The sequence below is a fragment of the Tyto alba genome, unplaced genomic scaffold (genome assembly GCF_018691265.1).
Source record: "Tyto alba isolate M040663 unplaced genomic scaffold, T.alba_DEE_v4.0 Super-Scaffold_2, whole genome shotgun sequence".
Lineage (NCBI taxonomy): Eukaryota > Metazoa > Chordata > Aves > Strigiformes > Tytonidae > Tyto > Tyto alba.
The window spans coordinates 51,673,719-51,745,176 of NW_024881282.1; the positions used below are offsets into that span (position 1 = coordinate 51,673,719).

General features: G+C 40.2%; 3 protein-coding genes across 7 annotated transcripts in view; all 3 read left to right on the plus strand.

The window, feature by feature from the left end:
• Positions 1 to 11,533: 11,533 nt before the first annotated feature.
• MDM1 (Mdm1 nuclear protein) lies at positions 11,534 to 41,586 on the plus strand. Of its 5 annotated transcripts, none has more exons than XM_032999907.2 (16): positions 11,535 to 11,612; positions 15,199 to 15,666; positions 16,637 to 16,742; positions 19,026 to 19,387; positions 19,826 to 19,960; positions 22,032 to 22,187; positions 24,253 to 24,386; positions 26,544 to 26,643; positions 31,262 to 31,300; positions 31,671 to 31,846; positions 33,220 to 33,495; positions 35,248 to 35,390; positions 35,513 to 35,643; positions 36,572 to 36,830; positions 37,947 to 38,015; positions 40,287 to 41,586. In XM_032999907.2, exons 2-16 carry the CDS (start codon positions 15,511 to 15,513, stop codon positions 40,391 to 40,393), a joined length of 2,349 nt encoding a protein of 782 aa, XP_032855798.2. In that variant the 5' UTR covers positions 11,535 to 11,612; positions 15,199 to 15,510; the 3' UTR covers positions 40,394 to 41,586. The 5 variants fall into 5 exon arrangements, with proteins under 5 accessions (XP_032855800.2, XP_032855798.2, XP_032855799.2 ...); XM_032999908.2 differs by having other exon boundaries at positions 22,032 to 22,175; XM_032999909.2 differs by lacking the exon at positions 31,262 to 31,300 and having other exon boundaries at positions 11,534 to 11,612.
• Positions 41,587 to 52,588: 11,002 nt separating this feature from the next.
• On the plus strand, positions 52,589 to 55,453 carry IL22 (interleukin 22). The gene is made up of 6 exons (XM_009966367.3): positions 52,589 to 52,631; positions 52,711 to 52,968; positions 53,776 to 53,841; positions 53,939 to 54,082; positions 54,310 to 54,375; positions 54,790 to 55,453. The coding sequence occupies exons 2-6, from the start codon at positions 52,765 to 52,767 to the stop codon at positions 54,901 to 54,903; spliced, it is 594 nt and encodes a 197-aa protein (XP_009964669.2). The 5' UTR covers positions 52,589 to 52,631; positions 52,711 to 52,764; the 3' UTR covers positions 54,904 to 55,453.
• Positions 55,454 to 69,968: 14,515 nt separating this feature from the next.
• Positions 69,969 to 71,458, plus strand: part of IL26 (interleukin 26) — a 6,441-nt gene continuing 4,951 nt past the window's right edge. Inside the window, exons 1-2 of the mRNA XM_042792022.1 lie at positions 69,969 to 70,139; positions 70,513 to 70,569. Of these exons, the coding sequence (XP_042647956.1) occupies positions 69,969 to 70,139; positions 70,513 to 70,569 (228 nt within the window). The remainder of the gene's footprint in view (positions 70,140 to 70,512; positions 70,570 to 71,458) is intronic.

Here is a 71,458-nt window from a genome sequence, read left to right on the forward strand (position 1 = left end):
CTGTGCAGTGACGGTCCCACACCAGCAAACCCCAAGCTTCAGTACTGGAGGGGACGTCTGGTGGAAACGAGCCTGTTTCTGTTACAAAATATGGGTTGACATGTATGCTTTTTGAGGGGGTGGAGAAATGGCCTATCCAAAACCACCATTCAAATGCAGCGTGGTGCCACCTAATACTTTTATGTAATACATCAGCAAGATAGTATAGTTTGAAAGGAGTATCTGTGACTTTAAAGACCCATTCCGCTCTTAGGAATGAAGGCAAATGCCTTATTTTTTTGGAAAGGTTACCCTTAATGAGCCTGTGGGGAAGCTATTTCTGAGAGGGGCATATTTGAGTGCAGTGCTATTATTCCTGACAAATTAGTCATATTGCATCATCAACACAAAACAATGAAACTGAAAAGCCAGGGCCCTAATTTGCTCTCACGCATACTGGTCTAACTCCACTGGGCCTGATTTTCTGGCACATCTGAGATGGGAAGAGATGTCTCAGAAAAGCCAGTTATAGCCCAAAGGCTGCTCCGCTCTCCCGAGGAGCGAGTGTCCCACTGGACTGGATGGCAGCTGGGGACGGAATGGGCTGGGAGCACGGCGGGCTCGGCCACCTCCCTCCCCACCTTTCCTCTTCCCGTGCACCGAGGGGTACGTGGCAGCTCGGTGCTGGCCGGGAGCTCCCCAGGGAGAGGGCAGCCAGCTCAGGAGACAGGCTGTTTTCCATCTCCCTTTGTGCTACTATGCTGATGCAAAGCAGGGAAGCAAATATTGAATCAGACGGAATCACTCCCCTTTCCTGGCACAGAAGAGTTGCAGAAACCCATCATTTCTTATGCCTGTTGAAAAGTAAGAAAGAAATCAGTATATTTTGGTAGAGTTTGGAAAAAGATGCCTTTCTACTCTCTTCAAATAATTCGATGGTTTGTGTCCTGATTGACCTTTGCAGTATTAACATTTTTAAAACATATTTTTAAATTAAAATGGGCTGGAACAAATTTCCATTCACGGTCCTGGATTGAGCCAGAGTTCACAAGTGGGTTTCTTTCGCAACCCAAATCAAAACATTGAAGACTAAATACACACACTTTGATTCAAACTGTGCTCTCAGTGAGGTTTCCAACAAAACACTACATTTGACAAAGTGTGGAGCTACTTCAGATTTCCAGGCAGAGAATTAAGATCAAAATCTGCCCTTGACATTTGAGTCTCCCTCCAGTTTAGATCAGGAGTTTTGATTCTGATCCATGTTTAAGACTAGAATTTCATTCTGCTATCAAAAAAACCCTCTCCTGTGCTCTTATTAGCATCTTTGCAACTTTATGCTTGTGTATAAACTGTAAAAAAGTAAAACTCATAACTCAAATAGCAGAAACGTGATCTACTAAGCATCATCATCTGAGCAGTTCTCTCCCCCTTCCCCATGTGCCAGCTTGTTCTCAAGTATTAAATCACATCGTGAAGGCTGCCCTACAAAAAAGTACCAGAGGAAAGTGGCTGTAGTACACTAGGGCCAGTTTCATCTTTACGTGTGTATTTGTAACCGTGGTGGATGAGGCGAGAAAGCTACGTGGGCAGGGAAGTAATTGGAAGTAATCATATAACAGACTTACATAAGCGAAACAATGCATACAAGTACTCTTCAGAGATTAAAGATATTTGGGTTGGGAGAGGAGCTTTAACTGGAGTTGACCTTGTAAAACATGCTCATTTATGTTCAGGCTTATAATCATGGGTGGGCTGGCTGATCTACTTAAAAATGCCTGGTTCACATTAACCACCCAGTTTTTAGAGACAGTTTTTAGACGTTTGGTGGCATCTCATAGAACAAATGACTCCATTTGAATATTGATCCAGCATGCTAGCAGTTAATGGAAACGAGTGCTGATGTTTTGTGCAGTACCTCAGACAGCACTATCATGCAGTGTTTTTACATAAGAAAACACTTTCCTTCAGGAAAATAAAATACTAATAATCCAAATGCTGCTACTAGGACAACAGATTTCCAGTTGCTGATCTCTAGATATATTTTCAGAAGGAACAGATGCTAGAGAAAAAGATCTAATAAGCCAGGAGATTGTCCAAGGAAGATTTGGTCAAAATTAGTTCCTTTGATTGTAACACAGATCCAAATGTAATAGGCCCAGCACTAACAAATAAGCTGTTTTGCTCAGGAAAGCTAGGCAGAACAGAAATGCTCTATCTTTTTGCACTTTGTGTGGGGGCATGCGAAGGGCTGGGCTGGAAAGGGGCAAACCAGATTTTTATGAAGAAGTCCAGGGCTGCGCTTTTTGGGATCTAACTGCAGCGAGTGCCTCTCTCTGGCTTTCTTTTGGCCTCATGAGATAGCACACACTGACTGTCTGTGAAATAGCCCAAACTCCAGTCTCTCTTTAGAAAGTAAGAACGTGAATACTGGGTATTTTGAATTTGTGGAGTTTTGACCATACGTTGCTGATGCGAGCCGGTAGTCTCATTCTGGTTTTTTTTTTTTTGGCAAATACAGAGTCCCAATAATTTACTCTATGCCTTTGCAGGTACTGTTTCAAGGTTTGCTCCCTGGGCTGTTCCCCTGCATCGGCTGGGCCCCTGTAACTGCCATGAGGCCGCTGCCTCACACGGGCCAGGTGCTGCCCATGGGAGTTATACTGAGACCAAGCTCTGGCTCCACAAAGAGGGGAAAAGGATGGTGAAGCATCCCTGCCTGAGCAGAAGGCCCGCTTCAAACAAAGACACTCAAGCAAGCTCCTGACCCTGTGCAATTTCCAAGCTCCAGGGCTTCGGTGTGTTTCTAAGTTCTGTCCACAATAAATCTGTAGCTAAATTGCATATAATTGACAAGTGCAAGTAAAATGCAGTCCTTCTTAGGCAAGGGACTTACAGTGTGAGAATTCACATACATGCTTTAGAAATGTTTGAGAATTGCTGACTGAAACTTGTGCTGATGAAAAATCGGTTTTTGGCAAAATGAGTATTTTCTCAGAAACAGTTTGCTTTCCTCTATGTTATACAAAAAAGAACATTTCCCCCTTTTTTCAACTCATTGCCCAAAACTGAGAACAAACTTTGTGCCAAAAATCAAGTTTCCTGTAAGGAAACTCTTTCTTACCCTTGCACGCAGTTTCTGACTGGCTTCATGTGTATAACCTCCATAGTGTCTGGGTGTAGCACTACGCTTCCAGGAAACCGAACCAAATTCGCATCTGACACGAATGACTCAGGAACTTACATAAGAGTAATGCATTCAAACATGTTGTCGGTATAAGAAATGGGAATTATTAAAAGTATTTTTAAAGAAACAGTCTCTGATCTTTTGCTTCCTGCAACCTCAGACTCCCTTAAAATCCTTTGACATGCCTCAATTTTTTTCAGCCAATCTTCTATTGCTAACCTCTGCACAGGCTTTCAAAGTGGATGCTGTCCAGAAATCCTATTACAATAAATTTACTGTATTAAAAAAATCTGAGGAGGAAATAAGATATGGTCATATAATCAAGTCTGACTGTTCACCATTGCCAGCCTTTCATCCAGCCCTTTGTTTATTGTCATCTTATCCTGCTCTTAATCTCATTTAAAACATAGGTGCTTTAGTACAAGGACCTTCCATTTTTTTGAGTGCCTTCTGCATATACGATACCGCATTTAAAGCACATGCTTTCTCTCTTTAAAGTGCTTTCCACATCTATGATGCTGTAGAAATAAAAAATTGTTACAAAATCTTAACCAAGAATTGTAAGCCTAACCAGAACATATGAACATATTTCTGTAGCTCTTAGTCTCTTTTGTTATAAACAGGGAGGCCAGCTTTCCTGTATTTTAAGAGAGATTGATTGTCATATTTATCTAAAAATGATGCTTAAAGTAATGGATTAGATATTAGCAAATCTGAATACAAAATCAGTGGTATGTTAGAGTGCATACCAGTAAAGTAATCTTGAGGATCACTTGCTTTAACTGGGGGCATTTTAGGATCTCTAATACATACTTGGAGAGCTATCCAAGGCTTTCAGATTGACATCCCGCTCAGAGTACACCATGAGAGGAGCTCTCCCCAGACCTGCAGTGTGGTGTCAGTGCTGGCCTGGAGGCGAAGCTGTGCTGAGACACTTCAATTTACAACCTTGAGGACTAAAAGCAAGGTTGCACTGAGTGAGCAAAGGGAATGGGACAGCCATGGCAGCCAGCTAGCCTAATTTTTATGATGTAGTCCTAACTATCCACATCACTGTAGCTCCAAGTGGGATGAAAAAAAGTGTGTGCTTTAAATACTTGGCTGCAGAAATACAAAACCCCCAACTTAGTAGTAGCAATGAATTTTCATTTTTCCAGGGGGAAGAAGGCAACACAGCGACTCTGTTCCAAACACATCCTCCTTCCCATTATCTAGAAGACTGTTGTGCAAACCAGAAAGAAGTGAGCTTTCCAGATGAGTCCTGTGCTAATGGCTAGTGTGGTGGTGGTGGTGGCAGTCTTTTAGCTGTTCAGCAAAGCATTCGATGTTTCAGCATTTTTTCAGACATATTTTCTGCCGCATCAGGTTCGTGCCACCTAGTGGTCTTAGTCCCACGGCGCCGAGTCCCATCGTCAAAGCAGACAGGGGTTCTCACATTTCTTCACGAAAAGCAACAATAATCTGAGCATAAACATAAAGCACAATGCTCTATGTTATCAGGTGGTACCCTGGATGCTCCAGTAAGTTTGATTGTTCGCCTCCAAGCTGCACATCAACCCCTACAAGACTGCAGATGATATCCCGGACCTCGGTGAAAGAAAATGCCAAAGGCAAGTGTTAACATCGGTAAATTTGCCTGCCCACTCCAGCTGGCCTCTGCCTGGGTCTTGAAGCCAGAGGCAATGCAGTAATAAAACAGAGGAATAGAGAAGTGCTTCACTCAGGCAGTTCTCACTCACTGCCACTTCTTCATCTGCCCAAGTCATCAGACAGTTGTCAACAGTCCATGTATTGCCTGGATGCCCTGACAGATATATCTGAAAAAATAAATGTTTCTAAATAGATTTATCTAACTGATCTTGTATTTCACTTTGATTGATGATTATTTTCTAAACTTAACTTGGCTTAACAACCAGATGTCACCAAACCTGCAGTAAATTTTAAATTAAAGTTCCTCCATTTGTCTTTGTTCAATGAAATTTTCAGCCTTGCTTAGCAAAGTACTTTTGAAGATTTGTCATCTTTTTGGTTGGACAATTTAATTCAGGAAGGAAATAAAAAAGACATCTATCCACATTGCAGCACTGGAGTTGTACCAGGAATGAATCTAGACCAGCAGATTTATTGACCGAAACACAAGAGAAGAAATTGTTGACTTCAGTCTTTCTGCACTGAGCAAGCCACAGAAGAGACTGCAGTTTTAATGAAGCGATTGCTGTGGAAAATTTCTAGTATTGTGCATTAGCGTACAGTTTAATGGATTCAGGCCAATACTGAAAAGAAAGTCAGCACTCAAGTCTTCAGAGAAACAAATCATCATGCCATAAAATCTTCATTGTCCCCATTCAGAGATCAAAGATTCAATTTGCCCTGGTGAGGAGGTAGGAAGCAACCCGAAACCCTGAGCTGCTTCACAAGTCACTCCCCAGGAGCAGAGAAAAATGTGGTGCTTCTGCCACTCTTTTCTGGAAACTACTAGGAGATTTGCTTTAAATTAATAACTGGGATTCCCCATGAGTTCCTCTGACAGATGCTGTTGATAAAAGCTCTTGTTAATAAGTAACCTTTACTCCAGCACCTCAGTAGCTGGTCCTGCTCTCTGCATGATATGTGGTCCCTGGTCTCATTTTCTGCCATGCATCCTTCTGCCTGCAAGCCTTCTGCCATCAGGATTAGCTGAAGTGCCCAGGAAGCAAACACAACTTCTGAGTCTAACAGAAGTGATATTATGCCAATAAAGGCTTTTAGGCATTTTATCAGTGCTTCTTAAATAATCCAATTCAAAACACAACAAGAAGTACGTCTGAGAGATGAGCCATGGTTCTCAGTGAATGTAGAAAATGGATTAGAAAAACATCATTTGTTGAGGATTACATATTTTATAGGCAGAAGAAATGTGAGAAGTATGTCTTTTTAAGCTGTATTAATACTATCCATTCAGTGTTCAGTGAGAGTCAGGGGTGGAGCAAGTGCAGATGTAAAAAGATTGGGAAGAAAATCACTTGGAAGAGCTGCTGCATTAGAGCTACAATTTAAAATTAAAGTCAGGACAGATGCAGCATATTATGACAGAAACCAACGTAACATCTTTAACAGCAAATTGCTTATTTGAGGATGATTATGTCTGGGAGGAAGCAGAAAAAAAATAATCAAACATTAACTCTCAAATAATTTTTCTAAGCCTGAAAATGCAACAGCTTCACAGAGACTGCCAGCATGACTTACACTTAAATGAGAGACCCAAAATGGAGAGAAAATAAAAAATACCCGTTTTCTCAAGTAAGACCAATACACCAACTGTGATAATGCAATCAAGCTGGATTACCTTCTTGGATCCTGTTGCTACTGTTCAATTAACATGTCAAATGATTTTCAAACTTCCTTCTGATGTGATTTCTACAAAGTCTAATTTCCAATAAGACTAGAGCAGACCGAGACTCTGCTGTTTCTTTTATTTTTCTCCCCAACAAAAAAGTAAAGTTTTCGGAAAATCTGAAGCTTTGCAGTGGGAAAATTTACATTTCTTTTCACCAGGTGATTGCACACGAAATATTCAACTTCCACTTATTTCCACGTACTGTTGTATCCACCAGACAAAATACTCCATGGGAGGTTAATGCCACACTGGAGGCTACATATGGATACATAGCTAAGTATTTACTGCTGTTCAGCAACGTTCTGTCCTGGACACTTCTCTCCAAATATAAGGTGGGATATAGTTTTCTGCTTTCTTTGGTGGCCCCAACAGTTTTGGAAAAGAGTGTTAATTAGTCACAAATAGCCTGCATTTACCATGCTGCTACACTGGAGACTGTGCAGTCAGGGAGGGAGGTATTCACACATATAAAAATAATTGAGGATCAGTGGGATACTCTGAAAACATTAACTCTGCTTTTTCATATGTGCAAATCCAAACATTAATGAAAACTTCCAGCATCAGTCAGCCAAAAGAATGAGGGTTTTTAAAATGCATTTCTATTTTAAAATTGATATTTAATAATCTACCTACTACTCACACAGCTTCTTTCCTGCAACTTCTACATCTTGATGGGGATGAAGAACTGCTTTGTTCTGCTCAGAGCATTTTGACTTGGTTATGCTACCAGATGTGGTGGAACACCTGCCTGAACTAACCTTTAAAAACAGTTAGGTAACACCATCATTGGTTTTAACTCACTATGATATCGCTCTTCACATTAATGCTTTCACCATCCCCTGTCTTAAGAACAGGACAGCTCTTCCTCCTCTTGAAGTCATCAGGAACGTTGTTCCTTACTCCAGCGGGACTTTCTGGACATGACATTTATAACTTTATCTCTTCACTGGATGTTGTAGTTGAGGGCTGGATTTTGACAGCTCGCTCTAACTGATGATGGTGACACCTAGCACACCTGCAGGTGGGGAGGTATATGCGTTGATCACAAAACCTTTTGCTGACATTCCAGATTTCGGATGAATCCCATGAATGGCATCAAGTCACTGCTCACATGGGCTAAGTTTAAGACACTGACTAGAACATAAAAGGTTGTAATGCACAAAGCTTTTTAGATCTCTTAGCAGAGATGATCAGTCAATGACCCTATGTCTAGATCTGGCCTGCAAAGCTGTTAATCTGGTCTGTGGAAAGAAAAGAGATACCTTCAGCAGATTGTACCTCTGAGGTCGTGTCACTGATTTTGGTGGGAGCTACTTATGAGAAGGAAATTGCAGGATTTTGTTCCAGGTACTGTCATGGAAAGAAAAACCCTAATGAAATTATCTTTGGAAGTATACTACTGCGAGTCAGGTATTTTTAAATTAAACCAACGTATCATATTTAATTGCATATATTTTCTAAAAGCTGTTAAGTACTAAAGGCTCTGGTTTATCTGAAACTGAAAAGACATCCAAGACTAAATTGATTGAAACATGACTTTTGGGAACTGAGACTGATCAGCTGCAGTAAGGACCAGATTGCTGACTGGGTGGCACTTTCCTTTCCAACAATATTGGGAACTTTAGATTTTGTTACAGATTGAAAGAAAATACTAGAGAGCACTGTGTTTGTGCAGACCAGCTGTAAACACAGAAAGGCCTACTGTGCCCATTTTGTAAAGGCCCTGAGCATCCCTCCACCGGGGGGTCTGGCTGCCAGGGCTTGGGGCCAATGCAGAGTCAGTGCAGCCAAGGGAGAGTACCCCCGGCAGTGCCACAGGGAGGCTGCAGCTGGGACCCCCCCCTTGTCCCCCGGGAGCTGCTTCCAGCCGAGGCCACAGTGCTCAGTTGCTACTTGAGTGACTGTTCCCACCGTGCCACTGCCCAGACTCAGCCCGTCCCCATGCGGTGATTTTCCTTTAGCTGGGAAAGCACGGAGTCAAGATCAACCGCAGAAGTCTTGCGTTTGGCAAATCCCACTTAGTGAGTCCACAAAGACCAAGAGGGACCCCCGGGTCTCCCCCTGGGATCACCAGGGGTAGGGCCAGGCTCTGCCTGTAGCTCCACACCTGCCTCCCCTGCAGCCAACCCAAAGGCTAATGCTATCTTCTGCCAGAGATGGATGAGGCCTCCCAGGAACACCTTCAGCTTGCTCAGTTTCTCTGGTGGGCATTGACTGGAGGAAATAACTTTCTCGAGAAACTTGAGATACGTGTGTCACAAAGATGTCATATCTGCCTTAGAAAGGACATCAGGATTTTTGCCAACTGCTGTTCACACAAAACTCTATTAGAATGGTGCCCCGGGGGGGCTGCAGATGGGGAAGGAGGTAGGAAACAGCTGTGCTGGTAAATATTAGATTTCTTTGTGCTCATACGTATGCCAGACAGGAGACAGGCTGAGACAATTAAGAAACTTCAGTTTTATAAGGACATGCTGACAAGACCATTAAGATTTGATTTGTGTGGCACTGGATCACCTACCAGTCCAAATGGATGGAGCAGGAGCACATGATAGCACTTCTGGTGAATTATCCAGAGTACGCAGTTTGGTATTTATACTGGCTTCATATTGTCTGGGTGGAACTGGCAATATCTAGTCTGGCATAAAGCTGGCGTGGTACGGACAGAATATACTCATACCAATATGAACCAGAACATTTTTTTAGCACATTCAAATCACATGCCCGAGGCACTTTGTACCATAAGGCTGCAGTGCTTTGGTGCAGTATTCAGTGCCATAAAATATTCTTGTGTGTTGCCTAACATAATTCTAACTGAAAAGCTGAGCTGCAATAACCAAAGGCTTACACAGAGTGTTCAGAAGCTCTGGTCCTTGTGAACAGCCAGAACCATGTGTCAGAACCAGGTTCACAGTCAAACAGATTCCTTGCAACACCCAAATACCGCTAGGAGATGTATTAATATCAACTTCTGCGTGTACCTAGTGCAGTCAAATGTGAGGAGAACAAGGAGCTATTCAGGCTGGCAGTAGTCCAGGACTACGAGATCCTGCCTACGTGCAGATTTGTGTTGGGCTATCTACTGAGGGCAGCTAGAGCAGGGCTCATCCAGGTTTGCTTATTATATTTACTGGCACTCTGAGGGGAGACAGGTTTCTAAATTTGGGTTTCATAAACTTTTAAAGCCAGGTACCACCACCAGCAGGGACACTGGTGGCAGCAGTGGTGGTGGCCACTGCTAGTGACAGCAGGTCCTGTACCTGGCTGCAAAGTATATATACTTGAGGAGAATGCATGAACACAATTTGGAACGTCTTCTACGCTATTCTAATCAATGCCTTCAAATCACGTTATTAGAAGGCACTGGAGCTAGTCAAGTAATTGTGTGCTTCAAATCTCATTTTCCTACATATGATGTAGCTGGCACAGTACTATCTAACAATTTTTGCAGTTTGTGGATAAATGTAGGTTTGTATATGTAACTGCTGGAGCATTATTCTTAATCCTGTGGGCTGGCAGGGGTCAGGAGGGAAGAGGCATCCATTGAGAAAGTCTGAAGAATCAAAGTCTGGTCTGTGTTTAGTTACAGCTACATGATCAAGCTGTACCAGTGAAGGCTTGCCATCTGCTGATATTTTGTTTAACAAAAAGTGAAAACAAGAACAAGGACATTTGCATTGCAGTTACTGGAGGGTTAATGGATAAAATGGCAGACAAAAAAGTTGATATGACTCAGGATCTTGAGAACTGCTGCCACTTCATAAAAATAATTCTGTGCATCTCTGTGACAGAAAACCATCACCATAAGCTGCTGCGGCAACCCAAGATATGCCTACTACAGAGCAATATGCAACTTCTTCTCCAGATGCCACCAGTAAGGAAGAGGGATAACAAGCCACCTATCTGAAGCCAGACACCCCTGGTATCTACAGCGAATGAGTTCCTGATAATGAGGGGGAATATATGATTTATCCAAGTGCCACTAGTGGCTTTTCCTGCAGCTGGGTGCTGAAGTTGTTTCTGCCTTTATCATATTGCCCCCTTCCCAATCCATTCTCAACGCTGTTATAGCTACTGGTACAGTGTATTTCAAGCTGCTAATAATGACTCCTTCAATATTTGTACTATAAAACACAGTGGGTTTACATACATTTTTTTTCAGAACATGACTCTATTGCATTATCATATTTTTTATAGAGAACAGATAAAATACAGATATCAGCACAAATGACAGACACTGTGACAAACTGCACTGATAGATCATAACTACCAGAGCAAGAACAATTTTTAGATGGTCCTTTACCACAGTGTTGCCAAATTGTCCTGGTTTGGGTTGGAATAGAGTTAATGTTTCTTTTTGGTAACCAGAATAGTGCTGTGTTTTGGATTCAGCATTGGGTTTGGTATGAGAAGAATGCTGACAGCACACTGATGTTTTCAGCTGCTGCTGAGATTTCAAGGACTCTCCAACTCCCTGTGTCCTGCCCGTGCGCAAGTGCACAAGAAGCAGGGAGGGAGCATGGCCAGAGCACCAGACCCAAACTGGCCAATGAAATATTCCATATCATGTAATGTCATGCTCACTGTATAGAGGAGGGGTGATCGGGAAGGGGCTCTCTCTCTCTCTCACTTCTGGGATTGTGATTGCGAGATCTTGGCATTTCGGGATCACTAGCCCGGAACAGGCTGTGTTCTGGTCAGCTGGTGGTGAGCAATTGCATTGTGCATTGCCCGTTTATATTTTCTATTACTGTCACTGTTTTCATTTTATTATCATTATTAAACTGTTTCTATCTCAACCTGCAAGTCTCCCTTTACCCCTCCAATTCCCTCCCCCATTCCCAGATGGGGGGAGGGTGGGTGAGTGGCTGCGGGGTGATTGGCTGCAGACAAGGCTCAAACCACGACACAGATGAACTGTGTTGATGTAGACATAGAAAACCTAAACTTGAACATTTTTGCTTTGTCCTACAGGGCTGTTGAAATGGACTTCTGTCTGTCCACCTCCTGAAGGATACTGTCAGGAGCGCCAGGGAAGAAGGAGAGCTGCTCACATTTGGACTCCAAAAGGTAAAGGACAATCTCCTTCAGACAGTGTGGCTAATTCCCACTCCCTTAATGAGCCTTCCTTTCTAAATGGCTGAGTCAGCATCACGACATGTGATTTCTTACTGATGTATGTATATGGCACCAATAGTGTGAGAGCAGATTATTGTTACAGATGGTATACAAAGCAAAGTAAGAAGTGAAAAGAAAAATGACAAAAGTTTAATTTAACAGAAAGTTCAGCATGTCTCTTACAAAATCTTCTCTAACTCCATCATAGAGAGTTTTGGCTGACTAGCAGATGGCCCTCTACAGTGACTGTTAGCCTCTTCGCCTTCCTTTTTAAAGTTGAACTGCATTACCTTGCCAACACAGCTGATCCCGCCAACCCGAGCCGTGAGACACCCCAGGCCAAGCTCATGTTTCCATTGTTACGGTGCAGTTCCCAATGCATCAGACCATCCTGGGATTACACATATCCTGCCAACAGGAGTCACTCCCCGAGGGGTTGTCATAACAGATTATTTATGCCAGCACTGCACAATTTTGCTACTGCAGTGTGTAAATCTTACGCACCTTTAAAAACAGAGCAGAGATTACTTCTACCTTATGAGCAGTCAGGTAGACTGGTAATGACTGAGCCTGCAGAGCTGCATAAATATCACAAAGTAACACCCTGTGCTTCCTACAGAAACAGAGATCACTATTGTTTATAGCTACAAGTTGGGTGTACGCTTCTCTGCTAAAGGATGAGCAGCTGTGGTTTCACTGTGCTCTCCAGGTGAACATCAGATCAAAACTACATCAAAATGACACATCCTCTCCTACTTGCCTTTTTTATTCTAATGTAAGAAATTAAGTTGGCTGCTGTTGTCCTTGCATCAGCTACACACATTTGAGATACTTTGTTCTGTTTCTGAACCTGAATTCTACACTTTTTAAAAAATAGCTTGTGCTTTTATAATGAAAATAAGCTCATGATTAGCAGATACCAGAATCTCTTATTATTCTCACTTTAGAGAGGGAGGAATGACAGGAAGGCTAAGGATGCTGATTTCAAAAGTGGTCTGATCTGAGACATTTTGGAGTTTCAAGATCATCCTGGGCTGCCACGAAGGCCAACAGCCCTTGGCTATAGGAAGTTCTGCTATATGTGTCTGGCTTTGGGCGAGGAAAAGATTAAGTTCTCAAAGGCAGCAGTCACTTTTGACAACGTTTTGCCCTAAGAGACAGCACAAAACTCACAAAAAAGCGGATGGTGGACTGAAAGTTGGACCCGTCTATCCACATTTCATATTCATTTTGTGACCCTTTCTACAGTTAGAGAAATGAATGACACAGGCATCTCTGCAATTCAGAATGAAGGTGTATCAGAGAGACAGACTAGTTTATAACAGGTACAGATTTTGCCAAGCTCAGGAACCACTATTGAAACACGAAGCCAGAACATCTTCAAATCCAGACCTTGTAAGCAACAAAATGCTGCCCTTTAACGACTGCTGGGTCAGTTCTGTCACTTGAAAAAGGGATTGAAATGAGTATTAAAATTACAAAAGTTTTAATACTGCAGTTTCAAAATGAGTTGTAAAATAAGCTGGGACAAGTTTGCACAAGAAACATTTGCTATAAAGAGTAAAACCGTGGGACTTGAGCCAGGCCAGCTGTGCTACTGCTCCTCCTTTGCTCCTGTACCAGTAGGTGCCAGAGGCTACAGACTCTGGAGGTAGAAAACACGTTTCACTGCTCTCATTTGATTCCCTCAGGCTGACACACGGAGTGGAGTTGACAGGCTCCACAGCAAGCTGTGTCTAGCCTTCTTTGGCTGGAGGGAGGATTGCTGACACATTGCGCTTTGAGTTTTGGCAGGAGAGACCATAAATGTTAAAGCAAAAGAAAAGAGACTTTAGGTTACCAACTCTTTAAGGCAGGGTTGTCTGTGGTATACAAGTTTACAAGCATCGTGAGAAACGGGTCATAAAAAGGTCCCCATCTAGTTAGATGTAATAGTTAGCTTTGCACAGGCTGATGTTCAAGTGAAAGGTGCTCAGGGAAAATCTAACTTAATCAAGCACTTGAAGTCAGGACTCAAGAGGGCTGGGGTCAAGAGACAGAGAAGGTCAAAGATAAGGGTCAGGATATGCAAGAAGATGTAGTGAAGCTAACAGGCAAACAATGTGAAAAGAAAAATATACGGGTCACAAATTATCCATTTGAAATTATACACGTAAAAAATTAAAAGAATTTTCATATGTGGTTCAGCAAGAGAAACCACATATGTTGATTCATTTTAAGAACAGCAACAAGAAGATCTAAATCTGGAGTAAGCATCAGCAAGGCAAAATAAAATACTTACATTTGCTTTATACGAAATAAAGGAGGAAGATGCTCACCCTCTCAAGTGTTACAGAAATGTGAAGTGACTTGAACTCAAAACTATTTAAATGTGTTATGCAGCAACACAAGCTTTAAATGCTTGTTTTTTTAAACAACGGGATCCAATAAATAATACAGACCAGTTACCGAGGGATGCACATTTACATCAGTCCCAGATAGTTTATCTTCTAGAAAACTGGAAACAATCTTTTCCTTCTTTTCAAGAATTTGTGAACGCACTGTAACTTTTTTCCACAGATGGATCAATTTTTATGATTTCATTATTTATTCAGCACTCATATGAAAATATTGTTGCCAGCCTCAGCATTTTCGCATTCTTACATCATATTACCTTGAATAACTGTGTTCGGTAATGTGTATACATTGAAGTAGCCAGTATACATCAGCAGTGATAAAGAGCATGAGGTAAAGATCCTAGTAGCTCAGTGGTTGACATATTTACTGAAGTGCTTTATCCACATCAGCTATTCCTATCTCTTCGCTATAAGCAGATTTAAAATGCAATTTAAATCAATCACTGCATATAGAAGAATGTGAATTCATTGTTGCAGGATAATTTATTTTGCTTTATCTTCAAAAATAGGAAAGATGTTGTTAAGAAATATAATACCCTCCATTTCAAGTTGGTGTGGTGTCATGTTATGTTTCTGCATTAAAGAATCTAACCCATCTCTGAATCCAGACAGCCCCAAGCCATCTATAAATGCATTATTATAGTTTGGTTAATTGAAAAACACCCTAAAAACATACTGAAATTATGTTTGGCTTGGTTTCCATACATATCAAAGAGAAAAGATTCCTGGTAAACCTGGAATCTGTATTTTGAACAAGGAGTTTGCCAGCTGGCTTTTCACATTCTGTTACAAGTTTGCGCATTACTTTAGAAAACGTACTGCGCTAGACCTGATTGAACATTATGAAATAAACCACTGTAATAACAATTTTTTTTGGTGGACCTAGCAGTTTCAAGTGTGATCTGCAAGCAAATTATAACAAAACTGCCTTGATCTTGAAATTCATTAATAAAATGTGTGAAACTTGCAACAGCTATCAATGCAGCACATTTCTTCCTCTTCCGCGCCCCCCCCCCCCCCCCCCCCCCCCCGGTTTCCATTGCTGAAATAATTTTACTTTGCTTGCAAGCCTTTCATTACAGATTAGTGCTCTCTCTTGCCTCACATTGACAGTAAAAAATTGTTGCTCACCTTTTGTACAGGGTTGGACTGGACCCAAACTCCGCTTAAGTCAGTGGGACTGGCATTGAATCATTCCTCCCGTGTCTGGCAGGATGCTCCGCAGACACAGAGGTGGCAAAGCCCTGGCCCAAGAAGCTTACGCTGCACCAGAGGCATCAGCGACCAGCAGCAGGCCATGTTAAGAAGGAAGACAGGGATGGTCAGCAGCCATGGGCAGAGAGACTGAAAACAGATCGCTGAAGCCATTTTGTTTAGTGTATCTATCTTAACCGCTTTTTTTTTTTACCACCCTCTGAATTCTTTTTGGTTTAATACAGTCAAAGAGAGTCGGGATGGAGATTAGCAGTAGGAAGGTCGTCAAAAAAGTGAGGCCCGATGGAAGATCCGAAAATGGTGGTGGATTGGGACCTCCTGACCGTGCTGCGAGGTCGGGTGAGGTGGCAATGGAGGCCCGGCAGCTGGCACGCCATTGTCAAGGCTCCAGAAGCGTAAGGGAATTTACTTCTCCTTTCTCTAAACGCGATTTTTGCACCAGCGTAATGGCGTGAGCGTGGGCGCGTGATTTTCTGTAACCGGGCCTTGCCCTTGCGCTGCGTGGGCACTGAGGGCACCGAGGGCCGGCCCCCCCTCCCGAGCCCCCGATACGCGGTACTGGCGATATGGCGCCGTTACCGTGCCACGGCGAGGGGAAACAGCTTTTCGGGCGGAGAACGCGGCGGCCGCACCCGGCCAACATGCCGCGCCCGCCCCCCCCCCCCCTCCGGAGGGCAAGGCCGTGAGCGGGGAGGGGGGGGAAAAGCGGCGGTGGCGGAGCCCGGGCCACCGCGCAGGCGCCCGGCGGCGCTCGGCGAGGCGGGCCGGCGGCGGGCCCTGCCGGGGGGACGGTGGCGTTGAGGGCCGCGGCCCGGCTCAGCCCGCGCTCCGCCATGCCCGTGCGCTTCACGGTGAGGCGGCGTGGGGCTGCCCGGGCGGGGTGGGGGTGCGGGGTGCGGGGGTGCGCGCCGCCGAGGGCCGGGCGGGGCCCCCGGGCCTGGGGGGCGGCGGGCCCCGAGGGCCCCGAAGCCGGCCGGAGGAGGGGGTGCAGCCGTTTTTAGGGTGTCGCGGGCGAAGCGGGAAAGGGGAGACCCTTGTCCTGAGGTGCGCTGGCTAATAAAGGCAGAAAGAATTCAGTCGTGTGGGTGACAAAGGGTTCAGGCTGCATTTGTTCCTGAAATGTTATTAAAGATACTGAGAAGTTTTTGCATACGTTTTGGTGCATGAAATTACTCGCTGCTGTTTCCGGCAATCCTGAGAGCAGTTAAGTAGTTTTTGCTCTTCGGTGGGGTTGGGTTGGGAAGACGCAGAGCGACCTGCCAGCTTAGCTGAATCCTGCAGAGGCCTTGTTGGTGTTTTTGCCCATGGAGATGCGTTGCCAACACAAGCGGTGAAGCTCAACAGGCACCTCTCTCTTTGCTGCAGGGGCTGAGTGAATATAAGAGAAACTTCAAATGGAAAACCCCAGAGTTTTGTAGCCCATCCCAACAGCAGAAATCGTTGTGGGCAGGACTTCGGTCGGATCAGTTTGGTAAGTGCCCCCGAAAGCTGCCCCTTTGATTGCAAACCCCGGCGCTGTCCAGGCCAGCTCCGGTAAGGATGCAGTAGGCCTAAAGAGGTTTGCTGTGATTGCATGCATGGCCACAGTGAACTGGTAGTGTTTGCAGTTTGTGCACTTCATACAGTTAGAAATACATTTTTGCTCATCGCTTAGAATATGTTTTTGAATGCCATATTCTTTCTCTCTACACTGAAACTTTCTTTTGATGTTAGTGCTGTTTCTATAAAACCTGAAAAATACGTGGTTTCTGACATGCAGCATAAACTGGGTCCCGAATATGAAGCACAGATGCAGTGTTAGCCCATACAGGGAGTGTAGAAGGAGGCATTGGGTAACCCGTGGTGCATGGAAACAGTAAGTACAATTCATAAGGGGAGACTAACTTGAGGTAGAGTTTGATACAAAGTAAAATTGTTATGAAGACTAACAGGGACAGCAAACTGGAAAAAAAAAAGATGAACATTAAATGAAAAAGATTGTGATGCTATTATCTAGGAGTTAGGGGTTGTAGACATTATCATAGCAAGAAAATATGGAATTGGGAAGTAGAAGGCAAAGGAAATAGCATCTGGGTTGAAAGGCCCATGGGGAGTTGAGGGATAGGAGTAAGCTAAAGAGTGATGACAACTGCAGTGCTTTGAAAAGGAGCAGTAAAAAACAGGAATTATTGTAGTGGCACAAGACAGATTAACAAAATTGTGCAATTCAGTGCAACCGCAGTATGTAGTCTGTGTCATTAGAGTCCAATATGTCCATTCCTACAATATGATAAGTGTTCTAAATTACAGCCTGGTAATTAAGAACAGACCACGGGCAGTAGCGTTTGTTTTTTGTTGATATGCTAGACATTTTAATTAATCATTTAATCTTGCTAAAGATTATGCTTTATATATATATTACTGCTTTCTTCCATTACTGCAAAATATATATTTCTTTAAGCTTGCTTTCCCTAGCACATTGCTCTGTGTATGGGTACCTGTATTGAAGAGTATAACTTCCACAAATTCTGAAACATCTGAACATCCAAACACATTAACTTTACGAGACTTGCAATAAAGTAATGAGTTAGTAATACAGCAGGTTCTCCTCCTACTGATGTTGTAGCTATGTTTTTGTCCATGATTGGTGTAGTTTTCCTATGTATTTGTGTTAATTTTCACTTCCACCTCTTTTCTGGCCGTTTAACTATCTATGTCTTCAAATGTCTCTCTTGACACCTCACGGGACTTGCAGATTGTAACTCATAATTCACTTACGTTTCTTCCTGGTAAAACACATAGTTGGCAGTTTTAAGGATGACTTGGAACATCACTACAAAAAGTTAACAGCTGCAGGTGCTCTGAAGTTGTTCCTGCTACTTTTCCAGTGTTTTTCCATTGGAATTATTTCCTACCACCTGTATGTGTAGTCGGACATCCAGACACTGTGTATACCTACCTTTCACCATAGCTTGTTCTCTCTTTCTGTGTTGCTTTTTCATGAGATAGGAGTTTATCCTAGAAAGTGTTTCTTTCAGCCAGTTAGGGACCTTCACTTATTTTTCTGTCGCAGTTGAACACTTTGCAGTTGGATTATGATTTTCCTCTTTAAATGAGTTCAGTCATTCAATCCTCTTCTTAAAATGGTGGGATAATTTTATTTTAATCTGCCATTCTTTAACTCGATGCCTGGTTTTGTTACAGAGTCTTCTTACAATTTTGGAAACGTTTTTGTGTTCTTGCTGTAAAAAATCACCAGCTATCCGAGGTGGTTTTAAATCACAGTTGTATTAGATGGATAAGGATCTGTCACTGTCCTGTCTCAGTCGGTGAGAACCTGTTCAGCAAGGTGTATTGTGCATGTGTAATGAGAAGTGTTTGTGGCATACTTTATCATGGCAAGTTGGTTATGTTGTATCCATGTTAACCACGTTCTTTTCACTGGCTGTGTTAATTTTGTTGTTGTTTAACTCCCAGAATCAATCTGCAAAAGATTGTCCTGTGGCCATATTTGCTTTATAAGGTTTTATCCAACATAGTCCTGGAGCACCATGTTCCCATCTCTCTTTAGTGGAAAGGAAAGGCAGTCACAGATAAGAAAGAAGACAGAATTTCACAGTCGTGCCCCTAATTCCTAGGCTGACATTGTTCAAAGATAACTAAAATAGTTATTTCTAATAATAATTTGAATGATAAACTTTCACTTTATTCCTTGGAATAGAATGATCTTACGTCTTCAGTAGCATGTTTTTGTTAAGCCTAATATGTCTTACAGGAATCACCAGAGAACCAAACTTCATTTCCAAGAGAAGAGTACCTCACCATGATCCGCAAATTTCAAAGTCCTTTGAATGGACAGCAGACTGTGATTTGAATGACCCACTTGAAAGTGAAGCTCCTAGGACTGCAGAGTTGCACACAGACCACAACAACAATGATGTGAATCAGGAAGAAATTGAAACACCAGAAGGACCCAGACTTCCCCCACAAGTTCAGTCACATTCAGCAGATTCTCCAGGTGAAACAGTTCTTGCCCTTGCAGAAAACAACATGAAGAGATTGCCTTCTGCAGCTCCACCAAATCAAAATGAAGCATTTTCATCTCCGAAAAAGGAATTGCAAAAAATGAGTAATGGGGTAAGGGAAGCTTTTTTTTTTTTTTTAATTGACCATTATAAAAATTTCTAATCTGATACTTACAGTAAATTAATGCACATACACCAGCCTCCATTGTCTTACCCCTCTCCTTAGTTCTGTATGTTGATATTGTGTTGTAGCTTCTGCACTGGGAAAACAGTACTTTTGAGACCAGATTTTGGTTCCACTTAGGTCAATCAAAATTTGCCCTTCACGTGCCATCACTATCGATTTCAGTTTAACAAGGATTTAGCCAATAATATATATACTTTTTGGGGTTGTTTGCTATAATGAGAAAATGTACTTTGCATTCATTTAATTCATACAGCCAAACCCCAAACCACTGGTTTGAAAGTGTGCATTGAAAGATATTTGACTTGCAAAACGTTGTAGGAAAAGGAACAATCAGTGTTATTTATTTCTTTTTTATGTTGTCAGCTTCAGAGAGTCCTTCAGAGGAAAGCAGGCATAAATATTTCACGTTTAAATACATTCCCCAGAAGTTCTGAATATCAAAGCCAATTTGTTTGGAAGAGTCCTCGTGAAAGGTCACCAATACTTGCAGCTGAACAGGTAACTTTAAAGAATCCAAAAAGTAAATGAATACTTTCTTTTATGCATCAGCAAAGTTGCTTACCTTCCAAGATTTCTTTTCTTCCTCTTTTGGCAGGGGACCAACAAACTTGAATGTTCTTACATGATTTTTTTTTTATTTTATCTCTCAATATACAAAAGTGCAGTACAATTAGATTTGTTTCCCTATGATTCTTTATTGTAGTCAGGTCTAATTACTCATTCTCCTAATCCCTGGTTGTATTCTGTCCTTTTTAACAGGACCATTTTCTTCTGTTTACGTTAGTTTACTGTAGGAGCTCTAAGATCCTACTCAATGTTACCCTTCATTTTTATTATTTTTATATTATCCAGTATATAGCTAATCAACAGAGGAATGTTCAGGTGTTCTGTGTTGTAACAACGTGTCTTGCCACTGAAATCATTCAGGTTTCACTATTTATTCTCATGGTGTTTTATGGGTTACCACAGTTTCTTTGTCTCCATCTCTGTGCACATACACTTCTAAGACCTAAAGCGCATCTCTAGTGTTTTTTATTTTGTGAGAACCACTTCTATTTACAAGTGGAGACTTCTGATTTTAAGATACTCTTGTGGCATTTTAATACATCTTACGAAGATTGGAAATGCTGCTATTTCTAATCAGACCACAAAGAGTAACTCTGATTGTGAGACTGCTTTGTATTTTCAATTCACTGTTACTGAGATCAGCAAGTAGGAGACTCCATCCATCTTTTGGCATTTTACAGTATAAAATAGGCAATTCTGCTTTTATTTTGACTTCTGTTTCTTCACTAGAAGCATATACATTAATGAGATTACTACAGATACGTGCTCCGTTTTTACCCACAGGTAGCAGATTTGTTCAGTAACAGCTTTCAGAGGCAATAAATGTTGATAACTAGGTTCAATCACTATCCTGTCTTTTTCTGTTGAAATGCCAGGAAAGTAAACTTACTGTGAGATGTCTGTTTCCCAGCAGTCTCTTATCCAAGGAGAACTCACTGAAACGCATGACAATAGTATAGAAGCCAAAGGATCATCTGAGGAAGAGGCAGGTCCCAGAAAGTCACCTTATGGAAAATTTCATACAGAATTCCATTTGATTCTATTAGAAATCAGTTTGATAATTCATTATTGATGCTTGTGAGCATTGTGCTATTTCAGAAGAAAGACTCTGAAATCCGAAATAGCAAACTTTTCCCCAGTTTATACAGAATAAGAATCCTTAAGTCTGTAGGCATTGTAAATCCTTAGATAAATAGAACTTGGAGAAAAACTAATTATGTATAATTGTTTGCACGTTCTAAACTCAAGATTTTAATTTCATGGTAAAAATTATACATATTAACAAACTGATATTCTTTTGATTCCTATTGATATGATGGACTATATACCTGAATACTGAGTAATGACAGTACATTTCCCATGAAGAGATTCTGTGAAAATATCAAAGTTATCCAAGTTAGGTTATAAGCCAGACCTAAAGCCTCATAGCAAAGCTGGGGAAAATGCATGCTTGTGGCATATGGCATGTTCTTTTAATTCAGCGCCCCACGAGCAGATGATACCTGACCATGTAGTGAGCAAATTTTGTACCTTGGTTTATAATACAGTATTGTTTGGAAAATAGTGGATAGCTCAAATTACACAAGCCCTAAGCATCCAATTCTAAAACACAGAACAGTTGTCTGTTACTTATGGACTGGACATGTACTGAGGACTCAGAGAGGTTTTAGGGCATATGTTTTAGAAAAAATGATCCTACATACACCTCTGAAGGTGAACTGTCTTCCCAAATAACCAAAACCTCTGTTAGTGAACTTCAGTAAGAATAGCATTTGGCCACAGGTTTAACTGTCTTAACTCAGTCAATTTTAAATGTATTTTTATCAGATTAAATGTCTCTTCAGTTTGTCCTAGAAGTTAATTAGTCCGCACATGCTGTATTTGTACACATGGCTGTCTCTCTACTCGAGTGAGTGTTTTTGCATGAATTGGTTAACTGATTTTGAAAATTTAGTCTTAAAGTAAGCAAATCACGCTCTTTTTTGTTTTCTTTCCCCCCAAGGTTATTTGCAGCACAGGTAAATCCATACCTCCGTTTAAATCTCCAGCAATTACTTCTGAAACTGCACATGAGAGAAATTTCAAAGGGTCTCATCCTGTTAAGGGCCTGCACGAGACAGGTGGTTCAGAAGAGAAAGAATTTCCGGTTTGTGAACAAGTAAATATTTCCCTAAAAGAAAGACATCAGTATACTTCTGTAATTTTGATTATTCTTTTCTATAATGTGGGGGTTGGTTTATTTTGAAATTCTTAAGTTACTCTTAAGTTTAGAGCTGTTGCTAATGACACTGGACTCAGTAGTGGCTTTGCTATAGAAGACCGAAAATAACACTATTTGCTCTTAGGGGTTTCTGTAGTGGGTTCTGTAGTTTCTGTGGTGGATTTGCTCAGTTCACAGTGTCATTTTAAGTGTGTTTATCCTGTCACCTTGACTTATTAATTTTCAAGTGGGTTCTTCCTTTTTGTGTTTTTTTTTTTTTAAATTGAAACTGTGTTTTTAGTCATTAGGATAGTTTCTGAAATCTAATTTGATTTATACTCTCATTGGTACCAGTGTAGTCTCTTGGTATGCAGGAGGGCTGGATGAGAGGTCTGTAACTTTTTTCATCTCATAAATCAGATATAGTGTGAATTAAAAAAATATGTTGATGTACGGAATATGCCACAGTTGGAACTGATTTTCACTCAACAGTTGTAATTTGAAGAAACATGGAGGGTTACAATTTATTTGCCTTTGCCTTGCTAAGTTGAAAGGTAAGTAATTATATTTAGCACAGGGCTGTAACGGGACATTGTGTAGCCTACCTAGGCTCTGTTACTCAGTTCAAAACATTAAAATGTCTTTTATGAAAGTAATTCAGCTGTCTGAGGCCTTGCATTTCCTTGTGTTGCTATTGGCCTGGCTAACCAACTGGACTTTTAGGAAACATGTCTATGGCCATTGTACCAGATACATATAATGAAAAGGAATTGTTTCAGATTGATACCTTGTAAAAATAGGTGAGAACAATTTAGACTGCATGACAGCTAGCCTGTTTTGCAAGGTGGACATATGAATGTCTGGTTTTATAGCAAGCTGTCAAGTGTAGTGTTGTCTAAATCCCTGCAGGCTAGCTAACCATCCTTCAGGTAGAAGGACTACATATGAGTATCTTCAGTACCCATCTCTGTTCCTTAATAAAAACAGAAAGAGCCATTGTCAGACATGTTCACTAGTACGGTTACTGAGCAAAATGCATACTTAACGTGGAGTGCTTGTGGCTCAGTTTAAGCTGTTGGTGCTTTGAGGTTCTTAAAGATGATTGCTGGCTTGGAGGCTTTATAATTGAAAACTCAGACCTGCCCAGTGCTTTAAATCTCATTCGGGAGTGGGGAGTTTTATGTCCTCTTTTGCCTCTTCTAGCAGATGTGAAGAAAGCTTGAAAGGCATGAGGCTTTCAGGAAGCTTTTCTTTGTTTTTAATATTGGAAATCCAGGTTATGTTTTCCGTAGAGCTAGTAAAGTGGAGGAAGAGAAAGGAATGTTCATGAAAATGTCTAAACCACTTTTTGGTTATACTGGTATCTCTTCTCTGATGAGTATCTTTGAAAGGTTTTGGGAGATTTTGGTGGGCATTATTTTTTTGCTTTCCTTTATTTTCTTTACTTGAATCTGAACAATATCTGTGAAAATCTCTAGCAGAATCAGAAATCATGCATGAGATTGCTGAGAGGATAAAATAAGCAATAAAAAAAAAACTTTGATGTGAAAACTGAACAAGTCAACATGACCGTTTATAAACCAGAATGGTAGCAAATAAAAAATTTGCCTTTTGGCTTATTATAAATTGGTTTATCTTGCTTGACTATAAAGCTAAGAGTTTTAATTTTTTTTTATTTATTACAAATTCCAGAAATATACATGCTAAGTCTTACATAACTCAGGTTAGAATGCACAGGTATTGTATTATTTTATTTCTGTGTTGCACATTAAATTCATTTTGTAAAGCGTAAAAAATGGATCATCTGACTAACTGAATGTTGCACTCAGAATCTTAGCTTTGGCACTTTGCTAGTTTATTTTTCTATTAACAAAGGAATGTAATATTCTTGTTTGTATTAAATATGCAAAGTAGTTACCACTAAAATAAAATTAACTTTCTGCAAAAGCTTGATGTCAAAAGGAATATGAGGGTTTTCAGATTGTTAGCTAATATGGTATTTTTAAAATTATCTTTGCCTTAGAGTAAGAGGGAAGAACCGTTTCAAAAGCCAGGAGAAGATGCAGCAAAACAAGGGAAATCAGAACAGAAACATCCTAAACAAAAAAATAAGCAACATATCAGTCCAAAGCCCCTCTCTTTACATACAAGTCGTGGGTATGTATAAAATAGGAAAACCTAGCCTAGTGAATAGGTGTACAGCAGCCTAGTATTTAGAATTAGTGGACGATGGACCTTTAACCATGCCATTCTACAGTTGCAGGGGCAAATGCCCCCTTGCAGCGCTGGACTGAGCTGCCTGTGGGTACATCTAAGCCTTAGTTGACATCTAAGTGTTAACTTCCATCCCCTTCTCTGGGCAGCGGAAGTGGAAGCTTTGTAACCACGCTTGTTCAGTTGAACCTTCTGGTGCAATAATAGTATTATTAATAAATTTAACATGAAGGCAGTTAAATTGGTGCAGTGCTGCTACTAAACTTTCAGTGAGTGCTTTGGATGTTCTAGTCACTTCTCAAACTTCTCTGTTGTGCTTGTTCCATGCCTTAAAACTGTGATGATTGTACTTGGTGTCTGCTTTTTCTAGTCTGTACCACCTTCTGTCCCAAAGTAGCAAAAACAAACAGACGAGGTAAAGGGAAATAGATTTGTCCCATTTAGGGTAATCTGACAAGCGTGGATATAAAATGAAATTGTATGCTACTGAGGGCTTTCGAGGTATCTTTTTCTTCTGCCATATGCCTACATTGCAGGAACTGAACTCATGTTTTCCATTTTTTACACATCTGAGATACGTCAAGAGGAATAGAAGTCGAGAATGGATGTAGGTTTTAGAATGCATAAATTAATCCATCTCCGCTTTGTGCTTAATGTACGTCCCAGTGATTGCTTTCATTCACATGACTTTCTGGCAGTATTAAGGCATTAGATTGAAGATGGGAGAGGTGACTTACCTAGGTCTGAATGCTGTTGGATATTGGGAGATAATTGCAAAACGATCACCCAAAATGCCATGAAATAAAATTGCTTTATTAAAAAATGAGTGGATATAGTGTAGTTAAAACCTTTAACTCTTTGGTTTTCATAGCTCTTTGATATAGTACGTTGTAGTCAGTTTTGCAGTGAGTAGTGTGTAAAATGCATGATCATTTTCTCTGACTTTTTTCATTTAAGAACAAATTTCTGCTTCTTATTCCTTCAGTGTGGTAGCACAAGGCAAAGGTTTCCAAAACAGTCACTGGGCAAATAACTGTCAAAATGTGCAAGTTCTCAGTATGCACAGGCCTGTCACTTTGTGTGCAACCTGCAATGCATGGCCTGCTTTTACAGCAGTGATGTGTTTTTTGAGCCAATCCATTAGTTTTGCAACCAAAACTGGAGGAATTCTGTCAGTTTCAAAGAAAGGGACATATGGAAAGAAATTTTGAATATAAAGGGATTTTTTTGCCTTGGTATTTTTCTTTTTACAAAGTGCATTTTATTCTCTGACTTACAGCTTTTATGATCTGTTTCTGAAGAAGGACTGAAAAAGAGGGCTTTTTCACTGATGCTGAATATATGAAAATGAAGTTAGTAATGTTCTGAAGCAAGACTAAAAACAAAAACCTCTTTAGATTTAAGCTAATAAATCCATGGTTCAGTGCTTAAGGACTTGAAGTACTTACTGATTATTGCCTGCCTTAGGTTAGATGTTAATTTTTCTGCATATGTATGTGTGTGGCAGAAGGGAAGATAAATCCATCTTTTCAAGTACTGAGGTCTTTTGAAGATCAAAGCTAGTGGGACACAGTTAGATGAATTATATTGACCGTTGTTCTGTTAGTCGGATGTTTCTAGCTGCAACAATTCACCCCACCCATATGCAGAGTGCCTTTAGAATGGAGTTGGTAGAAGGAAATGTCTCAGACACGTTGGTGCCAAATCAGGCATTTTCACTTAAATGCACCTTCATCTGTGACTTAAACGAAGATGCTCCACTTTGCATTGAAGTAATTGAGGCGTATGTGCGTATTATGTTCTGCTGATTTGGCTGTCAGAACAAAAGCTGCTGGCAAAACAGATGTGAGGAAAAACCAACAGCAGTAACTACTTGAAGAGCGACCAGCTGTGAATGAGGTTTTTCACAGCTTTCCTAGTTGTCTTGGTATGGATGAGCTGTGTTTCAAAGCATTTGTTTTTCACATCTCAGCCTGGCATTTAAGTGCAAGTATATTTACAATTGTTGATACAACTTTAAAAGTGCTCTTAGAGAGCATTCTGGATATCAAGCTTTACTCTTGCTGTCTTTTTTACCTCTCCTCCTTCTTGATTTCTTAGGAAGATGAACACTGAATATAGGTCAAAATTTTTGTCTCCAGCCCAGTATTTCTACAAAGATGGAGTCTGGTCTCGTATCAGGAGTAAAGTTCCCAACCAGGTGAGTATTCTTAAAAAAGCCTGACTATGCTTTGTATTTTGATTTTTTTATACAACAAACTTTGGCTTGTGGCGTTTATAAGATACAGTTTTAGAAAAAAAAGACAGTGTGACTTAGAGAGTATATTAACATTCAAAGTGAGGGAGGAGCTTTGTTTCCCTTACAAGTCAGAATCATCTAGAACAATCTCTTGGAGCAGATAATTGGAGTGTTGATATTCAGCCCAGTTGTAACAAGCATAAGTTTTCAAAATGTAGAATGGGAAGATAGGAGGTTCCAAAGGAATAAAAAGAAAAAGCCAACATATGTATCAGCCTAGGTCAGCTTGATACTCAAGATCAATAGCTTGCCATGCTGAATCCGTTCAAAGCAGTCAGCTGAATTCAGTCATACAAACACAAAATTAAGAGTGTCTCTTGCGAGTTTCAGCCGAGCTAAGTATTTTCATGTAGTTTTTTCAGTAACTTATCAGTAATATACTCCACAGAAACTCCTTGGTCAGAACTCCAAAAATGCTGAACAGCTTCAGGACCATAGCATTTCTGAGCAGGATTACTGAGTATGGTTTCCTGAACTAGTCAAGTAAATCAAAACCATTAGCGGTGTGGTGAGAAACTGTTAGAGCTCATTCTACAGCTCTCACATTTCACTGAAGTGACTTAGGGTTCTCCTGGCTGGTAGAGGGAGCCTTCATGAGACACTCTGTGTTGCTAAATGTGTGGCAAATACTTGGAAATATGAGTTTCCTCATCAGTTGGGACAGGGCTGATGTGGAAGACAGAACTGGAGTGGGTGCCTCTAGGGTGTTTGGCTTTGAGATTTTGGCAAAACGTTTTCTGGAAATTACAGTAATAGTGTGGTAGCGTTCAGTTTTATATTTTCTGACTGGACTTGATCTAGCAAGTCATTTTATTTCTCTTTTTAGGAAAAAAGAAATATCTATTGAATATATATGAAATACTGAATGAGAACTAGTTCTCAAAGTTTAAAGTATATTGTAGTTTGAGATAATTTGTAATCAGACTTTGTGTATGCATGCATGAGATAATCCGTTATGTGAAAACAGCCTCATGAGAGGACTAAAAACAAGCACTATTTTTATTTTTCACATGTATTAATATATGCATTAGACTTAGTCTTACCGTCACGAAGGCTGTAGAATAATCTAAACTATTGCATGCAGCCTCACTGTAAGCAGTATACAGAATGTTTCTGTAGAATATTACATAATTTTTCTTGCATGTAAGGCTTTCATCTGGAGGCTGGATGTTGCATCAGTAGCATTCAAAACAGTCAGGAGCAGTGCTCAGCTTCAGGAGCACCTGACTGGTAGGGAAGTAAGAGGAAAGGCATGCATTGCCTTGAGTGGATGGTATTTGTGGCACAGCCAGCTGGGAGGAGTCACTGTGGTAGAGTGAAGGAAAAGGATGAGTAGACTGGGAGTGGAGGGTGGGTGTTCTGCTTTGTCAGGCAGGATCTTCTTTGGGTCGTGTTTGAGAGATGTAGGAAGTAAATATATGCGGTGTAGGAGAAACCAAGAAATTCCCACACTGTAGATAGGCATTTTGGATGTGTGTGACTTTTCTATGGAGATTTTCTTGCTGATAAGGGAACTTCAGGGAAACTAGAAGGAAGTCACTTGGGAGTAGGCATGAAGAATTAAAGGTTTATTAGGATTTTTAGGGCCATCTAAATGAAGGAGCTGTGCTGAGGAGCTGGAAGAGCCAAATTAATTTTAAGACTACAATAACAAATGTTTTACTGGTAGCAAATGTGCTTAGATTACATATACGTTTTTATGTATGCATACCTACATTAGATCCTAATACAAGTTCATGTAGAAGAGACTTTTATAATTGGAGTTACCTGAATTCCTCCTCTCTCTCCTATACTTTAAATCACATGCTTGTGAGCATATGTCATGGTTTAACCCCTGTAGGCAGCAGAGCCCACACATCTGCTTGCTCACTCCTCCGCAGTGGGATGGGATTGAGAATCAGAAGGGTAAAAGTGAGAAAACTCGTGAGCTGCCATGAGGACAGTTTAATAGGGAAAGCAAAACCTGTGCACGCAAGCAAAGCAAAACAAGGAATTCATTCACTGCTTCCCGTGGGCAGGCAGGGGCTCAGCCATCTCCAGGACAGCCGGGCTCCAGCACGTAACCGTTACCTGGGAAGACAAACGCCATCACCCTGAGCATCCCCCGCTTCGTTCTTCCCCCAGCTTTATGTGCTGAGCATCACACCATACGGTCGGGGACATCCCTTTGGTCAGGGGGGATCAGCTGTTCCACCTGTGTCCCCTCCCAGCTCCTTGTGCACCCCCAGCCTGCTTGCTGGTGGAGTGAGGTGAGGGGCAGAAAAGGCCTTGACTGTGTAAGTGCTGCTCAGTAATAAGGAAAACATCTCTGCATTATCAACACTCTTTTTAGCGGAAATCCAAAATATAGCCCCATACTAGCTACTAGGAAGAAATTTAATTCTATCTCAGCCAAAACTGGTACAACATATCAAACTAGTTTTGCTAGCAGACAAAGAATACTATTTAGATTGTGTAAATGTGGTACTGTGTGGGATTTTTTCTATATAGAGTTTTTTTAATTTGCTATTGCCTTGTTAATATTTCCATATATATCACTGAAGGTTATAACTCTTCAAGAAGTTTTTTGCAGGTGTAGTGGAAACAAAGAGCAATATTAAGGCTTGGAATTTTCTAGTCTTCAGGACACATCCATCAATATTTTTGTTCTAAGAACTACAGCATGGGATCCAGCATGGCTAAAATAGTAGGACTGAATAAAATATTTCATTCATGGTTGAGACATAAGAAAGAATCAAGCCATTTGACAAATATGTTAAGAGTGGATTAATGAAAGTATGCAAAACTTGGAGAAGTGTCAAGTGCATCGGTTTTGTTGCAAAGCAACAAAGGTACTTTGGCCATTCAAAGTATAGGCTGCTCAACAGTCCTTTTGATTTCTATGTGATTATTCCATACCTGTTCCCATACTAATGCACTGACATGAAGAGAAATGTTTTTCAAAGCTGTATCTAACCTCTGCCTCTGGGTTATTGAGACTCACCCCTGCTAAAGGTGCTTATGGAACATCTTAAGTGATTAGATGATAAGCTCTGACTGATTCAGTCTAGTTTTTCCCTTAGTTGCGACTGCACATGGGTAAGTTTGGGTCCAAATCAGACTTTCTGAAGTTCTGAGCCCAAACAGGCAAAGACTGTAATAGAATCCTGGTATGACCTTAGCTGTAGAGATTACTCTTAGACTGTTACTCTACAGTATATTATTGAGGGTTGATTTTCAGCAGTTGAATGAAAAAATCTCTTTGAATTATGCTTTTGAAAAATTGATGCAGGCAATTCATAATCGCAGTAGGACTCTCCAAGGCCTGTGTCCTGCTGAGGTAATGCTCCCCGCTGAGTCACTGAAGGAGATGGTTGTCATTTGTACTTCTTCACTATTCACTGGAGACATACTATTCTTCCTCCCCCTGCAGTGTCCTGTTGCCCTGGATTTATATTCCTTCTGTTGTGGGTATCATCATTATTTTTTTATTCTTCTACAGAAAGTGAATAATCCAGTTAATCACTTGCATCTCAAACTTTAAACTCTCATCTTGGAATCACAAGTATATATTTTTAATGGGTTGTTTGAAAGTTTAGTGGGTCAAATCATGGGATCTTAGCTGAGGTGGGCTAAGGGGATTTTCATCTGCTGCATCTAGTTACTTTTAGTGTTTTTAGTGGAATTTGGCCCACTTAGCTCTGTTCCTTGCAGGAAGAATTATGTGAATTCTAGTGTGGAAGAAGAATAAATAAGAAGAGCTATGAAAATGTGCTAGAGGAAGTGTCAGTATTACTTTTCTACTCTTTGACAAAATACTTATTTCCTGTGAACCATTTTTTAGTGAGCCAGAATTCGCTCAACAATATAGCAAAGTTATTTTTGATAATCTAAACATAGAGTTTTGTTGTTGCTTTTTCTTCCTGTCCAGTAATTGTGTTTGAGTGAAGGACACAAGGTAGTGTGAGTGTCAAAATAGTTTTAACCATAAAAATGATAGTGTAAGGTCAGCAGTATAATGTCTAAAGAGAGGGCTTATCACTGTTTTTTTAAGACTAAACTTGACATCTCATTCTTACAGTTAGAATGCCTAGAATTAATGATTTTGATAGTATGTCTTACGTACAATAGCACTAAGAGTTGTCATATAATCATCAGCTCCTCACTGAGGTAAGATTAAAGTAGCTAGAGACAGTTGCAGTGTTCGCAGCATACAAACTCAGTATTACACATGAACATAGATCTATTGTCTTGAAATAATCATATATTCATGTGTGATGAATGTATTTTTGAGTGTTAAGGCTTAGAAATCTAAATTAGTTTCCTCAAGGTTGGCAAAAACTGGTGAAATACCAGTGCTGATGTGTTTGTTTTACAGCTTTTTACTGTGTCTCAGGGAGGCAGCATAGAGCTATGTTGACAGATTTTTAGTATTTATTTTCTTACTTAGACTGAAATAAAGTTACGAGGGTGATAGTAACAATACAGTGTTGAGAGAAAACTAAGAAATTTTAAAATAATTCTGTGTTCCTCTCCTTAGGCTTCCCAGAACACCCTAAATTCCATGTGGTATATGGAGGTTGGTTGCATCAAAGTTCCCATTTCAATGTTTGGAGCACTGTGTCTGAGCGCTGATGCAAAAACTAGAAACCAGCACTAAACTTATTTAGAGTTGCTGCATAACTTTTTGTGCTCATTGAATGAGTAATTGGCAATTTTGCTTTGGCTTCATGGCTCAAACACGCTTACTAAATATACATACTTGTTACTTTTGCTTTTCTTTTGTTACATTTACTGCAGCATGCAGTGTTTGTGCTGTGGGTGGCCCTGTATTATGAGTACTTGCCTTTCTCCTTTAGCTGCCATTAGCTAATGCAAATACATTACAATATTATAGCCTATTAGTGAGATTTAAACAGCCAAGCAATTTATGAAACCTTGCTGTGCAGGTGAGAGAACTTCGAGAAAGAGCAAAGGCTTACAGGCAACGAGTGGAGGGAACACACTTCTCCCGATACCATCTCAACCAGATCCTGTCAGATAACAACAGTCTGTGGGATGTGTCCTCAAATTCCAGTTCAGAAGAAGGCATCAGCAACAACATCAGAGCCCTAGATCTTGCTGGGTAAGGTCGTAATTCCTGCCTATTATTCTCTAGCTTTGAAACAGAGCAAAATGCTGCATATAGGCTTAGCCTAACTGTGAGAACTTGGATGTATCAAGACTTGGACTATATTCAAGATGCGATTGGACAGGGTGCTAGATAATCTCATCTAGGCTCCCTTTCCCCAAGGCATGTTGGACCAGATAGTATTTCGAAGACCCTTCCAACCTGGGCTGTTCTACATTTCTGTGACATGTAAATTCTCCAGAACAGATGAAGGTACTTAACTTTTCTCAGATACATTAGTTGATTTGTGCACAAATTGAAAATGAGGCACAGTCCAAACTTCTGAAAGAAAAGAAAATTACTTGTTTATAATTCTCCACAAATGCATATTTAGTGTGGCAACCTTAGTCTCATAAAATCTGGAGGAATTTTGCACTGAGTCATACTGAAGTAATACTCTTCTTTCCACTGGAATAATATGAAATACGTTTTGCCTGCTCAGATGTTATCAATATTCTTGTCAGGATTAACTGATCTTGTGGTTGAATCTTAGACACTCTTTAGTTCTGAGATGAAGACTTAGGAACTGGAATGGTGTACATCCACTTTCTCATTTCCTTGAAGGCCATCAGGGTTGGCAGATATTAAAAAAAAGAGGAAAAAAAAGCGCCATTTGTGTCTCCTTTGAGATCTGATATTTAAAAGCAGTGCCTTGGATGCCTTTGTCTTCAGTCCACTTAGACTGCTGTATACTCACTATTTGTCTTGTGTGTGAGGAAGAGATCTATCCATTTGCATGACACTAGCTCTAATGGGGGATGACATGTAAAAGAGTATTTATTACAGTATAATATGTGATATTAAGTATGGTGTAAATTTTTTGGTTTACTGGTTTGGTTTTTGCCTGTGAAATACAGATCCTCTTACTGATCTCATTTCCATGCACTGGGCTAATTTGCACTGATTCCTGTGATCAGTTGGGAGTTTAAGGGTTTCAAAAGTTGGGCTTAAAGAAGAGGCTAAACTGCTTGGCGCAAAATTGTGCCATCAGACATTCCCTATGCATAGAACTAGTTATTTTTTGAGCACTTCTGATAATCTAACTTGTTGTTTAAATTGGGAATAGAGCCCTAATTTTACATTCAATTTTTGGAAATGGTAGTCCAGAAAGAGTTTTCACAGAATCTAATTTGAAAAGGGGTTGTGCTTAAACATCAGTTAAAACTTCAGTGGAAGTTTAACCATACGTCATGTCAATTATACCACTTGTTAATATCTGAGGTGTAATTTTGGCAAAGGACTGATCTGGATGAACATGTTCTACATAGACAGACACGTGTATGTCGTGCAAATCAGTGGTATGAAACACTGCTTGCTTTGTTACCTAGAGTTTCTGAAAAAGACACTGCACCAAGCCCCAAAATGCTGCAGCAACCTGCCCCCAAAGAACAACCCTGCCAGGACAGCACTGAGAAGAAAGACATGTCAGATGCTTTAACTGTTCCAGTCAAAAGGCATTTAGTTTGGGGTGAACAAGAAGGTACCGAAGAAGGGGAAAACCAACCACCAACAGAGGAGGAAGAAAACCGAGATGAACAGGCTGAAGTCATGGCTCATCAGTTAGAAGAAAACAATAAGGATGCCAATGAAGACAAAAGTGAAGGGTAAAACTGAAGGTTTTTTGTGATATATACGTAAAATTTTTTTCTCAACCATCTCAGAAACCTGTGTGTTAACTAATTTTTGGTTTTAAATCAGATTTACTTAAGAGTGTGTAAGTTAATGTGACGCTATTTTTGTTTTTAACAGTATGATAAGGAATGAGAAAGTTCAAGACATTGAGCTGGTTGATGGAAATGGATCTGTCATTAAGAATACTGGATTTCTAACTTGCAAGACAGAAGTTTGTAGAAGCATGAACAATTCTAATGTTTTTTTTCCAAAATTTTAAAATTTCCAAAATGAGCCTCTCAGAAGAGGCTATTCATTACACAGCAGCTAAGTGTAGTGAAAATTAAAGCTCACAGTTTGCTTCAAATAGACAGCATAGGATTGATAGGACTGAAAGGGTAGAACACATGCTAATCTTGTGCTCAAGCATCTGTTTTTCTTAAAAAAATAATGGGCAAAGATAAAGGACTTGGGAGAAAAAAGTAGCATCCAGTGATCACTGGTGATGATGTTACTGAGCACAGATGGGAAAAAGGTGAAGGAGTATTTAGAAATAATGAATGGTCAATTCATTATGTGCGTAGTACAGTGCATAGTGCTGTATTTGATAGTTGAAAGATCCATATTGTATGTAGTTAGAGAAGTCTCTGGGTTTTTACTGTGCAAGTTTTGCATACTTTTTTTGGTAGAACAGTATTTTAGTTTGATAGGTATTTAAATCTGAATAGCTTCAGCCCTTGTTACCATATCATCTAAACATTTTATATTCCTCATTGAGTTTTATCTTTGATGTTACAACATGAATCTAAGGTAAGGAATTGTATTTGTCTCCCTTGTGGATAATACCCTGTATACAAAACCCAGGCAAAGAAAGGTTGAGATGCTAGACTCAAATAGAAATTAAATGTAGGCTCTCAAAACTGTCACCCTGAAAACCTTCTTGAGTATATATCTAATTCTAGACATTATCTAGTTCATGTGTGTGTCTCTGATTGACACTGAAGATTTTCTGTCGTCCTGCAGTGTGTCTCTGTGTATGCTGAGATCTGCTCTGGACTTGGCCATGCAGGGTAGCTTAACACTTGCATGTTACCTAAGCCTGCCTGAGAGCTAGAAATGTGGCATTTTTTTGCCTAAGTGTCCTCAGAGCATGTCTAGCACATACTGATAGGATCAGGTTCCTTGCAGTGTGGGTATGCCGTCACCTCCTTTTGAAATGCATCTGGAGGAAGAAGACAGAAGTGGTAATGCTGATTTATTTAATAACCTGGGGGCTAGAAGAGCGGTTACATAAATGTGGGATATTTGGTTTCAGTTCCACCACATTGACTGAAAATAGTCAAACCCACATTCCCACCTCTAAGGTGGCAACCAGGTTTAAAGTTTTTCTGGGTGAGTACTCTTTCCAGCCTTCCCATTGAGTCTCTGCTCCTGTGCAGCTATACATTCAAGGTTTATTGGTACAGAGGGAGCCTGAATCTGCAGCATGAGGCTGTTTATGTATTCTATCCAGTTACAGAAAAAAAAAAAACAAAAACAGCAAACCACAAACTGAGGCTCAAGGTCTGGAATCCAGGCCTGCCCATTGCAAGAAGATGTTTTAGCTACAGGCTGTTGGTGTTTTATGGCCCTAACTGTCTTGCCTTAGGCTTCATTGTAGGAATGTAATAGAAACAAAATGCTAGAGTGCAAGACTCCTGAGTCCTTAGCTAATCCTTTAATCATAACTCATTTTTTTTTTTCAGTGAGAATGCATTAGTGTTGAATTCAGCTGTGTCAGAGTCTTCTTCTGTATCCTCAAGGACAGGTGGGAGGCTTCCTACTCCAAAGCTGAGAGCACTTGGTGGAGCTCAGAGGACTCATCATGATCTCACTACCCCAGCTGTTGGTAAAAAGGCTTTTCAATGCAAAGCAGTATTTCAAGAACTAAAGAAAAAAAAGACATATATGAATTAATTTATTAGGTTATTTAAGGTAATAAAGCATTTTTCATCTTTTCCACTACAATAGGAGGTGCGGTTCTAGTGTCTCCTCCTAAATTCAAGTCTTCGTCTTCACAGCGGAGAACACGAGGTTTGGGAACAGACCTTTCTTCAGCTAAACAAGGTGCAAGAGAAGCTGCAAAAAGAAGGTCCTTCCGGGTGAGCCAGAAAAGATACTTACCATTATGCATTGTAGGAATGTGCTTATTAAGTAATTCTGAATAATTTATTAAATAAATATTTTCCTGGAGTTGTCATTTACTATTCTAAAATTCTCATAATCTTTGACTAAAAAAGGCCAACCTCTGAATAAATAGTTTTTTTGGAGGTATCAAGGAAAGGAGTTGAGACTGTTGGAGTGAGTTTGGATAAGCTCCATTTTGGCTTTTCCTGATAAATGCAAAGGATCTGTTTAAAAAAAAAAATTGCCATCAGGAGCTGTTGATTTCCTCATTCATGTTACTGTAGCTTGCCACTGACATAGGGCACAGCTTCAGATTCCTTGACTTGAAAGAAATTTAAGGAGAGGTTAGGTGCCTATGTACAAGATAATAGTTTTATTCTCTCTTTACTTTTGTGCTTCTTTTACTTTGCAGTTTGCATAGTTACTAAAAGAAAAATAGAAACATTTAGGAGTTGTTTAACTCTCTTCCTCTCAAAATTGTGTTTTTTTTTTCAAGTTGTGCTTAGTCTGTGTTCTACAAAGACAGCTAGCATTTCATTGCATACGTCCTTTGTAGTAAGTTCTGTAATAGAAGCAGACACAATTGCATGAGAAATTGGTTACATTCTTTTAAAATCTTAGAACACAGTTTTTTTGCTACGAAGAAAATAAGCTTTTGGTTTGACCTGACTAGATTACTTTCAGACTATTTTAAACACTTGTTATTAGGAATAGATTTTCTTTAAGCTGTCTCGGAAGCTTGAAATACTTACTCTTCCAGTACCCTCATGAGAAAGTGTAACAGTGTAAACATTTGCTGCATATGTGAGGTCTGTACTGGAAGGCTGTATATGAGATGTTGGAGTTTTGTTTTTTTGTTCCCCCCCCCCCCCCCCCCCCCCCTTTCTTTCTATTATGTTTTAGCCTGATGTAGAAGTGGAAGGTGTTTCACTCCTTAACTCTCCACCTGCTGGCCTGGGAACTTTGGATCCTCTGCCACTTAGGCAGGATCAGTGGCCTCCTAACAGTGTTTCTGATGAGCAAGTTCCTCTTGCTTCAGCCCACCAAGAGCGTTCCTCTACACCTCCTGTGCTGAAGTCAGCCAAAAGCTGCTCTGTGCCTTGCTGGAGTCCCTCTCGTCGTATTCAAGGGACTCTGAAGGATCCTGAATTCCAGCATAATGGTGAGTTTTGTGTATTAACTGGCTGTGTTAAGAGTGCTGCAGGATGGAAATGGATATTGTACATACAGTGTTCAGGCCAACAGAGTGCTGAGCTTGCTGCCTTGCAGACTCTACAAAGAATGTGTTGTTTGTAAACAAAAGCTTTTCTACTATATGTTTAGTTTTGCTGAGGAAATGTGCACAACTCTTCACCTTAGTTTCAGATTCCACTAATACAATAGTATTCTAGAGGTGTGTTGTCTAATTTTGCCTTATTAATTTCAATAAATACTTACTCATTATGAGAATAAATTGGTTTAGCATGAACAGTTGTAATGTTTAATCTTTAGACTACAACTGGATGCTGTGACACTTTTCCAGCTGCAATTACCAACAGTGGTGTGTAACTGGGGACCTTTATAGTGTAGTATTTTGCAGGAGTTGTGGATTTCTGAGAGATAATCTTCTTAAATATTTCTGCAGGATATGGAAACAAAAAAGCCATCTATAAAATATTTATTGGATATTGAGAAACGATATCTGATGGCTGAGGACGAATTTGTGCTGAAACATTTCAAAGATTTTTAACAATATTTAGGGATACTGGCAGCATAAATTTGATGAAGAAAAGAATTCTTCACCCCTTGGTCAAAATAAAAATTCATGTGCTTAAATCTCTATTCCAGAAAGACTTCCTGTAGCTGCTTAAGGTCTCACAATTCTTGACCTTTTTGTTATAAAGATTAGCTTTATTATAAAGGTTAGCTAAACTAAAGTAGTATTTCTATTCTAGAATGGAACAAGTAGTTGTCAGGTTAAGTGGGATGGTGAAGTGTGGAGAATTTGGAAAGAGGTTAGAATTGGTGCTGTGTTCTACTTCTGCATCTCAACTGCAGTTCACTAAGTAACTTTTATCATGTACCAAAGATAGGTGCCTTCAGAAGAATACAGTGGAGTAACTTTATTTTACCTCAGCTTAGAGTAAAGGAGTCTCATGGAGTTGTTGGTATGTTCGCTATTTATGAGACTCATGTTACCACTTTATTTCCAAAACATATTTAAGTGTTCTAAAATGAAATATTATCCTTTGTTTATTTTGAAATGATTCAAAACTGTGCCTTTGCCTTTTTGTCTTAGGGAATGTTGGCAGTCCAAGAATGAAATCTTTCCAGTTACCCCTTCAGGAAAGAAATTATAATGATGAAGGTATTTCTTGTTCCAAAGTATTATTGTATATCATGTGTATATTACCTAGATTAATTTTAACATTTGCACTAATGTGAGAGGTTTCTGAATGCAGTAAGTAATACTGGTTTATGTGTTTGCATGAATAACTACGCCATGGTTTCATCAAAATAAGTTGAAAATGTTCATCCTAGTAATCTGGAGTAAGAACATGAAGGTATATTCGAGTATGAATAAACCATTACATGCAGCTGAAAGTTAGATAGACTGTTGTGGCTCCGTAGGGTTACTATAGCTTGCTCAGTTCCATGCCTAAAATTGTTTCCTCTACACACATTTTTTAAGCCTTTGTGTTGATAGCAACAGAAGCAAACTGCAAAATGATCACAGCCCAGGTTGCAGCTGCAGTAACTTTGGATGCAATTTAAAAGGTATCAGAAATCTCAAGATAAAGGTTTTGCTTGTGAGACTTCAGCACCAGATATGAAACATAAAATTATTCCTCTGCCTTTATTTTTCACACCTGTTCCTCTGCTCAGTTTATTAGGGTATTAGCATCCTGTTATTCTGATTGCTGGTTTGGCCTTTTTTTTCTGTTTACTGTGAAGTTAATCTCGGGGAGCAGGCAGTGCACAGCCCACCAGTGCATCTTCATGGCCCTTTTGCGGGCAGACACAAATCAACTCTTTCAGTAGCATGAGTCAACCAAAGGCACTGTAGCCTCATTAGCTTGAGCTGCTATGCATTGTTTCTTAGCACGGTGTTTGAGGTTGAGTTTGGTGTGGTGCTGTGCTCCTCTCAATCTTATGTGTTTGGTTCAGATTAGATTATGGGCAGAGCAAGTTTATATCTGATAGTAATTTATTTATAGATATACCCCAGAGCAACCAAAAGCTTTTTTTCTGTACCCCCTTACGCTTGTTTGCTCCTTGGTTTTGACCAAGGTTCAGGCTGATTCTCTATTTTACTCATTGCAGTTGACTGGAAAATGTGTGGGTTGTGCAGATGGCTCAGCCAAGCATCTGTATATCTACATAAAACATGCAAAATCCTATAGTACTCTGCATCTTCCCACAAGCTTGCTGCACACAGATTAAATGCTGTAACTGCTGTTTCTTTTTCTTTTTTTTTCCTGTGAGCTGAGTGATGATGTATGAGCTTTCAAAAACAGGTGCAATGTGCCAGCTCACAGATATTTCATATGCCCATATTTGTTCGTGTACATACAAACCTGGGAGTTATTCCAATGTCATGTCTGTTTGCAGAAGTGCAGTTAGCAGTTTTCTCATACATGGGAATCTAGTTGTTACGCATAGAGTGTGAGCCTGTTATGGGCTGTTTGGATTGCTGTGTTTCAAGAATTTAGAACTGCTGCTAAAAAGTTAATTGAAACGCTGACAAAGTCCTGTTACGATTGAATTGTGGAATTTTTTTTTTTTTTTTTTTTTTTTTATTGGTAGAGGGGACTGGAAAGTAGTGATACAGTTCTTTTTAATCCATTGCAGGAGAATGGCTGTAATTAAGGTTATTTTTCTTAGAGAGCATCTTGACAGAGTTGTAGCAACATTTTAATAATGATGTTAAAGAAGTACAGTATTGTGCTTTATCAGAGAAGCAGCATCCAGGCTGCTGAATTTTAAGAGTTCAGCTGGATGTGAAGTGGACCCTGTATTCAAAAGGAAGACCTTTCAAAAGCACATTTTTAAAGCATGCTTCATGTTGTCTTTGTGTAAAACTTCCTGTTTTCTTCAGAAGACACATTTCTTTTAACAGCTTGTGGCACAATAGCTGGGTTTGGCACAGAAGGGCTCTTTTGGCAACATAGGTTCTGATATTTTAGTCACGTGTTATTCTGGAGTTGTCTACTTTGCTTGAGGTGGTGGATTGTTTTCATGAATATGTTATTATCAGAGTCTAGTGTATACAGACTTCAGTGGCAGAGGAATGATTTCTGAGGTCTTCTGACACAGGAGAGTAAATGTAAAGATGACTTGGAGAATCGGCCAATTTCCAGGTGACAGCACGGATCTCATTCTGGAGTTTGTTAGGAGTTGGACATGTAGCTCTCTTAAACTTACCTAGCATCCTAGTAGCTTTCTAGTGAGATTCTCTTCCAGCATGTCACTTCCCAAGTAATAGAAAGAAAGTGTATTGTGGTACTATTTTAGCATCCATTGTGAAGGAAGGCATAAAAATACTTGCGTTTTCAGAGTCTGCCATGAATGTCAACTGTGTTTCAATACGTAAATTTAATCTTCCTATTTACTTTTTCTCTCGTTGCTTTCCCCACAGATGATAGGTTGTCTCAGATTTCTGCTCGCTCGGCAGCATCTAGCTCGCTTGCATCTCAGATACTGGAACGAGCTCAGAAGAGGAAGGATTTCTGGGGCAAGACATAATCTTTTCCGCCTGTTGTATAGAAACTGTTCTGTAAAATGATATATTTTTTTTACAGTTTGTAGTGTACATTTTTAAAAATTGTGATTATAGATATCATGCAGCATCCTTTCACCTATTACTAATACGGCCCAACTTTTAGGACTTTCCATCCCTATTTAAAATTTCAATATTTAAACCAGTGTTGAAAATGTAGGTCCTTATATCTGAGGATGTCTTTATTCACCATGTCACAAAAACCATGTGGGGTTTTATTTTTTTTTTTACAGTGGCACCTCTTGAAACTGAAATAAATTTTTTATGCAACCCGTGTGTTACTTTTCAAGGTATTCTGTTGCAGTCATTCAGTATGACCTGGGACAGTATTCAGGGGCAACACCATCATTCACCAAACACCTCAGCTGCTTGATTTCAACCAGCTATCTTAAAGGCAACTGTGGTATATTTGTTTATGGTACTGTATGAATTGTCAGTACGACCCAGTGCTGTAACAAAAAGTTACTTTTTCTACTCTCTTCTTTTAATCTTTTACCAGAAGATTCTTACTATTACTTCGTGAAGCTAACATGGAACACACAGGAGTTTGAGAAAAGGACACTAAGGTTTAGAGTTTGTTCATTGTCCGCAGTTTTTTACCCAGGATACCTATTAGAGTTCAATGCATACAGTAACGCAGTTTGTCAGATGTACTGACATGAACATTTGTCTTTTTGTGGGCAAGACCTGTGTTTAGTGTTAACTTCAACTTCTCTAGAAAAAGCAACCTCAGCCACCTTAAACAGTGGCCTTCCCCAGCCCCACTTCAAACTCAGGTATTTAGGAGTAGTTGATCTCGTGAAAAAAACCTGAGTTTACTTTTTGACAGTTTAATTACCTCTGCTTCTAGTTGCCTGTTTCTGGGAGACTGACACACTGTTACGATTGTCACAGTGAAAAATGTTTGTGATTTATGCTGACAGCTTGTTTTACCTTTCCAAGCAATGCAAATAAGTTAACGTGAAATAGAGGAAATAGGTGTCTAGCAGGCAGTTTGGTTCTTCTTGTGTGGCTTCAAGGTTTACTATTACTTCATTTGGAAATTTTATACAAGAACAATTTGAATTTTGTATACATTTGATTGCATTTCAATTTTGTACACAATTATGTATGCATATTACTGAAAATAAAAAAGGTTGTTTGATTTGTTTCTATTCAAGTTATGCCAGATAAATTGGTACAGCCTATTATGTTGGCACTTACCTGTTTAGTTCTCCATTTTACCTGCTCGCCTGGAATGTCTGTGGACTTCTGAAAAACAAAATGTTACCTTGGAACTGATCTTCAGAAGGAGTAAGTTACTAAAGCTAGATATGTTGATACTTGCAGTTGTGTCTGGCTACAGATACTTGGAATTGTGACCCAGAGCAGATGAGTGCTACACAGGCTGGAAGGCTGCAATGCCCAGAGGGCCAGTCCCCAACAAATAAGGTGTTGGTTTAAAGAGTGAGTGCTATCCAGCACTGATCATGTTAGAAAACAGTGTTCACTTCTTCAGGAAATTGTGCATTGCAGTAGCTTCCTACCAGTGGAGTTGTTTGACACAAATCAAGGTATTTTATTTTATCTTGAGGACTTCTGGGATTATTCTGTGGAATGCACTTAATATGTAAGTTATAATTGGTCAGAAGGTTACTACTGAAAAGGGACTTGTATTGGTGTGCAACAGCTTTTATGAAAATTGCCAGTTTTCCTCTAAAATTATAGTTTTTAAATGGAAAACTTAATGGCTAAAAAATGGAAATATTTTTGTTTAGGAGGAAATGTTGCTGCCCTATATTGCAGGTGGATTAATTCGGGTGTCTTCATGTTGAATAGGAAGATTGTAGACAGTTTTCATGGCCAAGAGCTCTCATCATCCATTACTTCTCTATGATACCTGTAATTTGAGTTTTAGGAAGTGTGTCCTCTTTTAATTCTTTTATTTTGCCTGGGATTCCTGGCAGCTCTGTTAGTTTTTGTGAGGCCTAAGTCATAGATACAGCAGCATATGTGCCAATTTTGCTTAGAGTACTGCACCATGAGCCTGGTGCATCTGGGTAGCTCTGAGTTCGTTAGATGTGTGCTGTTTGGTACGTGTGTATTGATTTCTGCCAGAGAGACAACAGACATGGTAAAGGAGGGAGATGTTTTTGTTGGATGGGGGTATAAACCCAATTTAGAGAGAAGAATGGAAGCCCCTGGTGTTCCACACATCATCATGACATTATTTCCCATCTGAACAAATTTTAGGTTTTGCCTGAAATGTTCTAATTGGATTTACTTTTGAACAGAAGTATTTAAGGGAAATGTAGACAAAACACCTCTTCTGAGTCATGCTACTCAGTAGTTCAAAGCTTCTGAAGGGTGCTCTTCTATAGTCATCAAGGCAAACATAAAATGTTTTCTGCCTGCTCTCTGCTATGGTTATCTAGTTCAGGAGGGTTTTTTGTTTTGTCTTTCTGAACATTTCAGACCAACCTTCAAACATGTTTCCTGTTATGTTTTCCAGCAAGCTGAACATGGAAGAAGGTTCAAAAGGGCACCCTTTATTAATAATTACAAGTGCGTGCTATACAGTGAATGTGTATTGTTTTCTGTCAAGGAAATCTTAGAAGCCTTGGAGTGGAGGGACCAAGTAGATGAACAAGGAGGAAGGCAGTTGCCAATAGGAGATACATCTAAGGAATAAACAGCTTTGGGAGCTTGTCGACTGAAGGTCAAGGTTTACAAAACCAGCACATTAATAATGGACCCAGTCAAATGTTGAATTGAACGTCTTCATCTGCTGTTCCCAAGTTGGGTATACCTGCTGGGTGAACCTCGCTGCTGGGGGCTCACGGCTCTCAATCACCTGTACAAGTAAATAAGCTGACTCTTCCTCACTGACTGCTGCCAGCTGGGAAAAGGCTTTACTTTACGTGATACTCCTGCCAATAAAGCATTCCCCCAGCAAGCCCACAACGAGCAGACTTGATTCCGGTCTGCCACTTCTCAAAAACTCCCCATCTTGCCAGATAATAAGCCAGTTACCCGTCCGTGGGAATGAGAAGTGATCTCTTTCTTCAGCTGAATCTTTTTTTGGATGAAAATGGTGGCCGAGGGGTTGAAACAAAGATCTCCGTATTCCCAAAGCTGTGCTCACTCTAGCATCCTCCTCCTCCTTCCTCTGGCCAAATCACTCCTGGACTGACATTAGCAGGAGGGATGAAGCACCTTTCTCAGCACTTGGGCAATTACTCCAGGGAGGTTTGGATGCACCTGGGCATGAGGAGAGTTTTGAGGATTTAGGTAAATGCTTACAATAGCAGCAAGGTAGTGTTTAGGCACTTGCATCCTTTTATTGCTCTGGGCTTTCATTTCTTCTCAGAGTCTCAATTTCCAGTGCCTTTCACAATGCATTAGCCTTCTCTGCTTAAAATGCTTAATTACCCCTGAAACTCTGGATTGAATGGTTTGAGAAGAGTCAGTTGGGGCTTTCCAACTCTGCCGGGAAGTTTGGGACAACATCTGGAATTGTGGAAAATCCCATCCAATTAAAAAAATCTTGCTAAAATGTGTTACTTTTGCAGTAATATTTTGTGTTACTTTCAAATTTTAATGCCTTACTGAGGTGAATTCTGAAACTTAACGTGAAGTATATATTAATGTTGTTAACCTTACAAATACAAGCAGTCAAGTTTCTTTAGCCATCAGAGCTAGATTGCTTTTAAGGAATGTGTAGGCAACAAGGCATGTTTTTGGGACATACAGTCCCAAGGCTGCCCAGTGATACTTAAGTCACTGTGGGTATGTTATCATATAGGGATTTTTCAGCCTTTTTTGAGGACTAGATCCATATGTCTTCTGTATTGCTCATATGGTTCCCTATGTAGCAAGTAACAACCTCCTGAAAACAGGGTTGCCTTCAATGATGCTTTGCAGGTAGCCTGAGTTCCCTGGGACCTATGGGCCACAACCTGAAACCCAGTGTATGTTGCAGAAAGGTGAAAGGAAGCAAAGTTACTTACCAGCCACCAGCTTTCTCCTTCACTCACAAATTCGTCAAGTCCAGATACTAAGATGTTTTCCTTATCTGACTCTTGGTGTCATCGCTTTCTGGAAGATAGCAGTGGAGGAAAAAGAGATTCCCAAATACAATCTGTAATACTCGACGAGCAAATCTGTAGTACTTGAAGACAGGGCAGGAAGCACAGCTTCTTTGAACAATTTAGTGTGCTTATTTGCATAATGCCATATTGCTTCATTACATCTGCCTGTTCCTGCAAGGCTGAACTGGCACCTAATGTTCTGGTGTCAGAGCAGTTCTTACCGTCTGGTAGCATTTGTCAGCAAAGAGCCCCATCGCCATCTGATGCAAGTGGAAGTTTGCTCTGCCCTTGTTGACCAGCTTTTAGCGTAGCCTGAAGCAGATTTGTTCTGTTACCCAGATGCACACAAATGTGCGATAAAGAAAACAAACCAAACAGTAATTTTCATGCAAAGTGACCTAAATTAATATCCTGATTCCAGCAGTTAGTCAAAACTTTACAGACAGGAGCCTCAGGAAGAGAGAGGGGGACGGTGGGGCTGCAGTTAACTCTTTGGGGCACAGTCAGTTCTTTGGCTTTGCTCTGCATCGAAACCCTGTGGGAAAGTGTTACTCACACAGCAGTGATCACACCAAAAGCAAAATCTGGGGAGAGGATAGTGGATGATAGCTAGCCAGAAAACCAGTTTCTTCAAAGTCCAAGTTTTGTTTTGCTTTTTGATCGGAGCTTAACGTTGTGACAAAGAAGAAACATCTGGAATTCCATGTTAAAAACGTGAATGAGCTTCCTAAGTGCTTGGATACTCACTGCAGTTCATCTGTGTTGGATGTGAGCTGACCTTACGAGTTTTGTTCTGCAGGCTGTGTTCTAGAGAAGCTCGTGGACCGGTTGGGCCCTGCCTAGCGTATCGGACCTTGGTGTGCCAAACGTGCTGCGTGTGGAACAAACCCTGAGAAACTCTGAAGGATGGCACTCGGTGAACCTGCAGCATCTTGTTAGGGTGGAGGACTGAGAACCTCCCAAGAGTCACCTGGAGACCGGCAGTCCTTTGGGAAGGCGAGCAAGGCCTGATAGTGTTTATAGCTTACACACCTTTTGTTGGCTCAGTGGGGCTTATGGGGCTGGAATAAAAGTATAAGAGCAAAAGCACTCATTTGCTGGTATGAGCTTGCTCTTTGAAGGGCTTTTGGTGGTACAGTTGTGGCAGCAAATCCTTAGTGCAGGCAGTTCTTCAGTGGAGGGGAAAAGGACAACTGAAGCTTCTCACTCCCCACTTTCTTCGGAGGTCTTGATGAAGTCTTCTGGTAAGAGTGCATCAGCTTTGTAAATGTGACTGATCCACATATATGCCAGCTAACCTTTCCTGAGGTAACTAAGGCAGTGACCTGAGCTGATTTTGTGTGGGTCTCAAAGCTTTTCCTTTAAACTGTGTTTATATCTGATATACACACGTACGTGTGTCTGTGTATGTATTTACGTGTGTGTATATATATAAAAAGTAGGTTTTTATTCAAAGTGACTTAGTTTAATACTGTCATGTTCTGGGGTATCTCTAAAGCACCTACATCAAGACTTGAAGTAGAATAGGAATGGCTGACAGGATCCAGAAATCCTGTACTTCTGTATTTCTCCCTTCCTAGGTTCTTTTCTGGTCGCTGGATTCATGTGACACGCACGTACAGGCATCTGTGGCTGCACCCTGTTCTGGAGAGGTGCGTGCCCATCTCTCACCCCAAGATCTCTTGTGGGGCTGGGGGAAACCTGCTGAGTCTTGGTGCCCCCTAGCTGGAGTGGGTCCCTGAGTTTCCAGAACAGTGCTCTCGTGAGGAGCACGCTCTTCGTGTTTCCACTTGGAAGCTGGCTCCAGCCTGTTTACATATTTTAGCTTACACAATATGTGGCTAAAAACAGATAACCCAGGAAAACAGCATCCTAATTGCTAGGCTGTAGCTATTTTGTTTGGTCTCCTCTTGGCCCCATAAATCTCACGTTCTTGACAACAGTCTCCCTCCAACAGGAAACTCGTTGACTCAGAGGCTCTCCTGGGCAATAATAGCCTAACCTTGGGCTGGGAAGGGCTGGCACATGGACTGTTGACTTCCTAGGAATGGATACTAACTAGAAGACTACTGTTAACAACATGGGAACCATCACCTCCTTTTCTAGCAGCCCTGTTATACAGAATACCTGAGTGGTCAGGGGCTCACTTTCGGGAGATGATGATGGGCTCGGAGCCTCTGTGGAAGTGCTGGTGTATGGGCAGTGTCTGGACACGAAACTCCACCTTAAATAATGTTGCTTCCCTTTAAAATGGCTTTATTTAACTACTCAAGATGGTGTGGATTCACTGAATGATAAAACTGACGGTACTTGGTAAACCACAGTGCATAGTGATGGAGCTATTTCTTAATCTGTGTAGCTATTCGTCACTGAATTTTGGATTATAAACCAGCTTGCAAAATTCTGTTCCCAGTTAGAGTGGTTTTCTTTGAGACACACTTTTGTAAGTAATTCCACTTTGCCATGTCACTGAGACACTGCTGTGCAACCACACCACATTAACAGGAAGCCCAGAAGTTTCAGTTCACCTGATTTGACTGTTTGCAAGACATAGTTGGATGTATGTAGGTCACTATATAAAGTGACAGAGTCTCATAATACGTGTGTGATTTTATACTCTGAATTAAAAGAAATAGGTGGAAGGGTTAATAGCGGTGCCTTTGGTAGCGTGGGGCTATGTACACTGAGATAATCTGAACTATGTTTTCTCCCATCTGCATGAGCTAAGCGATGGCTCCTATCGGCAAGTCTTATTAAAACTTTTGTTTATGCTTTACTGATGTTGGCAGCAGTTGTCTACAGAGGCAGGACCACTGAGTTAACATCTATTGCACTTCCATTGACACTGGATTTTGTTTTGTTTTGTTTTTTTTTTTTTTTTCTTTTTTGTTTGTTTTCATGTTAATCACTGAATCCTCCAGGCACTGCAATAGTAAGTTACCGTCTCAGTGGTCCTGGGGTAGCAGTAATAACATTGGTAGCAGCTGTACAGTGTTGTCTCAACCGACTCTGTGTGACTTTCTCTTGGATCTCCACTATATGAATGTTACTGAGGTGAGAATAAAGTTATTTAAACCAAGGGGCTTTTTTGTCCCACAACGTAATTTAAAATTGAGACCACAACGAACTATTAATTCCCTCTTACTTGGACTTTTTATGATATGAAATACCAGTTTTATGATGTTTATTATATAGCATTTTATATGTAGGATACCCAGAAATTACATAATAGAACCAAGTGAAGGTCAGAAACAAAGATGTTTGATGAAATATAAGATATATAAGCAAAAGTGTTACTGTCAGAGGAAATGTGTTATTCACTGTAACAAAAGTGTTACTGTCAGGGGAGGTAGGTGAATTGCACATCCTCCGCAAAAAGCCTGAGTCAGCAGTGTCTGCACTGAGATCTGACACTTCCAATACCTGACAATCCCAGGCTAAGCAATTTAAATACTCCTCCTCCTCCTCATTCCAAAACATTCACAGTGTCTTACAAAACATTAAACCTATAATGAAAAAAGCAAAAATATAATGATCAAATGCTATATGTCCTCTCCCAGTCTCTGCATTGATATAATTTCCTCCATAGAAAATTAATCCTTTCTTCTGTTCCTAATGATCATGCCCAGAACATACTGGTCGGTGTACTATGATGTTTCCATAATGAATGGCTGAATTACAGAAAAGCTTATTTTCAAGCTTTATAAAGAAGAATCAACTTCCATTGCTGATATTTTCATTGCTGGGCAGAGAGCTGACTAAAATAAAGTCCCACTGGAGCTTGAGCTGAAACATTTTTAAAGTCTACTTTAATCTTTTCAGGCTTGAAAGTCTAGACAAAATCAGGGAAGAACTGAGATAAAATGCAATGAACTACCTCACAAATGAGCTGGAGCAAAATGAAGAGGATGAGTGTGACCTGAAATTTAAGGATGTCTCCACACAGGTTGCATGTTCAGTTTTAGGCATTATGTGACCTGTGCTCCATTCATACAGATGTTTAAGGGGGGGGAGAATTGAATCGTCAGGTAAAAGACCCAAGAGGATGATACAGAGGCTCACTCTTCCACATACCTACTCTTGACAATATTTGTAGCCCAGTGTCCAGTCCTGAGGATGTTTCTAATAATGCAATATAATCCTAGCTGACTGAAAATGTATTAAAGCTCAAGAAAATTCCTGCATGCCAACATGATGGTGATGATACACACCAGCTGAACATCAAAGTACAGTATTGGTTATTCACCTGTGGCCTCATTCAAAGTAAGAAGGAAGTGTCTGTGGCTTTTGAGGCAGATGTGATGTAGAGTTCCAGTCCTCCTCAGAAAATCCTCTGTCTTCAATATGGGTCAAAAAGTCATTGTCGAGAATATTCAACCGCTATGGTTTCTTAATGATTTAGGGAAACTCCATGTAATAACACTTTAAAGTTTATTGGTGAGGTCAGTGATAGGATAGACTTTGAACTTTCAGGACGACACCAGGGAGAAAATAAGATCAGTAAAAAATACAAAAATTATTTTTTTTAATTAATTATACTTAAAAAAAAATCGCAGAGGGTACTTTATAGAAGTTCAGAGGTCTCTGGTAGTTTTTAAATAAAACAGAAGCATAGCAGGTCTGTTTTCTTGTAAGAATTTTGTATTTTAAACGGTGTTACTAGCCTTAAGCATTAAAAATATCATTAAACCTAGAAAAAGTAATAAAATTAAAAAGGAAGATTACTTCTCCCCCCACACTCTTCTCCCCTGCACACTCCCACCCAAGCTTGGAGAAGTAATTTTTGGTGTTTGTTTTTGTTTGTTTGTTTGTTTGATTGTTTTCAAAATGGCATTGTCTTATAAAGAAAAGCTCGGTACTATCAGGTATTGTAAGACATCAGTAGTTCATGCTCAAAGAGAAATTACCAAATTACCAGTTCTCGTTGTAGAATACTTGTCAGTGTTAACAAAGGAAAGAATTAGTGAGAAAGGTTGCTCCTTTAAGACAAGTTCTTCCAACCCATTTTTTTCCAATTTATTCTTTCTCCCCAAAGTAAGATCCACCAGTGATGGTTTCAGCCAGGGTACAACTTTTTAAATTAAATACAGCTTTCCTTTCACTGATCTCTTCTTCCAGCTCTACAGTTCAGTGCAGCCTGTTTGGGGAGGGGTGTCTAAGTAAGCAATTTCCCTGAGGATCACATTCAGTGCTGGCTCAAGACCCTATTTTTCTGAAGTTTACTGTATTTCCTCCTCAAACAAGAAGAAAGAGAAATTCTTCCTCAACTGTAGCAGAAAACCTCGATTCCTTCCTCCCTCTCTGGACTTCAGCTGAGGACTGCAGTAAGATCCAGTAATAGTGCAGGTTTTTAACCTCATCTTTCAGTAGGATGTAATGCTGGATGTGTATCTCCCATCCAGGGTGTGGTGAGCTTGTCAAAAGAGGTGGTAGCAGTGACTAGTCACGTCCTTGTCAATACAATCTTGTAGCAGAAATGGCAGGTCCTGGGAATGGGAGGCATATCTCCACTTTCAGAGAAATTCTATTGACATGTTATATGGAATGACTGCAGCTGTGACTGACTACACCATAACTCAGTGGTACATCCAGGACAGCAGTCATCTGGTGGAATGTGGTTGGGAAGAGGCCAGAAGTGGATGGATGAGCACAGGAACCATATAGTCTGCTAAAATTAGTGTCCAGCAAGATTTGGAATGTTCACTTTCGGGATGAATCATAGTCACAGCAAGCTGGAGGGATGGAAGATAGGCTGTTATAACTGCAAACAAAAGAATAAATAATGCGAAGGCTTTAGGAATGACATAAAAAGGAAATTTGTGAAATATGAATTAATGAGCTTACAATATGTATTTCAGCATATCTGTGTCTGGAAAATGAAGGTGAATACCAGAGGCAGGGAGGTAAACTAAACAATTGAAACAAAGCCTTTTTAAAGCTTCTGAAGGAGGGCATCATGGCACAGCCAAAGAGTACTATGATTGAGAGAGGCAGCTAACAGCATAGATGGGAGAAAGAGAGACTTATCAAGTCTAACTTAAAGTTTTCTATGAAAATAGTTATGTCGCAGTGTATGGTTTCTAATACAAGAGAAGGTGGACAGAAGACATCCTGTAATGACTGCATAAAAAAGGGCAGAACAATGATTCAGCATCTAATTCCTCATCCCTCTGCCTGATGTTTAAATATCCATCTGGAGGTGTGAGAAGTCTGGGACTGGGTGGGCTCCTCACAGCAGTTTGAACACATGCGAGTGGCACAGCACCCACTTACCCAGGACGTGAACCCTTCCCCTGGGACTGGAGCCACAAGAAGAAGTGAGGCAAGTTGGATCTGTGTCTGACAACAGTAAGTGAACAAAGGGATGGAGAGGTGGGATCTGCCAGAAAGGCAGGAGGACAGGGGGGTCTGGCCCATTCACAGCTTTTCTTCTGGGTTTGGGACTTCTGTTCTGCTGGATGAGTTGGTGGAGAATTGCAAGAAACTTCAGTTAGAAGCAGACTTTGGTTATCAGGCTGCGTTTAACACCTGGAGAGCAGTTAATGGGAATGCACTTCAGGGGAGACCAATCCTTCAAAACAGCCTCTGTGTCTGGATTTCTCCAGTTTGGTCTTTAATGTTTGCCTTCTGTCTAAGTATAATAGCCTCACATCTTCTCCCCCACGGGGCCTGTTACCCTGGCAAATTAACAATTTGTGGAAAAGAGTTTATAAACATATTCTTGAAAAACTTTGTGGTACATTTAGGGTGTGAACTAGATTGTTGACATCCTGGGTCCAGACTTGTTTTCTGCTGCCTGCTGTGGTCAGGATGCTGTTGGAGGCTGGGCATGGGAATGGGTACCTGAGAGGGCACGGAAAGGGATGTGGTGATGGTGGTTCCAGGGTGAGGGGGTGCAGCTTCAAGGGCTCGGGGCTGTGCAGAGCTGATGTGGCAGGTACCTGAGGGCAACTGAGGCAGGACTGAAGCATGAAGAGACAAATTCATGCTGCAGATGCATCAGGGAAAGATAAAGCATAAACCTGGTGCCAGCCAGCCTTTAACTGCCTCCTTTCAGGTATAAGAAGAGCTGAGCATTTCAGACCATAGGGTAAGGCTGATTATGGCTCTTGTTCCAAGAACCTCAGCCACAAGGGCTGAAGCCCAGCCCCATGGATGTTCCTGTTCACCCTCAGAGGCAGAGTTGGAACCTTGGTTTTCCAGGTCCCATTTCTCACATTTGTCACCCGTGTGCCTTGTGGGTATTAGACAATCAGGAGTTTGCATTTGTACCAGTTCTGTCCTCATGCATTACCATCTACTGCTGGGTTGTGAATTGCTCTCTAAAGAGAACACAGTTTCCCTTTAGCACCCTGCATAATATTTCAGACCACTGCCTTTACTTTAGCAGAACAGGGTCAGGAACATGGAAATCACCTGGATAAGTAAGTGCATGACCACGGCTTTGGTCACTACACCTGGTACCAGCCTGGAATATGGATAATTTCTTGGAAAATGGGAATTTGAAGATCAGGGATGTGATAAATACTGTGTTGGTCCTACATAGTTTCTGATCTCTGACAGAGGATTGCATGGTGATGGGTAGATGGCCAGTGACTCCAGTGGGCCACTGTGTGGGAAAAGGTATTTGCAAGGTGGGAACTGTAGATGCTCAGTGTGTTGGGTTTGGTGAAGTCTCTGACCACATGTGTATACCAGTCAGCAGCAGAGGAGCACCAGTCTTTTACCACAAAAGATGAACAGAAATTGATATGTTACATTATCTGCCATCAAATTGCCAATCCAATTAATGTGTTGCAATCAGGACAGGAGGCACAAACCCAGAAACTTCTCAAATATTTTTGCGCAAAAAAGAATTCAGAATTCCTGCCCTAGTAAAAGCCCCTGCTTTGCCCTGCATTAAAATTTGGTTTATTTTATAAGAAACTAAAGATTACAGTGGCCTTGAAGTTGTATTTGTGGGTTTTGTAGTGGTTAGGTAGTTCTCAGAAGAGGATACTGGAAAGTAAGAGACTTGCTGATGTCATTTTTATTTCACCACCAGTATATGAAAAAAAAAGCTGAGAGAGATGCTGGTGGCCCTATATAAGGTGCACTTCACCTCCTGCAGAGCACATCAAGAATCACAGCAAAGGTAAGGCTTGCAGCCTTTGTGCCTCTCTCACTTTGCCTTGTCCACTCTCCCTGATGCTAACACGGCTCTCTCTTGCCAGTGCTGAGTGCTGTAGCTGCAACCTGCTGGGACGGACGACTTTGGATCGTGAGCCATGGCCTCCCTGCAGACCTTGACCAAGAGCTTCTCAGGATGGGTTGTCTTCTGCTGCTGTTGTTGTCTCCCTCTTCTTCTCACCAGCCCTCTGCCTCCAAAGGGGGCAGGGGTGGCTCCTACCACCCATCATGCCTGCAGGCTCAGGAAGATCAACTTCCAGCAGCCCTACATCAGGAATCGCACCTACACCTTGGCTAAAATGGTACAGTAACCCACGTGTCCTTCATGACAGGATCTGAGGATCTCCTCCTCTTCCAATGCCTTGGCTTCTCACCTTCAGCATTCCTCTCTCTTTCTCATGCCTTTCTATAGAAAAAAAAAAAGTGTGTTTATTTGCAGTAAGGCAGAGCTTGGGCATGTGGAGTGGGTCTGTTGACCCCTGGTTGTGTAGCCGGGGGGAGCTGCTGTCTCTCTTCCTCCTCCTGCTCCCCAAGGGAAAGGCAGCCCCCTGGCACAGCACAGCTCCTTCTCTCAAGCGGCTGCTGCAAGACTGGGATAATCGTGAAACATGAGCTTAAATTCCATCGCCTGCCCAGTCCATATGGAGCTGGGCTTGCCCGTGAGTCCAGCCGTGGCTAGGCAGCTCCTCAGGCACCTCCGAGAGCTCTGCTTGGGCAGGTTTCTTGTTTGCTCTTACCACGGGCGGGTCCCCCTGGGCGCTCACCACCGGGTGCTGCAGCACCTCCCGGCAGCACCGTGGGCCTCCTGAGGTCGGCCACCTGCGGCATCTGGTGTGGTCACTGTAACCACTATGACATCTGATGTGTAAGAGGGGGGACAGGAATCCAGACTTCTGCTTATTTATTTTCCAGTGATGCCGACCTTGAATCTCACCCAGTTAAGGGCAGAAACAGACAAAATGTCCAAGCTTATTTACCTGTAACAGACTGTCTATGGTGCCCATTCCTTCATGTCACCTGAACTATTACTGATGAAAACCTTAGGGTTTATTATTAATTTTTAGGTAAGGTTCCCGTCTCCACATGACGTTTCCTTTTTTTCCTCTCAGGCCAGGGTCTCAGACCAGGACACGGACAACAGGCTCATTGGGCAGCAGCTCTATGTTAACATCAAGGTAAGACTTACACCAAGGAGGTTGCTCTTTGCATCCTTCTGCAGCACTTGTTGATCTCTTGCCATGATTTAATGTGACCTCTTACTTGCATACATAGGAAAACAACCGCTGCTACATGATGAAGAGGATTGTGGAGATTGTTGTGAAAGATGTCCTCCTCACCGGGGCCAAGGATCAGTACCCGTACGCTGAAGAGGTAGCACAGTTCTTGGCATCCCTGACCTCGGAGCTGAGCAGATGTGTGAGTAGCGTTGGGTGTCTTTCCCTCCTCTCAGTTCTGACTCTTGTTGCTCTTCCTGAATCTCAGAATGCTGCAAACAGTGGCAAAAGGCAGTGATAGGAAGGGAAACCTCAGAGCAGAGATATTGAACATGAGGTTGATAGAAAGGTGTGAAAGAGGAAAAAAAAACCCCAACACATTGTTGCGTACAGCTGCCAATGTTATGTCTGGATTTTTTCTTCTTTTAGAAATTCTCGGGACACAGAGAGCATATTGAAAAGAACCTGGAAGAAATGAAAAGCAAAATGCAACAGGTATATTTTTTTTTCCCAACAGTTAAAAAAAGCAATTCCAAATTGCAATCATCTAGCTGGATTAAGGCTGACCTAATTATGAAACAAAGTCTGGAGATTACTTAGGAGGTGAAGCCTGCAGGGGCATTAAAGAGAGGATTAGTGACGTTTCCACTTCCAGCCCTCCTTCCCTTGTCCTGTTAACTCTCTGTACATGTTCTGGCAACTTAAACCTTCAGAAGTCAGGTTGCAGGTAACTGTATATGCTAGACTAGATCTGAATGAACTAGTTTATCTCTTATGGTATAATGACTCTAATAGAACTACTTGAAAGAATAAGGAGAGTAAGTTCTTGATTCTTTTTCTGTAGCAAGCCTAATTTCAATTTTCTGAGAAATAATGACATGCTAAAACTTCCGTTCTGATCTTTTCTAGTTGGGAGAGAATGGAAAGACTAAAGCCATTGGAGAACTGGATTTACTGTTTGACTACATAGAAAATGCCTGTACTGATACCCCAAAGAAGGGAGGGAACAAGAAGAAAAACTGAAGGAATTTCAGGTCATGCTTGAAGAGATGGCTTTGAATAACTCTTGCTGTAACTCGAATTGATTAACTATTGCAGAAAAAAACCCCTCACCCATACATGCAGTATGTTTTTCACTTGTGCCAAAAATAGAAAACTAAGTGGGCACAGACAGGATGCATATTGCTGCCTTCTTTGAAAATGAAAACTCCAGGACAGTGTTTGTGCAGCTCCATTTCAACACAGGGCATTAGTTATTTTCAAAAGCATGCTCCTGTCCTCATCTTCATAGGAATAGGAACTGTTTCTGTATTTTATATGCTGCGACACCTATGAATCAGCTTTGGTGAAGGTAGGCTGTGGTACATAGCCAGGGTGTTTTGAGCCTTTTACTTGGAAAATTCTCTTGAATATGTTGCCCCCTTCTGACCTTTACCTGAAAAGTTGGTATTTCAGACCAATTTAGAAATAATTTTTGTCATTCATATTTAATGGTAACTTATTTTAAGGTAATAATTATACAGTACTTTTATTTATATATATTAATTGAAAAATATCCAAGGAAATGTATTTATGAAGCCGTACTAGAGGATTTTAAGTGAACTATGAAATTAAAACTGCTGTGTGATATTTATATGCAGATGGATTGTTTTAGAAATGCTTACTCTAATTTATTATAATAAATATTTTGGTCCTCAACTATTGCCATTCACAAAGTTTTTCTCTTTTACTCAGACACAAGGGAGATGACACATACTGTGTCTATGGGGCTGCTGGGCCAATGGCTGTATTCTTGTATCCAGAAAGGATGCAAGTTTGGTCTGGGGACATGCTTCTTCACCATAAGGCTGCAATTTTCAATTTTGTCAGACTTTGTTGTGGAGAGGTGGTGGGAAAAATAGCATCACTCATGAGAGTCATTGGTTTAATTCATTGAATCTGCCTCAGCACGCCGGTAGACAAGATCCCATCTTGAATAGCTGCTGGTGAAAAGTCCCAAACTGTCCCCCCTGTGTCAGATAAAAATGGTGACAAACAGGCAGCAATTGTTACTGAAAACTCAGTGCTATGTTCTCACTGCCCCATGGGCACACTGAGCACAAACGATGCTCTGCGGCATCAGGGATTTGAGATCAGTTCAGGAGAGAAGTGCTTGGTGCCTACTCTCGGTGCAAGCTCTCAAACAGAAAAAAGACTCCAAGGCACTGAAGAGCAGTTTAATCCATCATTATTGTGTCCTTTACCAATGTCCCTTGGGCAAAACCAGAGGATTTGCTCTGATGCAGCCAGGGACACTGGTGGCTGGACCAAAGGTAAAGAGGTGAAAACATGCAAATAGTGAGAAAACTAGAGGAAATATGTAACAGCAGATTGTCAGCAACTGGTGAAAACTTCTTGAGAAAGGCTTTACCATTTATTCATCACTGCAACAAGCATCCTGTTCACATCTGAAAAAACATGAAACACCATGAATGTCCTCAAGTAAAGGAATTGGGGCTGCAGTGAGGATGAGGGGCATGAAGCTGTGCAAGCACAGCATATCAGGGACATTCACATGCAAAAATACTTGCTAAAAGGATACCTAGAAGACACTCCATGAATAGATACTGTAATATGGGAAAAATGTTGGCAGGAAATCTACCTCGATCTACCTTGGTAGCTTCATCAATTAAATTCAAAGAGAAACCAATGTTAGTCCAAAAATAATTAGTCTTAACATGTCTTACATAAGCTGTTGAAGTTAGATGGCACTGAAATGGGATTAAACTAGCCCATGTTGTTCCTGAACCAGAGTGATTTTGAGATAAAAGTGTCCATCTGTACCTAATTTGAACAAGGTTTATGTGAACTGAAATTCTAACACTTCCTTGTAGGAACTCACATACTAGACTGGCATATGATCCATCTGGGTGAAGTATGTCTGTTACCTGTCAAACTAGATGCCATCAACATGGTTTACTTTGTTCCACACTCTCATTTGCATCTCACAACATATGAATCACATGCCTGTTCAAAGTTGAGGCAGAAATGACCCAACATGGACAGTCAACCTGGCTTTGGTACCACATTACACTGTTGGGCTTTAAACTTTTATTATATTCAGTAGGATGTTTATTTATTTTTTTCTTGTGGGCTAAACAATGATCTTGTCAAGAGCTGTTGTCTGACATCCTTTCTCTTATCACTTGAACTTGTGACAGCTGACAGCAAAGGGAGGGAGGTTAAGCACCAAATGGGGAATTCATCTCACTGAGCTCCGACAGACACCATCTATCCCCAAGATACACCCAACTCCCTTTACTAGTCAGTGGAGGGTAACAGGGATTATCTAGGTGTCATTTGTCTGATCTGCTTTAGAGGTTTATAAGGATTGTGCCTGTGGGCAGAATAACATGGCTTTTCCCTAAAAGTACTTGTTTTCTTCCTTGATTATAAATAGAGACTAGACCATAAACCACACACATGCTGTTCCTCGTTGTTATCATCTCTTCACAAATGGATAATTAACTTATTTCCTTCTTCTACTTCCTTTAGGCCTCTTTCACATTGTTCTTGTTGAGTGTGAAATCAACCTCGCAAGCTTTCCATGCTGGGGCTAAACCCAGATGAAACTCCATTTGTCCACAAAAATGTTAAAGCAAAGTCAACTATTTATTAACTTCTCCAACCTTGAAAACCACCAGCTGGAAGACTCTACCATGGAAACCTCATGAGCTGGATCCCTGGAAATGCCACACAGCAAATTTTGAAGAATTTCCTTCATATGTTTTCTTGCAGGGCACATGTGACTTGTGGGTGTGTGAAGGATGGTGCGTGGTGGTCAGTTTTGAACAGACGAAGGAAGTAGAAATCGGAGGAGGTTTTCCTTACAACCAGGGGTAATGTCCGGGACAAACAGTTACTGACCAAAAGAAAATAAAGATCTGCTTTCAGTCAGGCAAGCTGGGTTTCAACTCTGTCAATAGTTACAGCTCAAAAAAGGAAAATCATGCTGACATGTTTCATTTTGACAGTTTCTAAATAAAATATTTCAGTTTTACGCTTCAAACTAGTGTTTTGGTTTAGAATTTTGTGTACATTTTCTTTCAAAGGTTGAAAAGAGATTTGAAAGCAAAATGAGCTGTTTCATTTTGAGTTGTACAAGTGCTTTGGGCTGATCCAAAATGAATTTTTTTGGTTTAATTTTTCAGTTGGGTCACCAAAGAGAAACTTGTTCATATAATTCTAATTTCCGTTGCCCTATTTTCTTTTCCTCAACCCTTCTCTTTGTCATGGACTCTTTGTAATTCCCAGAGGTCCTTGACCTAGTGCTTTTAGGGAAGTCACTTGCTCCACATCCTTCATCAAGGACACCTCCATTGTAGAGGCTGGAGGACCTGATCCTGAGCAAAAATTGACAGAGCCACCCACTGCCAGATTTGTGTTTGTTGGCTGTTCCTCCCCTTTACATACATTAACATGAGAAGAACAGGCAGGTTCTTTTGCTACATAGATAATTATAAAACATTTAAACTATCTGTGAAACTTCATATTGTGAAGACAGAGGAACCCAAAGCATGAATAGAAGTTTCCACATCCTGCTGAGTAAGTATTGGTGACAGTTTAAGAAACGCCTCTTAAATACACTGCATGGAGTGTTACTCAGTTGTGAGATTGACATAATCAATGTCTGAATATATACTCCTTAAGTGACCTAGAATAATAGAAGGTCGGTATTTCCAATTTGCTGCTGGAAGTATATTCTAGAGAATGCAAAGAGCTAAAGATATCTTGATGGTAAACCAGTGGCATGGGATTATGTCAGCCTGTGATTGAGAGTACAATTAGCTAAACAATTAGCGGCTTTGAAGAAGGTATGGACTGCACTGAACAACAGTAAGTGCCTGATAACCTTTTCAGTCACAGCCATCATTGGCACCCAAAAAACGTTTGTAAAATTGGTGCAATCTGGAGCAGAACTGGCCCGCTAATGTGAAGCAGGATTGGCAGAGACATTACAGTAAATCTCAGGTTTATGAATGATGCTGCCAGGAAGAAGGTAATGACCATGGAAAGAAGGAAAACCTACAGTGCAGTTCTGTGGGGCCCAGGGCATTTTTGGCAGGCCGCTACCCAATGACACATTACATAAAATGAGGTATTTAGGATGGAAAATAATGCAACCTCTCAGGCGATCCAGACCAGGATTCTGTGCCATTCAAGAATTTGATAGGAAGTCTTATTTGGGTGAGGTCAATAATTACAAAATACAAATGATGCTAAGGCTGATGACATTTCTGGTGCTACACGTGCTTCTTAACACCTTTTTCTTGGTTTCTTGGTTAACATGCAGCTGCAGACCTGATCAGATGAACTGTATGAATTTCACCACTAGCAAAGGTGTTAAACAACTATGTAAATGAAAAGTTTTCTTCTGAAGTCTAGGAAATCACTCTCTCTGTATAACCTTTAAATTTCAAATCCCTCACCAAATTCAGAGATATCAATTGTTATAATTTCATCCGGAATTCACTGATGAATGGTTTGGGAAAGAAGATATTCCTACATCTTTCCTTCTCTAAGGAGAAATTTTTTAAAAATTATTTTGAGAAGAATTGTCTATTTATCTTCAGCAAATTAATTCATGAGACCCAAATGTAAACATTTTTTGAGTATGAAGGATTAAGGCACAACATTAAATATTTCCAAGATCATTTTTATCCTTTAGGATTGAATAAAGAGAAAGGGTAAAACTTCTAAAGTAAAAACATTTTCTGTTTTGTTCAGGGCAACATATATTGAAATATTTTGAAAAATTAGACTGAAAAATGTGTCTTTGACTAGCTGACTTGAAACTATTGTATCGTTTTTTCTGCAAGAACGAGTAAGGTTCTTCAATGGAAATTTTGGCTCTAGTTTCAAATGATTGAATACAAAATTATATTGTTTTCCAAAAACTGAAAAATTACACTGTTTTAAAGTTTATTTTGTCCTATGGCTTTCCAAAAGAGGATTGCTTCCAATGTCCACAGCACATTTAAGGAGTGGTGATGATGTTCAATAAGATGTGAAAGGAATGGGGCAATTGTGTCTGTGGTAAAGTCTAAAAGCTACGAATTGTGATGATTGACTTTCTGATTTGTCTTTTGCATTAGACCTTGACACATAAGAGTTCCCCAATAGATTAGCTCATCATATATCGGGTCCTGCTCCACACAAGATAGAAAGAAAACTTCTGTTGACTTCAGGATGTATAAGATCAGGCTTGTAGTTTGTGTCATGTAAATGTTTTCGTATTTTATCACAAAAAAATTGGATAACTGAGATTTTAGGTAGATTTAGGAATTAATCCCAGATTTAGGGATTATCAACTCTGATACTCATTTTTACTCTGTTGTCTCAAAAATGGAGAATACCTGTTTGTCAAGCAGAGAATTTAGCAAATTACATGATTATTTTGTAGGCATGATCATTGTTCCTGTATTTAACAGAGGTTCTATTAAGTTTAGGAAAGCATCTTGGTTTGATAGGACCCACGCGTGTCACAGAAAATGCAAGATATTTACTTGAACATGAAATGTCCTGTCTAACTTGACATGTGAGGTTGAAGCCTCCAAAACAGGGAGCTGCTCAACTTTAGCATCGTGCTTTCATTTTTAATCTGCCAATGATTCAGTTGTTAAATGACAAGGACTTCTGAGCAGTGGCTGGGAACACAAAACAAATCTGTGGCCAATACTCTGATCCTGTAAATTCTTAAAACATCACACGTTATCCTCGTTTTGATAATAGCCTTGTATGAGTCTTCTGTCCCAGCTTTGATGCCAGAAAACTAGCTAGTGAACTCTGAGATGCTGTCCACAGCCCCCTGCAGAGCCAGTCATCAGTAAGCACGTTAGGCAGATGAAGAGAAATGTCCTCTGAGGGCCTGGTCCCCTTCATCATCCCTGGGTGATTAGCACAGACTCAGACATCCAACCTCCAGTGGCTTATGGTTGGCCATGGAAAATCCCAGGCATGGATTTCAGGGTATTATATTGCACATGGGTCAAGCTATTGGCAAGAGAAAGAACCAGAAACAAGAAGCTTTGTCTATGTTTGGAAACCTTTTGGCAGTAAGAATGTAAATTCAGATTTCGTTTTTAATTTCTTAACTGTTTTCCATTGGTACTTTTTACACTATTTGCAGTTGTGAACTTCAGTTTATGTTAATAACCCAGAGACACTGGAAATGAATAAATAATAAAGAATGTGTTTCAGGTGAGATGAACGTGTGAAGTTTCTCTGAAAATAGGAAGAAGGGAGCAACTCATATTTTCTATACTTCTGAAAAGTAAAACAGAGAATTTCTTAGAGCTGCAGTATGAAGTTATGGCTGGGAGGATTAGGTTTATGCTGTAACCTCATTATCAGAACCGAGACAAGAGAGAGGCTGCAGATGTCCTGATTTTACCTGTGTGGTTACAGGAGTATATGATAAATAAAATGTTTGTTTTATAGAAGCAACATATTAGTAAAAATAAACCTCAGTATGTTCAGAGATTAGGGCAAACATTTCAGACCTGGGACACTTTTCAAGGTTTGCCTGCAAGTTTTGAAACAGATTTGCTGATTATCAAGGCAACAAATCTTCTGATTTTTATGGAACTGCTAAGTGAATGAAGGGAAATCTACTAGAAAAATCCTTCTTTCCAAGGATAAGAATTCACATGTGGAAAAATTCACTTTCAAATAATCTAATCTAAAACTGGAAATGAGAGAAAACATTTCACAATCCCTGAAGAGCTTCTTTGATGTCTGGTATTGGGTCAATTTTCACTAAAGTTTGCAGTCATATTAATAAAAGCTTCTTCCCAATTTGGTACAAGTACTGAACGTTTTTATCATAGATGGGAAAAAAAGTAATTAAAATCAAGGCTGCCACAAGATTTTCCTAGCCCATGCAGTGGGGTGTAGACTTAACCCCTCTTTCTGCTGACGTAACAAATGTGCAAATAATCAGAAAAATGACAGCAAAGGAATTTTTTAACCTTTTTTTAATAGCAAATGGTAGCTCTGAAGCTTTGATTAAGACTGGAAGCACTTTTCCACTGGATTATATATGATTATATATATATATGGGTTTTTTTCCCTGCTGGTAGAAAATGAGTTTTATGAAGAAATTAATATTTTTGTTGCATTTCTATGTAAGTGTTGATTTTCTTCTGGAAACTCAAAAACTGGAAAGCCCAATACTGATGTTAAATTGTAAATAAATAAATAAATAAATTCATTGGTTGTTCACTGGAAGCTATGGGTCTATATTTTAAAAAATGAAAAGTAGCTCTTGCCCTGTTGTCATATGGAGAATACCAACAACTTCATAATTAGTTTCACTTCACTTCTCCAAGCGTATTAGATGATTTAAACTTCTGTCACTGTTACAAAATTAATCAGATATGTGGGAGTTTGTAAAGTCAGTTCTCAGGTCTCTAATTTTAATTTTGCTCATAAGGATTCCCTAAAAGCTTTATTAAATCCACAGATATTAAGAGATGGAATATTTCTGATTTTTTAAAGAAGCTCTTAAAGAAGGTGTTTGTTAAAATATCTCTTTCATAATTTAAAACATTCTGCATGTTTTTACATATTGTGTTACAGACTAAGCAAAGAGTAAAGCCTAAAAAGAGTGTAAAGAGTGAAACTTCAGACAAGTAAACTATCCAAAGTTAGATTTAACCAGTATTTTACTCTTCTCCTAAGTTTCTAAAGTAAATTACAAATACTGTTGGAAATATAAACTTCATTATTATCTCCTTGGTTTCTAGATTTAACCACTACCATCATTAGTATCTGCTGAATTAGGTTCAACTATATTAATTGCAATAAGCAATGCTATATTTTAGATAGTAACACAAAGTTCCTCCATTGTTTTAATTGTAAAAAATCTTCAAAATTTCCCTGATCTTAAGTGAAAATATTAATGCATGTTTTGACATGTGGTATCAATTCTTACTCCCTAAGTGCTACTTATATTTTGTGATATTTTACTTTTCTATAACTTTTAGGTGTCTTTACAATGCAATCTTTTTTTTATAAATACTGCCAACAAGAAACTCGGTTTTTACTCCACCCTCACGTACTTCTCTAGTGCTTATTTATGTGGCCTATGCCACAGGATTTCACATGCTTTGGAAAATGAACTCTCATGAGTAATTTATTATTTGGCTCCTATATCTTCTCTAGCAAAAAAGTGACAGATGTGATCATATCTAATAATTAAATCAATAAATGTTCCACAAAAAATGCCCCTACTGATGTGAGTAATTGAAAAAAACACTTCACAAAGAAAGCAGATAGCTATTGGGAAGTGGAGAAGTCCAGAGACATGAAGAGGTTGTTGAATGAAAGCTGGGGAGATGGCACCATGGCAGTAATCTCTGACTGAAGGTCACAGACTTTGCAGGGCTTGAGGACTACTTCCAAGGGAAAACGTAGCTGAGGGAAGTATCTTTATTACCAATAGGTTTAAGTTCACTGGAGGGAGAATGGCACCTCCAATGAAAAAATGCTCAAGAACATCATCTTGTTGCCTACTGTGCTATTGCTTCCCTCACTTTTATTCCCTGGTGCTACTGCTGGAGAATCAAGGTCACAGTCATTCTGCAGCAATCAATCCAACAATGGAAATATATTGCAAGCCAACATTTCCTACACAGTTGTTTTTTGGGGGGTTATTATTTTTTTTTTTTTAAATTAAGGACTGCTGTTGCCAAGAAAGATCAACTATAAAGGTATTTCTTAATGTAGTTTGTTTTGCTGTCTGCTGTTAACATGGTTACACCAGTTGAAAGATTCAATCCCATCAGTACTGTTCACCAGTGTCTGGTTAGGTTACTTATACCTCTGCTTGTCCTAACTTATCACTGTAGTTTCTGAATTTTGTCCAGAAATTCTATTTCATTACTATTTTAAATTACATTAAAAAATTTGTTTCTCACAGGACACAGATTACTGGGCAGTCCGCTCAATTCATGTCTTAAATAATATTCCTTTCCAATACCAAAAATTCTTTTCAGGTTGAAAATTTCTGGTTGGTAATTTCTGAAGCTTCACAATCTTCTAGCACAGCTTCCAGTTGACATTAATCATAGGCCTGTACAGGAATCCTGTGTTGGCATTGCCAAGATGCTCAGGGTTGTCCTGGGTTAAGAGAACAGAAGGGAAAATCCTTAAAAATTAAAATTGAAAAAAGAAGAAAGCAAGAAGGGTAAATTAAATCAAGGGGAGAGGGAAAAATGATAAATGGTGCACAAAGGTGGAAGGAGACAGAAGCTTTCCAGTGTAAGAGTGGTGCCATGCAAACTAACCCAATTCTACCAGACTACTAGCTGTGGGTATCCTCCTCCCACAGAATGAGTCCCAGGTTTCCATCCGGTTTGCTTTTTCCTTTCATAATTTTAGTACACCCTTTTTATAAAGCCACGATGTAATTACAAGAAAAAGCAGGTCACAGACTCTTAAACGCTCCACTATGTTGCAAGAGAAAATTAAGAGTTTGGAATTGCTGCCTGCCTACGTGGGCAAGATGAGCTGTTATTGCTGAGCACATCTGTACACTCTGCAGTAATACCGCTGTGCAGGGTTTTCCTACTGTGAGTTTGGTGGTAGTAGACAAATGCTTTCTAAAGAATTTGGGGACTGAATCACTGTCATTAAGTGAGATCACTTGACTGGTTGATGCGAACGATGTGAACATGCTCCAACTGTTTTTCATATCTCTTTCTATCATAATATCTTTTCTCAAATACAAGAATGTGACTAGTAAAGACTATACACATTAAGGTTTTATGTCAAATTCAACTCCTTGTCTAGCCATGAAGTGATTACTGATTTTTAATTACACAGCTGGAGACATTTGAAAGGCATCTTGAGATATTCAGGGAGTGCTGAGCATTCTTTCAAAGCAGCTAATCACTGGCCATAAAAATTGCTACTGCTTTGAAAACTTAAATTGTTGTCTATTTTCTGTGCACAGAGGCAAAATTTTAGCTTTAGTAACTTGGTGATTTCAAACTGGACCCTGAATATACTCTGTAATCTGCCTCTGAAATGTGCTGAGGCTTTTCTATCAGATGGCTGAAGTAAAACTAGCTTGACAGACAATTGTTGGCCATCTTTCACCAAACCGAAACACTGAACCAGGCCAGTAGCACAGGGAGATCCACCACTTGAATCAGTCTGTGCGTTCTCGAAGCCAAGAGCAGATTAGCTATGTTTTATAGCAATTCACATTTGGGGCTTACTCAAAAGATGTTACTCATAAAGTGCAAAGAAATGCAAATGCCCAGAGGAAATGTAATTGGGTTTGGTTTTAGTTTGGTTTTATTTTTTTTTTTTTTTTGCTTGGTTTGTCATCTTTGTCTAGGTTTGAGTCTGATTTCTGCTTTACTTAATGTCTTAAAATTTTTATGAAATTTGTCTAAGGTATAGAGTAAAAAAATTCTGAGTGTGGTGGATATGTGGCTGTGGTGTTGGAGGGCTGCAGAGACAGTTAGTGGATTGGAGCATCTTTCATCTGAGGAGGGGCAGTGAGAGTTGGGATTGTTCTGTCTGAAAAAAAGAAGGGTTGGGGAGATCTTATCAATATATGTAAAAACCCGAGACAGGGGAGTAACGAAGAGAGCCAGGCTCCACTCAGTGGTGCCAAGTGACAGGGCAAGAGGCAATTGGCATATATTAAAATGCATGAAATTCCATCTGAATACAACAAGACAGTTTTTTTACTGTGAAGGTAACCAAACATTGGCACAGGTTGCCCAGAGAGGTTGTGGAGTCCCATCTTTGGAGATATTCAAAGCCTGACTGGACACAATCCTGGGCAACTAGATCTAGGTGGCCCTGCTTGAGCAGGAGGGTTGGACAAGATAACCTCCAGAGGCCCCTTCCAATCTCAACTTTTGTTTCACCTCAACAAAGTCAATTGAGGGGCACCTTGACAGGCATCATGTAGTGTGAGTGTGTCATGGGAACAAGGGTAGTGATTTCATAGTTAAGGATGAGGAAGGCACCAGACTGACATCCAATCCTAGGCATCCAATGTTTTTAGACTTCTTGACACTGTTCCAGTTTCAGCTATGTAGGATTTTTTCCTAACCAGAGCAGTGTATGTACAATATTTAAATAGGAGCTGCTAGTACCATCTGCTCATGCTATTCTGTTGTTCCCTGGCCTTTTATGACTATTGAAGCTGATGGCAGTGAATTGTCAGGTGCCTACATGCTGAGTTTACATAGGTAACTTAGGTACCCATGTCCAAAAACTTGTCTCATAGTTGTTCAGTAATTGTACAAAAATTATAGCAGCTCCAAAGTTTCCTATTATAATAATAGAAGGTTAGAAGAAACAGTGTTTAAATACTGGTGGGTATTTTGTGCTTACCTATGTGTTTATGTCCATTACAATGATGTTCAAAAAATTTCAGAATCAGTTTTGGATGGTAGGAGCTGCTCCGGTCCAAACTTCTCTCTCCAATGGAGACACTAGGGTATCTCAATTTTTTATGTCCCATGGTAGTATTGTCATCCTCAGTTTTTGGAAAATCTCACTAGACTTCATTGTCACTCATCAAATCGTATTTATGAGCACAAATACTGCAGTTCTTCATGTAGATGTATTATTTTCCACAAGACCAAAGTGAATTAAACAGAATAAGGGAACAAAAGAAATAGCAGAGTATAGTCTTAAAAGACAGCATAATATTAGCAGCAACTAAGCAAATATGAGTAACATTTATAGGAAATACACGACTAATTTAGTTCTAGTTATACTAACAGGAAATAAATTAAACAGAAAATGTGAAAGGTGAGAAGATTCAGAATTAAGAAACCAGACGAGGCTTTTTATGGATGGAGATCAGAAAGTCAATTAAGTTGCAAAACAACCAGTAGATATAATTGTTACCTTAAACAGACTAATAGAACTTTGCAGCAGTGGTAGATGTATCTGTTCATTCTTTATAAAGAGAATTTAATAATATCTAACAAAGTTATATAGATCAAGACAATTCCATTGTTCACAATAAGATAGTGAAGAAAGGAACCTCTCCAGGTTGGTGGTTTCATGCACTCATGCAAAGCATAGGTCAGCACATAGCCTTCTTTGAAATATAGTCCCTAGCCAAGGTAAATCAGGCAAGATCTTATTCTCTAATAAGTGTGTTCGTTTTTCTTATTATTTTTTTCTTAGTTATTTTCTTTCTCTTTCATTATTTTGTATTAAAGTAACACATGAACTTTGCATGTGTTATAAGTATTGTATTGTTCCTTAAGTATTCATTGATACTGTCCATCTAAAATATTCCATATGGAGACACCCCATTTCATTTGGGGCAGAGTCCTTGAATTCCTGTGGTTCACAGACTAGGTTTGGAAGTCAACATACTTGGTGGTGTGTTTTGTTGTTGTCCTCAGACTGGCTCTGGATATATCAGTTTCACTGCCCATACAAAACTTTGCAGATCTTTTTTGTTAAGGGATCTTTTTTGCTAAAAGGGATGGAGTCCCTAAATTAATTTCTTCCTCTGCTTCATATAACTTTTAAATACCGAATAATACTGGTTCTTTGGTATTCTATATTATTTATACCATAATTATACCTGAATGCCAAAGTGGCGCTATAATCCAGTGTACAAAGCGCTACACGAGACCCCAGAAGAAAAGACCATCTTTGTTCTGAACAAGTAGCAGATGAGAAAGTTAAAGAATATTTGCTATTCTCTGACTAGTAATTAAGTCAGCATATCAAAAAATATGAAAGTGTAGCCAATTTTACAGGATCAGATATTAATTGGTATGCACCATCCTTCTATGAGAGGAAAGATAGGAAAGCCCTATTTCCTTTTTATTTATTTATTCATTTAAAATATAGTCACCATGAATGTGTGTCCATCTGCATCCTTTTACACCACTCAGTTGAAAAGTTAGCTAATTCAGTAAGATGATTGCTGATTCATGTGTAGGGATCTCTAGAACCTAACACAAGTGTCACTGCTACAGCCCTCTAATCAGGGGAGCCCACGCAACAGACAAAATGAAACCTGTGAGCTCAAGTGTTTTCCAGCAACTTCAGAAGTTTCAGAGATATTGAAAATTATTGATTTTCTTCTGAAAAGCATTTGCAGACTGTCTACATGACCCATTTATTCCTTTTAGAGGAAAACTGTTGACCAGGGAGTAAGACACATTGGGGAACCCAAGGCAGCTTGCATTCTGACTCTGCTTTTGTTATTGCCTGAGATTCTCTTCCAGGAACAAAGTAGGAGTAAATGGTTAATCTGCTGTCCGCATGCCTTGTACTCTGAGGTTTGATGCCCCTCATCTGGCAAGCCTGACAGCATTTAATGAGTTTAAGCACAAACCACAGTTTAAATGAACACTAAAATGCACATAGGCCCTTGAGTCTCCATCATCTCCACTTTCAAAAATTTAAACTCCCCTCCTCTTGCTGGTCCTCTTTGCCCCTGGACCCCATCAGCACTTCAATGCTGGTGAAGCTACTGAGATTTGTGGATGGTCCTGAGGTAAAATACATTTTCCAGAGCTGTTGCAGGTGGGTTCACTGAAGCTGGATGTGAGTCTAGCTTGGCCTGGAGGCTGCATGCATGTTGGTTTGTGTAAATGGCCAGTAGGATCAAGGCTGGGTGAGTTTATTATCCAGTTTATCTCAACCTTCTTCCTCCCAAAGCCAGTTTATGCCCCTGGCATGTACGCACTGGTGGTGCCATAAAGGAGTATACAGCTCTGCTGTTATTTCTGGCAACACTAGGTGCCTTTTAGGGGTATCAGTTGTAGCTTAAATAGTTTTCTCTGATCTGATTAAGACCTTCTGTGTTGCTCTTGAAACATTAAAGGTTTAAAAATCTCTCCTGGGTGAGCATTTCAAGAGCTTGCTTTTACTTCCAATAAAAATGGTATCACTGTGGGCTGAAGTATTGCTATGCTGGACCAAAAACTGCTTTCTCTCTCTTCTTGAGTATGCTTCCATCAGTCCCAGGGGTCTTGACATTTAACATACATCCTTCCTCGACTTAACAGCCTCACATTGCTGGTGTCTCTTTAGCATTTCCAAGTCTATCCTTGATATGATGTTCCTTGCATGTCTGGAGTAGTACCTGAGAAACCCTCAGTATTTGGCTGTCTCAGAAACAGAGCAGAGACATAAATGGCCCAATCTCTCTCTGAGCAATTCTGTAGAACAGTGATCATCTGACACTATGGTTTTACTTCTACCACATCCATGGTGGGTATGCTGGGACCTTGTACATTATTTCCCAGTGCCCGTGGTTCTTAGTGGACTCATGAGGCAACTTGATAGCGAGGCATGCCCTAGTCCTTGAATGGAGCCCTCCCTTTCACATTAAATAGCCTGCTGCTTCTATGGGGGCAAATTCTTCCCTGACAGAAGACTAATAACAAATAGGCAGCAAACTCCTTTGCTCCTAGCAGCTGTACCCCTGAAACAAGACACTTCTCAAAGACTGGGCAGTGAAGTTTCAAAGGCAATGTGGTCCAACTTCCTTATGGATAACTGATTTTCTAATGCTTCTTAGGATAAATTAGTAAAGACTCTTTTTTTTTTTTTTTTTTTTTTTTTTTTTTCTCTCCAGGCCATTTTCTTTCAAAAAAGTGCTGCCGTAAGGTTTTGTGGAAAAATAAAAAAAAAAAAAATTCACACATTTAGTATACTTTTTTATGAAACCAAACTAACCAGCTCAACTACTTTTTCCTCACTTGACCACCACTTAAATGAAAGAAGACTTCTTACATGAGAGGGAAGTTCTTCTTTCTTGGAAACCTTGACCCTGCTGCCAGTAAATATGGAGATATCGTTTAGAAAAACGTCACAGATGACTGTGGTCAAATTTGTTGAAAGTGGAGCAAGATGTATAAAAAAGCACAGCAACAATACTGATCAGCCAGCACATGAGCAATAGGTTATCTACGTGAGCATCTCAGTGCAGAAGCTGTTTTGAGGGTTAACAAAATTAGGTTAACCTCTGTCATCTAACCAGTCTTGCTGTATCACATACGCTGCTGTGACTGTAGAAGCCCGAAGATTTGGGAGAGAAGATGAAAGTATATTCTATTTTCAGAACTGGGCGTTTTTTAGTTCTGCTTTGTCTTTTCACTGTGGAAGGCAAAAAGTCACCTACAGGAAAGCATACCTGCCGAAAAGGACTCCTCTCCCAAGTGACAGAAAACCTCTATATCAAGGCAACTAGTTTAAAATCATCTGTTCCTGTAAGTTGATCCCACTAGTTGAAAAGTTTATTTTATCTATAGATGCTTCTTTACTAGCTTCGTTGCTGAGCACTTGGAAAATTTAATAAGCTGAATGAGCTCTACAGTCCTGAGAGACAGAGTAATGCCACTTCTTTTGCAAAGATGGGAAAAAAGAAGATGCGTAAAGAAGTGTGATGAGTTTGCCAAGGAGTTTGCCATGGAAGAAGTTTGTAGCTAGGCTGGGATCGGAACACAGATTTGCCGACTCCTCATCTGAATAAGATGATGATGATGATTATTATTACATCTAAGTTTTGTACAAACCAGACTTAAAACTTTGTCTCCCTTCCTCTGCTTAGGTTAATTAATACTAGCACATTATATTTTACAGAAGGATCTCATCAAGAACACAAGACTACTTAAAAAGACAACAAAAGTGCTGTTTATGGTAAGATTTATATTACTGGTTTTCCATTTTCTTACTTTGGTTTTCCTTTGATCAGTAGAGATAGGAAAGCATGATCAAAAGGAATGACATATGACACAAAAATCACTTGTGTTTAATTGGGAAGGGCATCATATTTATGAAAACCATATGTTTAATGAAGTCCTCCTCTTAGAGGAAGAGTATTATCTCTGCCCGGATAGAAAGGGATATTTTTCTGGGTCAGAAGAGGAGACTTGAGCATGGCACAGGGAGAAAGAGGTGGATTTGGAAAGCCTGGATGGAGGCAATACTCTCTAGGCAGTTGCAGTGGTGCTCTGCCAGGGGAGTTGGGACGAGGGTGTTTGCTGTGTTGGAGAAGAGTGTGCTCATGGTAGAACTTGCTCCTCTTGTGAGCACCTGGCTGTGTGTGATCATCCCTAGAAACGTTTTCAGGCACCAGCCCATTCACATGGGCCAGGGCCACAGCCACCATCCCGGCAGCTGAGGCACCGTCTGCTGAGGGTATGTGGTACTGTGGAAAGCCCAGGGATAATGCGGAGCAGCCAGGACACCTGGGGAGTTGTTTTGGGCTTTGACATCTGCAGGTGCACTGGAAGAGAAAGATCAGAGTTTCCTAGTGCAGTTCAGCATGGGAGCGAGACACTAAATTTGAGGTGCTTATTTGTAAGTGACTACAAATGTGTGAGATATTTTAGCTTCCTTAATGCAGAGATCTAGTCAGCAAGCAGAGCCAACAGAGTCAGTTTATCCTTAAGTAGAGACTGGACATTGAACTCTCCTGTATCTCATTGGTTGCCTTGGGGGTGAAGGCTCCTGGCTTGCCTGTGGAACATACAGATGGATGCCTGCATTTGGGTGGCTTAATCTGCAGCTGCATTACTCTCCTGGT

What these genes read in the sequence shown, in the direction of transcription:
- IL22 (XM_009966367.3), top strand. Translation starts at nt 52,765, where the DNA reads ATGGCCTCCCTGCAGACCTTGACCAAGAGCTTCTCAGGATGGGTTGTC. An exon ending in CCTACACCTTGGCTAAAATG is followed by an intron (nt 52,969 to 53,775) that starts GTACAGTAACCC and finishes TTTTCCTCTCAG; the next exon opens with GCCAGGGTCTCAGACCAGGA. An exon ending in TGAAAAGCAAAATGCAACAG is followed by an intron (nt 54,376 to 54,789) that starts GTATATTTTTTT and finishes GATCTTTTCTAG; the next exon opens with TTGGGAGAGAATGGAAAGAC.
- MDM1 (XM_032999907.2), top strand. Translation starts at nt 15,511, where the DNA reads ATGGAGATTAGCAGTAGGAAGGTCGTCAAAAAAGTGAGGCCCGATGGA. An exon ending in CAAAAAGAAGGTCCTTCCGG is followed by an intron (nt 35,644 to 36,571) that starts GTGAGCCAGAAA and finishes ATTATGTTTTAG; the next exon opens with CCTGATGTAGAAGTGGAAGG. An exon ending in TCCTGAATTCCAGCATAATG is followed by an intron (nt 36,831 to 37,946) that starts GTGAGTTTTGTG and finishes TTTTTGTCTTAG; the next exon opens with GGAATGTTGGCAGTCCAAGA.